The sequence below is a fragment of the Thermobia domestica genome, chromosome 1 (genome assembly GCF_964235325.1).
Source record: "Thermobia domestica chromosome 1, izTheDome1.hap1.1, whole genome shotgun sequence".
Classification (NCBI taxonomy): Eukaryota; Metazoa; Arthropoda; class Insecta; order Zygentoma; family Lepismatidae; genus Thermobia; species Thermobia domestica.
The window spans coordinates 342,579,912-342,652,000 of record NC_137454.1 but is presented as its reverse complement, the minus strand read 5'-3'; the positions used below and the strand labels follow the sequence as shown (position 1 = coordinate 342,652,000).

Genomic DNA, 72,089 nt, shown 5'->3' with positions numbered 1-72,089 from the left:
TTACTTTTTGGGAGCAAGTAACGCGTTACATTTTAGGAAAAAGTAAAGTAACTTCTAACGCGTTACATTTTTACATTTAACTTACCCAACACTGTTCATGGGAAAATTGTTCACTGCTCGGGCCAAGGATTGTTTTTGACTGTCGACAGATGGATGCCGTTTATGGCAGATCTTTGCCTGAAGGACTGCCCAAAGTTTGTAGTCCAACGGGTTAAGATCCGGGCTGCTACAAGGCCAATCAGTGGTAGAAATGAAGTGAGGGACGTTCCGTGCCAGCCAGTCCTAAGTTGTTTTCGCTGTGTGGCCTGGAGCAGAACCCTGTTGGAAGGTCCACGTTTCTCTAGGGAACATGGTAGCAGACAGTGGTTACACTATAGGTGTCACTGTGTCCTGGTATACCTTGGCAGATGTTTTAACACCTTGTTCGCAAAAATACAGCTGGGTTGTGCTTGAGTAGCTCACTCCCCACCAAACTATCACTGAGGCAGCATGATGTGCAGGGTGTCATCCAGAAGTCCTAAACGGCAGAACTCCTAAAATTATAGGCACTAGACCTGAATTTTAGTACTTCTGCAGTTTAGGACTTGTGCCGCGGTATGATTTTTAGGACTTCTGTCGTTTAGGACTTGTGCCGCGATATGAATTTTAGGACTTCTGGCGTTTAGGACTTCTGGCGTTTAGGACTTCTGCCTTTTAGGACTTGTGCCGTTTAGGTCTTGTGCCTTTCTCATTCACTTGCTTTAGTTCTGAAATTCGCCACCACCACACGAAATTGCGACGATGCAGCAACTAGTTGGCAATAATGTTACTAACGTAGCTAATTCCAACAATAACAGCTATATTTGTACTACTAAGATTATTATTATCACTATCTGTTCTGCACTTATACTTGAATTACATAATACAACCTATTTCATTCTAAGAATTAATTACATAATTAGTTAAGAAATTCGTTTCTTTCGAATGGAGATACGAGAATCCCAAGACAAATTCCTAAAACAAAAATAAATAAATAAAAAAATTAAAAAATGTTTAAAAAGCATATTTTACCAGACTTCTGAAACCAAGCAAACATTCAAAATTGCAATATATACTGAGTGGAGCGTATTTTATTAAGAGTAGGACAAAAATCCACCAAAGTTTATTTAATTAGGACAAAAGCTCACTGGGCATTTCAGGAGTGAACATTAAATACTAACTGTATACATAAAGAACGCAGTAAATTTAAAACTGAACATTTATTATGCAATACAGTGGGTGACATTCATAAGTCTTAAACGGCACAAGTCCTAAAAATATAGGCACTAGACCTAAATTTTAGGTCCTGTGCCATTTTTGCAGAAATTACTACATAGTCATTTAGGGGTGTAGCCTGCAAATTTTTCTAGGGGAGCATGATTTTTATATATTAAAAGCAAATCAAAAGTTTATTTCCAGATTACGAAACCTTCAATTAGACAATAAATTTATACATATTACACATGTACATAAATACATAATATTATTATATTTCCAGTTACTTCCTTTCTGAAACCTGGACCTTGACAGAACGTAAATTTAAAACCACAGCTTGTGGGAAATGTACGAATAAGTTAGTTATAAGAAATCGGAAACTGTTCATGGAAGTCCATTTGTTTGACTGTATTTATCTTCTGTACTCTTATATAAAAGAGTAAAGATGAGTGATTTTTGGGCATACTACTACAAGTAGAGTCGTGAAATTTTAATTATAAAATATAATTTTCTTATGAAAGCAGGACATAAGAAAGAATTTTTGGAAGTAAGTATCAAAAAAAAAGGGTGGAGCAAGATTTTTTTAAAGGGTAGTGTATCTCGCAAGTTTCTAAAGCTAGTAAAATGAAACTTGGTATATAAACTTTCCTGTTTTTTTTTTAAATTGAAAATTGAACACATAAAAGGGAAAGAGCAAAGGGAGCACTTTTTTATGCTCGAATTCCCCATTACTTACTCAGAAAATATGTAAATAAATTAAGGAAGGATTTGTTTAAGCTAGATGCGTGAAACTCGGTATTTGAACTTTTAACTAAAAGTAATACGAGGGCAAGTCAAGAAAGACTTGGACTGATTTTTTTCCCGGCAGTTCTGTTAACGCTGGAGCTTCATAGTTTGGCATACAAGTAGGGTGGGTCTTGCTGTGCATATATATAAAATGTTGTTAAGGAATCATTGCATGTTTGGTAACCACGACTTTTTATTGCAGGTGATGTTCTGCGTCGCCTCTAGAAGTGGCCTGTAGAAGAAATGGAGTCATTACGAGATGAACAATTTGCAGTTATAAGGTTCTGCTATCGCCTGGGGAAAAGTGCAACAGAAACTCTAGGAATGTTGAGAGCAGCCTTCAAAGATGACGCTCTGCCACGAAGTACCGTGTTCTGGTGGTTCAAAGAGTTTAAAGAGGGCCGAATGACAATCACGAAAGCTGGTGGACCAGGTGTATCAGCGTCAGCTGTTACTGAGGTGAACATTAACACGGCAGCAGTCATTGTTAGAGAAGATCGCCGCATCAGTATCGACGATCTGGCAGCCGCACTACGCATATCTCATGGCGTGCCTTCAAAATTTTGCATGACCACCTCCACATGAGCCGAGTGTGTGCGCGATGGATTCCGCGACTCCTGACACCAGAGCAGAAGGCCGTTCGAGTGGAGACTTGCAGGGAGCTGTTGCAAAGGTTTGAGGATGGTGGAGACGCCTACCGCACCGTGCGACTTTTTTCTATTCCCTGCCCTAAAATCCAGACTGCGTGGACGCCGCTTCTCCGATAATTCCGAGGTTCTGAAGGCATCGGAGGCGGTTTTGAAGGACCTCTCAAAGAATGGCCTGCGACACGTGTTTGAGGAGTGGAAGAGTCGAATGAAAAAGTGCATTCAAATGGGCGGGGACTACTTTGGAAAGGATCATGTGCCTGTTGCTGAGTAATAATAAATTGCCTAGAAAAAAAATCAGTCCAAGTCTTTCTTGACTAGCCCTCGTAAAATACTATATGTTTCAGCGGCTTGAAAATTACACTTCTAAGGGAAAGGAGGGTCAATTTCTATAATATTAAAATACCCCACTGCTTATGAGATTTGGGCAGAAAACTCTTTTCTTTTAGGCCTCGGTTCATCCAGTTAAGCAAACGAGAGTACAAAGTGGCTGATTAATTAGTTTCTTTTAATTATTTTAACATGTTGACGTAGTTTAATTCTTTTAAAACTGTATTCTTTCACATTCTATTATAAACATTCTTCATTTGCTGTAATTATTAAACACGTTTAATAAACATAAAACAGACTAATCCCCGGTCCCGGCCAGGAATGTGTTTTTGGTGTTAAGCCATCATTTGCCGTCCGTAACATAACCTTTGATTTTAACTTCACGTACTATCAAGACTCAAGTTTCAGAAATGTAGCATATATGAAATATACTACTACTACTACTACTACCAGTACTATACTACTATTACTACTACTACTACTACTACTACTACTACTAATAATAATAATAATAATAATAATATGTACTTCTGAAATACATATGTATCTATGTGTTATTAATTCTTTCATAATCTTGAAAGAAACTTTTTATTTGTTTTTAGTTTGTAAAAATCAAGGCCCTCTAGAATAACTTGCTGGCTACATCCTGAATGACTATGTATTGATTTCTGTACACGTATTATGTTATCACTTACTAGTCTAGTGTTATTTGTAGAACAAGACAATGGTTCTTGTCTTGGAATATTACTAGTTTGGTTTGGTAGTACAGTGATAGAGTGTGACCTATGATTTAATTTCCCTGTAGGGTATGCTATCTGCAATGCAATAAACTGTATATGCTTCTTCTTCCTAACAAGGCTGGGCCATAAGCCCCTGCAATTCCATTACAAATAAGGACGAAATTATTTTATAAACTACTTGGTGAACCTTTTTTAATATAACGCTATTAGTTCTTACAACCTTTTGTTAATCTTATTGAACAATTGCAAAATGGAATAAGAGAGAAAATATATAATGATGATGATTGTTTATTTACATAAGGTATACATACAACAAAAGGGAATTTGTTGGTCACTACTGCGTATCTGCTAAACCAGGGTCAAACTCTGTGTGTCACAAAAGTTAGTTTAACAGAGTTTAAAATAATATATATTTTGTTTGACTTACAAAGATTATCATATTACCAAAATGATTTGAAATAACACGCCAGGTATAGGATAAGCCTTGGGCTATATCGCTTAGAACTGTTTTAAGAGTAAATCTATCATTTATGCATTAAATTTCATTACTGGCTACTTACACGTTTCGGCCTCGTATTGGAAGTCAGCTTCTCGTGTTCTTTTCATATCCCACGATAACTGTTTTAATTGCACACTCCGCCAAATTACCTTTCCGACCTTACAATACTTTCTTGAAGAGTTGCGGCTAACATATATCACCATACGTTTCGAAACCCGACATCCTTTACTTCAGGATTCAATGCGTTATTTAGCACTTCACCTAACACCTCACCGCTACTATCATTCTCCACTTTCGCTTCCCTTCACCTTATATCACTATACTCTACAACCGTTAGATCCCGTTTTACTTATCATCGTCGATTATGTCATTCATGAACATCTTCCTCTCATTCACCCATCATTTCCAGCACAGTGATTACCATTATTTACTAACATGGGCCTCATTCGTTTTCATCATTGAATAGAGCAGCCTCTAGGCTGAAGATAAGCTCATTTGTCTAACTAATATCACCCACGTGTTGTTCTGTGTATGCACCTCGCCACATCATTCACGCCCATTACTATATCATACGTATCGTGCATTCTATACCTAATCCTTCGTTATGATCATTAATGTTCTTTGCTTATAATATACTGTCTGATTATTTTCTTATTATCTCATAACAATCATATATAAATATATGTAAAGTAACGCTTTCATCTATTTATATAATCTATCTCATCTTACCTTTCGCACTTCTATTGTTCTCATGTTTTGCTTTGTTTCCTCACTTTTATATATATATATATATATATATATATATATATATATATATATATATATATATATATATATATATATATATATATATATATTACCATATTTATATTTATGTCGTATTCAATTATACTCGTTATTATGTTACTGCTCTTATGTAATTAAACTACACCCACCATTCAAGTATGATCATGATCAAAAAGATCATAATGTCCTAGTTCTAGTAATAAATAAATAAATAAATTACTCTTAGCCCACCCATTCCTTACTTCTTTACCATAATACCTTCACTTCTCCCACCTAAGAGAGGGTGTAGCCCTAAAAAAGGGAGTAGCCTATGGCGAGCACTTAAAAATACGCTTTTAATTACTATTGTAGCATTTTAATAGATAGATGTTGTGAACGGTTATCTGTTTGTGGTCAATCCTTTCGACAATGAGATCTCGGAAACTACAGGCTCTAGAAAGATGACGTTTTCACTGATCGATTGCAAATTTCATGTAGATTGTCCAGTTCTAATTGAATATTTAAAAAACATGGACACTATTGCAGCTTTTACATTACAAAATATGTTGTATCTCACGATATTCCGCTCGGTGGCACATATAACTTTGGGATTCTTCTAGTTATAACATACCAAATGCAAACACAATAGTCTCGTTCGGATCTCAGCTGACCCACTTCGTGACCCTCCCTTCTCAGAAAGAAGCTTTACCTGCCAAAGTATAAACTTTTTTGTAACTTGATTTGTACAGTGTTGCCAATTTTCATGGTGGATTAGGCTGATTATGTAACAAAATACTCCACTTACTGTTACGCGTAAAAAATCCACAAGAGTTCTAAATACCTATAAGTAATAACTTTTGATTAATTATTATCCCTCATTAACTGTTTTTAAAATTACCATAGAAGAGAAGGAACCAACAATAGCTTTATTATTCGATATAATTTGTTATTACCTAGATGAGATAAAAGGATTGTGTGAATAAAAAATGCTTACGATTGCCAGCCACGAGGATTGAGCTTCCAAGGTTCTGCATAATCCACTATATCATTTCACAAGTTGCAAATATGCATAAAAGTAATTTGTTAATTCAATCTAATGATTATTCATACAAAATAATTTGAAAAACGGTCTGTGGATAATCTAAACAATTGCATCAGACAAATAAAAATCAGTTGCGTGTTATGTAAAGAAAAAAGCCTTCACCACAGGGGTGTAGCCAGCAGTTTTATGTAGGAGGGGCCGTCGTTTTTTAGGGGGGGGCAGCTACAATGTACAAAGCCTAAGAAATTCTGTTGCAGTTAGTGCTCTTGAGGCCTGGAAAAAACGGAAAATTTTAGTTTCCTTCCGGAAAACTAAAAAGCTGGTTTTTAGCTTATTATTATTATTATTATTATTATTCGTTTTTCTCCACAAATTATATTCCAGGTAGTTTTTATTATGTTTAACCAATAACTGCTGTCCCCGCCAAACGTTATACCTTTCTGCATAGCTATTTTAGTTTAAGCCCTTGTATCTTCATAAGACTGATTTTCTTTGAAATTTCACTTAATTTCTTTAAAATTTCCTGACAAAAATATTTGTTTATTATTCGCCACTAAAAAACCATAATTTTATTAAAAGCTATATCTCATTTACTGTTTTAGGGGCACTCCACATATTTCGTAACGCTATTTTTGACCAATTTTTACCCCCTTCTTCTCCTTGTCACACTTCGTAACGCAAGGCCGAACCTCTTCAACTTTGTTACTTTGCAACTTACCCCAGATGATGTTGCAATTTACCCCATGGGTGGGGCAAGTGTCAACAGTCGGACTTAGTTCAAAAAGTGGATGCTATCAAAACTGCCGTTCGAGGTTTTGCACTTCTATTTTTTTGGTATGTAGTTAAGACATGTACCTTTTAGTCCACTCAATATAATTTTTATATCTATAATAGTTTTCGAGTAAAAATACAGACCTGAAAAGTGTTGCAACTAGCCCCACCTTCCTCTACAATCACTTTTTCAAAAAAAAAATTGTATAAAGCCAGTAAAGCAATTAACATGTAGATCTATTTGGGAAGATAATATAGGAATTTTTCGTGCTGCTACTTATTTATTTAAAAAAAAACAGATACTAAAAGCAATCGATATAGCGCAGTTTAAGCAATTCAAGTTGTTTTATTTAAAAACAAAACTCTTTATTTACAAATTTGGTTGTTCCTATGTATTAGAGCAGTGTGCGAATAATCAGTGCCTATTGTATTTCTACAATATAGCTGGAGCCGCGGTGGTTCACCTCTGGTGCTTGGGGTCTCGGGTTCAAACCCTGCTCCCGCCAAGTGTACTTTGTGGTGGACAAACACGGGGTTCTCCGGTTTCCTCCCACTTTCTTCATTTCATTCATTTCTCATAATCACCGTTTCATTTAGCCTAACCGGCATAACTGTGGTACGTAAAACTCAAAGATTTCATTTCATTTTCAAAAATATAGGTACATTGATTTATTGGTATATATTTACCTTCAGTTTGTTTGAGAAAAAATTATTACAAGAACTAAAAGGTGTTTCTCTAGTAAAGACGTTTTCATAGTTTAGCTATTTACGTTACTAAACAAATTTGATGGTTTTAATACATAATATGGCGCCCGTATATATATAGGGTGTAACAATTAATATAACAAACGTCGTTAGGTGATTCCTGACACCGAACTAAAACGAAAACTATACAACAACCTGGGTGTAACACCCGAAAATTTGTCGGAAAAATGTATAAACCGCCATAACTCATGAACAAAACGTCGAATTGAAGTCGGGTAAAAGAATGTCCATTATTTTTAGTCATAGATTCGATTAGTGTACAAACGGATATAGTGCAGTGACGATGCAAGGATGACTTCCAAAGCAACTGGAGTATTCCTTTGAGTATTTTGTCAAACATTGACTGAAGAAATGAACAATCAAGTACAAGGTTTAACATTAAAAAATAATAGTGCATCGTTCAAGTTAGAAGAACACTCAGAATTCGAAAGAAAGAGAGATACACATGTGTGATTCATCTATTTTGTCTCAGTAGAGAATAAAGTCTCGGAAGAAGATTTGAAATGGAACGAAGTCTTTAACGTATCACACTTATATCTTCTAGGCTAATGGTAACGGATGATAAATGAACAGCTTCCTGTCCAAGAGTGTGTGAAAAAGGAAAAATAACTTTGATCCAGGTTAGGTTTAAAACGACTGTGCATAGGACAGTCAGGCGGCATGTAAAGAAATATTACATAGAAAAATGCAAAGATCATATGTGATGAACGAATGTACAAGTAATTCTCCACATGACCCATGGATTGCAAATATTGTGTGAATACATATGGGGAAAAAGTAAGCTGCATTAAACGGTTTCCTCGTTGTAATATGTAATTCCGTGGAATATGGTACTTCTGTGCACAGAAGCAACAAAAGTGGAAAAACAAGGGATGTTGTACACGTTGCATAACGATACTAAGAAGTGTGCTGGAACTGTATACTTGATTTATCCGTTAGGTGAATCTTCTCCCAGGAATACTTTTGATGGCGTTTTCCCCTTCCTTCAAGTTGGCAAACCTCAACTTTTCCCTGAGCTATGAAAAAATTTATTGCTATTGTGAATATACCAAAATACTATCCTAGTTTAGACCACTTACATTTTGATTTTATCATTGCCGGAGAAATTTTCTCAAAGGAAGCTCGTTGAAAGTACATTTTAAAAAAGGATAGTCTTTTTTCGACATTCTAATGTGCCTTGGAGCTGTATGGAATACCTACACGGAGGAATGCCTATGGAACTATCGTCCCTTGTGTGCCAATTGCGAGTAGCTTGCAGAAGGCTGTCTTGCAGTTTTATTGTGGAATGGCATCAATTAGCATGGCTGAGTTGTAATAAGAATCTACGCAACTTGTGAGTGGTATACATAGTCAGATGCTCTACTGTTACACGTGTAATTGCTGTGTAACAGGATGGGAAGTGTTGTGTTCAACGGTAGAGGGTTGTGTCCAGGAATTCACGGTCCTGTAAAAGTGTAGACGTTGGTGTTTAAGTAAAATTGATTGTGTTAACCTGTACACGCCTGCGCAATGGCAGATTACCCTGTCCACGAGCTGGCAGATATGCAACTCATTTATGGAGAAGCAAGGGGCAATAGGCCAGAGGCAAGGCGTTTATATCGTGACCGTCGCCCTCAAAAGAGAGTAACTTTCCTTGTATTTTTCCACGCCTCCATATTCGACTTCGAGAGAGGAGTCCCTTCAGTTTCTCATACGTGAAATCGGAGGAAATAGCCCCATATGGACAGCTGATCTTGAAGACAGTGTACGTCGAATGATCAGAGACCGTCTTGAAACTATCATGCGTATGGCGTAAAAATCCACATGCAACTCTAGTAAACGATCAGCAGCAGAAATTTGCTGTGGTATGGTGGATAATTTTATTATTACCGGTAGGTTCTTATTTATTACCGGTCTGCCAGTGTGGGAGTACGTATCATTTATTTTTACGTAATTTTCTCCCAAAATTGATAGAACATGTGCCCTTGAACATAAGACAGCAGGTGTGATTTCAGTATGACAGTGCACCTGCACATTTTGACAGGAATATGCAGACTTACCTAAATGAAACATTCCCAGATCGTTTGATTGGAAGAGAAAAACCTGTGTTATGACAACCTCGTTCATTCTACCTCACGCTGCTTGATTTTTATTTCGGGGATACGTATGGAACTCCGGCCACGACAGTCGAAGAACTTGTAGCTCGATTTAATATAGCTGCGGCAATCATCTACGAAATTTGAGATGTGCTTGACCACACGCGGAAAAATTTGCTTCGCCGATGTCATCTTTGCAATGCGGTCAACGGTCGACAATATCAGACTCTGAACTGTTATTCTTCACAGCTGTCTCGTGTACACATACTGCATTGCACAAATACTGTACAAGGCACCTCTGAGTATTTCACAGTTATCCTAGCTTGTACGAAACAGAATAAATCGATAATTTGACATTGTATTTATTTATTTCCTTGTGCAACACGCGCAACACCTTGAGTATCATCGAATTTCATTCCTTCTGGAGTCGTAGTTGTTATCTTCCACGGATTTATGCATTACGGGGAGGAAATCTTTTATGCAGGTTACTTTCGCTCAAATTATATTCACATAATTTGTGGGAATCACTGTTGTTATGTGAAGAATCCCTTATACTCTAGTTCATCATACATGGTCTTTTGCCCCTGACTGTCTTATGCACAGTCGTTATAAACCTACTCTGGATCAAAGTTATTTTTTCCATTTTTACACACTCTTAAGTTGAACAGAAAGCCGTTCATTGATCATCCGTTACCATTAGCGTAGAAGTTATAATTGTGATACGCTAAAGACTTCGTTTCATTTAAATTTTTCTTCCGAGTCCAGGAATCACCTCCAGACGTTCATTACATTAATTAAGTTACATCCTATATATATATATATATATATATATATATATATATATATATATATATATATATATATATATAATGGTAAAAAATAATACTGATATTAGTGTCGATGAAATAGTATTTGGAGTCACTCAGACGAACAGTAACACTTCCGATGCAGTTTAAATCCATACTCAGATTCCATTGCCCTTTATGCTCAAAATGAAACTATTCTCCCCGTGCGAAGAACGGGTATTCTGTTAATAATTTATTATTAAACATCACACCATAAAATACAAACTGTATCACGTAATGTACACGTTATACTGTCACTTGCTTAATGTATAAATGAAGGATGAAGGACTATTATTGGATCAAAAGATCCAATATATTTCAACAAAAAAATTTCTTGTAGGCTTTATATCTGGAGAACAACATATAGTGTACCCAAACCTAAACTATGACTGAACTCAGTATGATGTGCTTAGTGCCTGAAAAATACGAAAACTCGATTTAGGGGCCATTCAAAAATTATGTTGCCCTTGATCCAAAAAATCTAATATATTTCATTCAATAAAAAAAAAATCTTGTACGTCTTATATCTGAAGAACTACATATAGTGTAGCCAAACCAAAACTATCACTTAACTCAGCATGATGCGCTTATTCCGAAAGAAATACGAAACCTTGATTTAGGGACCGTCCAAACGTTTGTAGCCCCTGATCCAAAAAGTCCAATATATTTCATTCAATCAATAATTTTATTGTATGTCTTATATATGGAGAACTACGTACATATAATGTAACCCAACCCAAGATATCACTTAAATTAGTGTGATATGCTTAATGCGTAAAAAATATGAAAACTCGATTTAGGGACCGTCCAAAAATTTTGTGGCCCGTTATAAAAAAATCCAAAATATTTCATTAAATCGAAATTTTTCTTGTACTCCTTATACCTGGAGAACTACATATCTGTAGAAAACTCGATTTAGAGACCGTTCGAATATTTTATGGTACCTGATCCAAAAATTAATATTAGCCAAGATCATAATATTTTGATCCATTTTTTAGATCATTCCTAAAATTCTTGTTTTTTCCAATCTTTCTTTTAAGCAGTATTACTCTCTTTGTTCTCAATTTGTAATGTATCAAGCAATTATAAAGCATTGCTTATTATCCAATTTGTATTCGGTGTAGAGCTTCAATTTTCTCAAAGTTTCAAATAAGATAATGAAATATGATTTACTATCGAATCGGAATTCGTGTCAGGTATTATTATTACTTTTATTGGTGTTTTCGTTTCTTTCAATTGTTAAAACAAGAAACTTCCTTCCACTGTCATAAAATATATGCTCTTTTCCAATAGCATAATAAGTGCTCATATAATTTTAAACTTTGAAATTAAGAATTGAATCAGTACAAGAAGTACAATTTGGATAACGAATCATTTATAATTGATGTTTAGTGGCGTACTGAAGGAAAGGGATTTCGGACTTTGAAACCCCCTTGAGCAAGGTATTATGCAAAAGTAAGCATGTTTATCATATTAGCACGTTTATATATATAAACACTTGATATTATATAAACTTATGTTCCTAAAGCCCCTGAACACCCTAAACATTTGCGTAGAGTACTGATTGTGTTTCTCTTATTATTTTAACCGTTTTATGCTTTGAACGAAATTTGAAGTGCAGGGACCCTGTGAAGGTGACCACATTTACTATCAAAATTTCTTTAATGCTTCTCAGTTTTTCTTCAAAACAATCAATAACGAACGAAAAATAAATGATTGAGTTTGATTTTGAATCGAAATTTGAAATACCACCAAAACGTTGGCCCACCCAACCTTATTTTGTAAATGACTCTTAATAATTTTCAAAACAAAATATTTTCTCTTCAAACCAATCAATAAGAAAGGAAAACAAGTTATTAGCTTGAGTATTGAATCAATATTTAAAAGCAGAAAAACAGTATGAAATTGACCACCAAATGTATCCTGCAAATAGATATATTTTACTGGTTGTTGTGAAACAAGTGATTTTTTCTTCAAAATAAGCAACTCGCCCCGAAACAAATCACCTTCATCAACATTATTTCTTAAATATATTCTTATGTTTTTCGAATCAAATTACTTTTCTTCCAAACAAGCAACAACAAATCCATATCAAACGATTAATTTTGGTCTTGAATCGAAATTTGTAAGTAAAGGAATCAGATTGAATTTGATCACATTCTAAATTTATTTTGTAAATCTATTTTTCTATTTTTTCGAAACAAGCGATTTGCTGTTAAAAACAACCAATAAGAAACGCTTAGCTTCGGTTGTGATTCGAGACTTTAAAGTGGAGCCAATATGAAATTCCATCACCCATTTCACTTGAAAAGATTCTTTATGTTTTTCGAAACAGGCTATTCTTTTCAAAATAATTAATAGCATACGCATATCAAACAATTGATTTTGATTTTCAATCAAAATTTTAAGTGGAGGAACAAGGGTAAATTTGGCCATACACCAACTTTATTTTGTAAACACCTCTTTATGTTTTAAGAAAGATACGATTTTTGCGATTTTTTTCTTCAAATAAAGTCAATAACAAACGATTGGCTTCCGATTTCAAGTCGAAATTTGAAAAGAGGCAACTTCACATAGGTGCATTGTTTTGCTTAAAAAATTCCAAATTTCCAAACGCAAATTCTAAGCCAAAATTTTAAAAATTGCAGTTACATGTGCATACTTCAACTTAGTATACATAAAAAATTACAACATTATAAAAACATTAGACAAATAATATTATTTATTCGGTATTGAAAACCTCGAATGAACTATTGGAGTTATTTAGCGTCATTTTTCTTAAATATCACAAAATTAACGGTGTGGGACATGGATATATTACGAACAGTATTTTTATACAATTTATATATATATATATTTAAATAGACCGTTTAGAATTACTTATCCGTACAATTTTTTATATCCCCAAATTGAAGATAAGAGATATGCGATATTGATATATTCAGAAATTGTTGACCGCCCTACAGAAAGTCGGTCGTACGCTGTTTCGGTCGTATCCCGTGTCGAGCACTTAGCACAAATTGGTTCGCTTTTTATTGTAGTTTTTTTAACCCAGTATTTGCACAGAAATCATGAAAGAATTTGTCTTTGGAACAATTATTCCTGCAGTTTTATTTTACGGATCTTCTCAAGTAGTAGCAAGAACGGGTTACAAACCCCGCAAGAATTGACTGAATTCTGATGTCGACATAGACAGACCGACGTCTATTACTAACGCTGGTTCAGGGTTTATCAATAGTACTTCATCTCTATTTGTACGTAATTCTACATTGCTTTACAATATGGTACCTTTCCATCACTTGTAAATTAGTAGTTTGCTAATTTTGGCTATTGTTTAGCATTGGAGGGCCAGCTTTCGCACCAATTTTTTGTGATATTCTATTCCGATGCGGTTGTTTTGTGGTTTCATACATTAAATTACGTTACCAAAATTAAATTCAGACAGCATTGCAGAGCGAGCGTTAGCGAGTGAAGGCGGCTTAGAGCTCCGTATGGCACGTTGTTTTCTGTCTTATTTACCAATAATTGACTTTTTCTTTCTCACATAAATCATTTGCACTTAGCTTTGCGGGTTTTTACAAATTCCCTACTGTCTTAAAAAAATGTTTTCGATACTTTCTTGACTACTTGAACACCAGTACCAACTCATTTCTTCCGTAAATCATCCTACTTTTTGCTAGTTTTGGCCCTCCAATACTAAACAACTACCTTACTTTTTAGTGCAAATGGAAATAGACCCTTAAAAAATCATATTATTACTTACATAAAGTACAGTCAAAGAATTTTAAATTTTTTAACCTCCAAATTCTTAAAACCTAGAAGTAAATGATAATACAATAAAATAAAGTAATTAGTCATATGATTCTTATAATTTGGAAGGTAAGGAAATGGAAATGGGAAATAAAACCCGGCAATATTCCCATTTTTAAAATTTCTTCCCACCGGGAATATTCCCACTGTCCATCACAGCTTACTTATACTATGGATGTGTAGTAAAACTGCAAATTCATAAAATTATTATTATTTGGTTCTAAGTGTGCATACCAGCACCAGCTGGAGCGGGCATTGTAAAGTCAAACCTTATCTTGATTTATTAATATATACGGAATAACTTCACGTTGCCTCATAAGAATAAGAATAAGAATAATTTATTGTCGTTAAACAACATGATGTTGTAATAGACAACGTCAGAATTTAAGTTTGCGTACATGTAATATTTACAATTTTAATTAATCAATACAATATTTTATATTTTACCTAGTACTACTTTTCTATTCTAACCCTGAAATCTCTTCCTGAAATTCTGAAATACTATATATACACTTTTCTAAGAGCCACTTTTTACAAAAACATTTCAAATTTTTAATCTCCATTTCTCTCACTCTAAGTGGCAAAAGATTATACAATTTCATCCCTATATATTTATAACTATTTTTTTTGAATTTTGCACAGCCGCACATGGGGAATATTTATTTCATTTTTGCGCCTTGTATTGTGTGAGTGAACACTACTTCGAGTAACATAATTTGTGCAGTTTTCTTTGATATACATAAGGCACGATAATATGTACAAGGATGGGATGGTCATTATTCCAAAATCTTTGAAAAAATGTCTGCAAGATTCTCTCTCTGGAATTACTGTTATCGTTCTTATCGCTCTTTTTTGCCACTTAAATACTGTTTGTGCCCCGGAAGAATTACCCCATAATAGTATGCCATACGAAAGATGAGAATGAAAGAAAGCATAATATGCAGTGATTAATAGACTTTTACTTACAGATATTTTTAATTTACGTAACACATATACTGCTCTTGAGAATTTTTTACAAAGTTGCATAGTATGCACATTTCAGTTTAATTTCGTATCTAAGTGTATCCCTAATAGATTAACTGAGGAGCATTCATGGTGAATTTAAAATGTCATAAACTCACATTCGTATTTTTTCTTCTACAAAAACACCAAGGGTTAAACAAATCAGTGCACAGAGATAAATCATATAGGTCAGAGATGTCAAATTGTTTTATGTATGTTTTAGGAAGAAGATTTTTGAAATTAAAACTAAATTCTCCACGTGCTAGTGGTTCCTATCACTGACATTTCTACCCCTACCTTACTTTCTGTGAACTTACAATCAATCATTCTCCATGTTGTCTTTTCTTGTGAACCTTTTTGCCCTGACGCTGAGTCTTCTGCACAGTTCAGTTATATTTCGCTAGAGTGGTTTAGATATACTTTTGGCAGTCCTTACATGAGGATAGATCCAACTTTAAATTTGCACCGAGCTGTAGTGCAATGTCTAATTAAAGCGTAATGATGTTGATTATGTATTGGAGGAGTGATAAACCAGTTCGGATGTTTTTCGCTAAGATAAAGGGAACAGTCCTGGTGTGGTATGGTGGAAATTGTGAAATACGGTATAGAGAGTGGCACGATAGGCTGGAGTCAACTTACACTGAAATATGAGATGAGATAATCTCCCTTCTTGTTCGGCACAATAACAGAGAGGTGTGTTGCGATGTCCTTGCTGGTATAATATATACGGTGTTTGAGGAACTCCTAAGTATAATCTAAAAAGTAAACACAATGTCGTCGCCTCCAACCTGCAGGCGTATTCTACTGCTTTGTCGTAGGTCTTGGGAATATTGCCCAAAAGTGTTTACCTTCACGATGTCTATGTTGTTCTTGATATCGTCTCCATTTTCTCAGTCGTTGTTTGTGGAGTTGGGCGTGGAGGCTCTCCGTAGGACTAGTTCGGGAGAGTAATGCTCCCGGAAGTAGAAACAAGAAACACAGTTCTGATTGGTTTGCGTTATCCACTTCTTGTCACGTTGCACTCAAATAGCAGACAACAAACAGTTGCTGTTGTCGGCCTCAGTGCCCGAGTTGGCTAGCGCTATATGCTAGTAATAAACTTCTCTTTTGGCGCGAGTTCAAACCTCGGCCGAGGAAAGATTTTTAATATTTTTTTTTACATTTTTATAACACTTATTAAATTAAAATAATATGAAAATAATACTTAAAAAAGTGATTTATTTATTTTTATGCAGATAAGTAGTTGTAGTACTTATGCCCTTGTACCCCATGATATAGGGTCGTTTTGTTCCCCTAGTACTTCATGATATAAATTTTGTGACCAACTTAAAACAACTGGCTAGGATAGCGCGTGAAACATCTGTCTAGAGTAGCGTGCGGAAAAAGTACTTCCGGGAGTATTACTCTCCCGAGCGGGTCGTCTCTCCGTTGGAATCGAGATTGCAGTGGTGTGGTCCAGACTTTCCTTTTCTTCATGTTTCCCACTGGGTTAAAGCTACCAACCAAAACACTGGAATAGGATTCTATACATGCAGAGTGCCAGTACAATTTCTTTCTTTTTGGTCCGATAGAAGACTGTGCAATGACAATGAGGACTTTCAGTAATAGTTTGCGAAAACGCACACTAAATTTGAGATAATCTGCACAATTCTATATTAACATTTACATCGCATATAATAACAAAAAAAAGTTTCCATCAACATCATGCTTTAATCTTCATTTTTTGGTCCCAATAGCACGAACGTCATCTCTGATTTTGCTTTGGGGGCAAGACCCCTTGATTTAAGTAAAAATTCTCGTTTTTCACTGTTTTATCATTATTCTTTTCATTATATATATATATATATATATATATATATATATATATATATATATATATATATATATATATATATATAAATATCTCAAACTCAGGGAGGGCAATTGCCTCTCCCTGCCCTCCCGACTACCCCTGTCAAATACTAGATTTTCTGAAATGACAGGTGTAACTTTCACGGTGTGGTTGAACCTAACGCTAATTTGATAATTGGTATAGTAGCAACGCGCGCTGGACGGGAGGTTCGCTCGTTGCTGCCATTCACTGCCTGCTCAAATCCATTTCTTCCTTTTGTTTTCTTCGAACGAATTTCTTTGAAATGTGACGCTAGGGCACAGCACAAGCACACCCTACCTCAAACTTCAAAGCATATATCACCATAAGGAGTTAAGTTTATTTCTGTCGTGGTATTACGATGTGTTGGTACTTGCTCGATATATTTTGAAAAACTGTATAGTACTGTGTTCCTTTTTGTAAATCAAAACAAGGAAACCCAGAGTTTCGTGATGCATCTTTCCATGTAATACCTTTAGAAACGGACTGAAGCAGAAGTGCTTGAAAGGAATATCAAGAGAGGGAGCATCCAAAGGAAGCGCGTGGGTTCCTTCTAATCGTGCAGTAGTTACTAGTTTACATTTTCACACTAACGGTTATAGGGAAGATTGTGAAGTGAGAGAATTAAAACAGAATGATGTTCTGAACATTTTCCCAGATTATCCAGCTCCCAAGCAACCTCCAAGGGAAAGAAGCAGAAAGGCAAGAGATTCTTTGTCAGTTGAGGATGTGTGCCAATTAATACTTCTCAGGGTGAAAGAAAGTAAGTTCTTTTTTTATATAACGATTACATTTCGAATTATATAGGATTGTTTCAGGCCCGTATACACGGAGGGGTCCGGGAGGACCGTCCTCCTTAAATTTTCACTGACCTGCTAAAATTTTCACGATAGGCTTGCAAATTAACTATAATATGATAGGATTGGGTCTCCCTATATTTTTATGTAGGCTATGTGCCTGGATTATTTAGTTATGTATTATTGTAGAAGTAAATGCTTCTACTACGAGTACTACTACTACTACTACTACTAATAATAATAATAATAATAATAATAATAATAATAATAATATTAATAATAATGGACGAGTGGTAACATCGTTGCTTCGTAATCGAGGGGTTCGTATCAAGTCTTTTTAAAAAGAATGCTTTAAAAAATACGTTTGATTTCTTAAAGTAGACCTTAAAACTCATATAAAATGTAATCATAAACAATTTTAGACGTTTATTGAAGTGCATACTTTCTTTTATTATTTATTATTATTATTATTTTGCGATTCTTTCTAATTCCATTTGTAACAGTTTACTACATAATTTTTTCTGCATTTTGTTTTTCAGGTGTAGCAGCCATTCAGGAAAGTTTCCCAATAGACAATGATTGTAATGATAAAAAACCTTGTGATGATGGCATTCAAGTGAAGATTGTCAGAGAAGCGGAACTACAGAGAATAAAGCAAAAATATAATAAACTTAGATATAAAGTCTGCAGATTGGAAAATAAAAGTGCGAGAGCTACAGAGACGTTAGTACATGTAAAAACAAAGCAAAACACGAATCCAGAATAAAAATATCTGAAAGGTGTCAAGGCTGCGGCAGAAGAAGGCAATCTAACGGCCATCTATATTTTAGACTATATTCGTAATTCCAGAAAAGAACGTCCACAGCGGTCAGAAACAAAAATTTGTAATTGCATTGTTTGGGGTGCAGTTTCTCCAAAAGGTTACGAGCACAGAAGAGAGTCTAAATTAATTCTAGTCCCTTCGCGTTGCACTCTTGATGGGTATTAAAAGAAAGTGTGAGAGCAGTAGCTTCAACTTTAAATTCGACGGAGAAAGTGGTTTCTCTAATTTGTGATGAAATGGGAATTAAAGGAAGACCATTATATATCAAGGACAAGTTTTTTGTCTTAGTTGAAGCAGAAGAAGTTTACGATAATGATATTGGTGTAGCGTTAGCTGTAGCCAGGGAGGGCAGGAGGGAGCAATTGCACTCCTAAGAGTTTGAGGAATACATATACTTTAATCGAGTGTCTGCTAATATACTAGTACAAATCGTCAAGACTAATGTTTGTAGGGCTCTTGCCCCCTCTCAAACGAAGTGTGAAATTACGCTCCTGGTACTAGCCAACAAAGCAATTCTTTCAATTATAACTTCAATTTATGCACAAATTAAAATATATTTCATTCTCAAACTCAAGTGGGCAATTGCCCACTTCCTTCCTTGTATTGGGCATAGCCTCTCGAAACAAAATCATAAATAAATCATTGGTTGTCTTCAACATTCTGAGGTGGGCAGATTTGTGGCTTATTCTAGGGAAGGGAGATGAATCTCATATTACGGTAGATGAATCTGAGGTGAACCTCGTGTGGAGTATATTATATATTAGGCGATGTAGATTAAGTAGTAGTACATATCTGTATTACAAATCACTGCCGGAACACATTCTGAAAGCTGAAAACATGCATATTTATAATTGGTATGTTTCTAATTAGGCATTCACAAAGATCCACGTTAAAATTGTTTTATAATAATATAAATAATGACTTCCCCAAAACTATGAAGATAGAATATCAATGATATATGACGCAACAATACTCTTGTTTGAGCAAAATGATGATAATCTCAATAGCATTACATGAAACGTTATAGAAATCTGACGCATGTCATATACTCTTTAGTTAACAGATGTAACCTTAAGAATATAGAGAAAAATATTCCAGCAATTGAATTCTTTTCTTTGCTTACGAAGCATCCTCTCTCAAAAGAAAAATTGGGACACGCGGAAATACGTAGGAACAAACCATGGTACCACCAGGAATGCATTAAACTAGCAGAGAAGAGAAAACAAGCGAAATTACGTTGGCTACAAAATCCGAATGAAAAAAGTACACAAAATTTCGTAGACATCAGGTGGAAAACTTCCAAAACTTTTAGAACAAAGAAACGCGATTTTTTAAAAGCTAAAATTAAAAACTTGAAGATAATAGTGAAAATAAAACATTCGGGATATGTATAAGGGATCAACGAATTTAAGTAAGGCTATAAACCTCGTTCTTACATATTAAAGGAAACTGACGGAACAGTTCTCACAAATACAGAGAGCATTTTAAATAGATGGAAAGATTTCTTTGACGATTTGCTTAACACGCAGCGAAAACTAATCTGCGTGGAGAAAGGGAGATACACGCCGTAGAACTGTATATTCCAGAACCTAACCAAATAGAAGTAGAAATCGCTATAAAGAAATTAAATAAACACAAATCTCCGGGTATAGACGAAATTCCGGCTGTTTTACCTACTTTTAGCTGGAGGTGAAAAATTGTGGAACACGATACGCAAACTCATCCTCCTTATCTGGAACAAGGAAGAATTGCCACAAGAGTGGAAAGAATCAATCATTGCTCCAATTCACAAGAAAGGCGACAAAACTTGGGATGGCCGGATCCGGATTGATTGCTTCCAGATCCTTTGGATCCAGATATTCGATCTGGATCTGGATCTTGGTTCGAAATCGGTATCTGGATCCGAAATCCGCATCTCAGATCTTGATTCTTATCCAAACCCACATCCCACCCAATTTGCGATAAACTTGTATATCTAAAATTCGCCGAAAGTAATTTCACGAAGTCCTGACAGTGAAGAAGAAAAAATTAAGACGAATATTGACGAGTCTATTTGTCTCCTTCATTCTACCCTAAAGATCAAATGCTTGCCTTACTAAAATAAATCTGATTTGATCCGGATGAGAGTTCGAATGTCGAATCTAGGTCCACCCGGTTGCAGGACCGAGATGAAATACACACATATTTATATTGGAAACTGGAATACAAAACTCGAATATTTAAAATTTCTCAACACAAATATTTCATTGACAGTTAAGAAAATATAAACAGTTAAGACAAATATTTACTAGTTTTTACGTATATTTATCTTGCTCAGTCTGCTCAAAATATCAAATGTATACCTTACAATTAGATTTAATAATTATTTTGTAAATCACAATTTAAACACTGAGAACAAACTATGAATTTTCGTGCCCTTTATCTAGATTTGAAATTTCGGATTCATGCATAGAATCAGGCTGAAAGATAAGTACTTGAAACCTGGAAACAGAAACATGTGCTAGTACCAAGATCGTAGCCGTTTGTACCTAGGTAATGCGAGCGGATGGCACTTGCACTAATTCCGCATGTATTTTGGGGAACACGGGAAACTAAAAACAGATAAATACTCTTTTTCAGGGGGAGAATTTCTAATTATTTTGAGTGCTTTAACATATTTTAATGTATTATAAAATTTTCACTGTCTATTGATTTTTGTCAGTCATGAACCGTTGCCAAACTACTTCTGTTTACTACCGAAAGTTAGTTTCGACAATGCAGTATAATATGGCCCGTTTCTACAATGCTGTTGTTGTACAATCGTTATTTCATAATGAGGAATCAACATACTTGAAGCAGTATATGATATGAAAAAGTGCCATAATTTTACTAAGGTCGAGAACATATAACGCACCCTAATTTTTCAGAATTGAAATGATGACAAAATGTTCGGCTTATATTACGGCCAATGCGGTATTTGGTTTATGATAATGTGAGCTTGAATTGTATATGATGAAGCAAAGATCAGGTAGAGAACGTCACTTGTTTTCCATGTTTAATAACAAAGTTAATTGTTGACAGCACACAAATTCGATTATCGCGGGTTCAGAAACCATAATAATTCTGTGGTAGAAATTCTACTTTGAAGACTAAGCCAAATCACGCATTTGATACTAGACAGCGTATTTAAGTATCGTTTGTTTGGAGAATGCGAGAACGAGTCTATATTAAACATGTGGCTGCATGCTTATCTGCATCCTAACAAGGGCTGTGCGATATTTCGACATATTGATCCATCCATAAGATATTTTCGAATATCTAAACATCAATACCGAAATATTTACGAATAGATGTTTTCGGTAATTGATATTTTCAATATTCAATGTTTTCGAATTTTTTGATATTTCAATATCTTTCCATATTTGTTTCTCGCTTTTCTTATAACGTTCGATGTTGCCATATAGGTAGTCTACTACTGATGAAATAGGTCACGAACTTCGTGAAACATGACTCGGAAGACACACTGCAATCAGACCCAGAAAGACCCATGACTGAGAATCCACGATCCATCATCCGGAGTGACCCGATGTTTCGATAGAACCCAGAGATGGAACATCGTCATATTCATGAGAAGTGTGTGTGAGACTACTAATGCAGTTCTAACAAACCTGATTCTCTCCTCTCTCATCTCCTTTTCACTAAATATTATTTTATTTTTCGCTTGTTTGCTTCTTTGTGTCAAGTATTGCACTGAAAGATAACTACAACGTTTATGAATACCAACATTCAAAATCGCAAAGATAAGTCACATGTTTCTCTTATGAGAGATTTAAAATCGAAAAGAAAAGATAAGTCACGTGTTTCTCTTATGAGAGATCGTTAATGTTTAAGCGATCTGTGAAGCTTCTTGTTTAAAACAAAACATATCTCTGAGGTTAATTAGTTTTGTTAATTCTTTTTTGTATAGGCCATAATCAAAAACCGCATGCTTGAAGACGAATAAACATGAAATTATTTTGAAATATTTAAAACATGGTATCTTGATTAAGAAATGTCACATCAAGAATCGGTCAAATGAGTGTTCGAGCTCAAGCAGTGAACATCATTAATCAAGTATAAAATAAAATTTTGCAGTAATTCTGCAGAGCTATTTCGGTTGCTTCTCAGTCACCAGGTGTATCTGAGTTTCCGGATATGATTGGGTCTCCGGGTTCGTTCAGTCACCGAATCAGACCGAGTCTGAGAAGCGAGACCCGGACCCGGATGACTCAGACGAAAATCGAGACCCAAGTGGTCCATGTCCCATTCTATCACTGCTATATGCATAATCCAATAATCCGATTTCTCAGTAATGCTTTAATTCAACAACACTCTTTGTTGCTTTCTGGATAATTTTTACCTACCAGTAACGATAATAGAAGAAAACATGGTGACTGTAATGGAAGTGAATGATTATGATAGACTTGGCGGAATGAGAATGTTTTTGGAAATGGAAAACCCCCGAGAAAACTACGGCTACAGTGTTGTCCATCACGAATTTGGGTTGGCGGGGTCAAACCAGGAATGCCTCACACTAGAGGTGAGCGCTCTACCAGTGACCCATCGTATCGTCCTCCAATTGACAAATGTTGAATTGAAATTGGAAGTGATTACTTATCTTACTAAAATCTTATGATCTGAGTCTCTAAGCGTCTATATAGTTGGGAAAGTGTACAGTCTCTTAGGCGAACAATACTCGAACAAAGAAAGGGCTTAGCAATTCAAAAGTAGAGAATAGTGAAACTTTGTTTTAGTTTGTCTTTTGATAGTAAGTGCACAAATTTGGCGTGTCCTCAAACGAGCACATACAGAGAACAGAGGGACTACGATAAAAAGAGACGAAGAAAAAAGGCCATGAGGCCAAGTACACTTCGAGAAATGAATGCATTTCATTCATTGTCAATTGCGAGTAATCTTGGGAAGATTAATAAATTAACTGATAAGACTTTTGAATACAAATAATCGTGTTTGAGGAAATGTCAGAAATATAATTAATAACTTGCTTGTTAAAGATAATTAGCAAGTGTAAACAATCCTCGGATTGTTCTATTTATTTATTTAAATATTTTTACATAATTTCATAAGATCAGTATAGCGGTGTAAAAGCAAAAAACGCGAAGGTTTATGCTTTCCCGCTAAGTGAACTTTGTGGTGAACAAACACCGTGTTCGTCGGGATTCTCCCGTTTCCTCCCACTTTCTTCTTTTCACCATTTTATTCATTTCTCATAATCACCGTCTCCTTTAGCCTAACCGGCAAAACCATGGGACGTAAAACTCAAAGATTTCATTTTATTTTATTTTATTTTCCTTATGCTGTCAGTGGTGAGCGGTTTATCCAAAATAATCCAGTCCATTGTCGCTATGTTAGTAATGATCACACATTATATACATGTTATACAATGTGCACACTCTGGCGACACTGAATTTAACCTACTGATGTTGGCACCGTGAGCCGATAGGCTGTTAATTATCGTCATAAATATAAAAATTCACGGTAGGAATAAAAGAACAGGCTATTCTTAAATTATGACGATTAACACCCCGCTAGCCGTAGGATAAGTTGCCCCAAAACACTGATTTTGTTGTCAGACAAATATGCAGTATAACAATCTTTCACCAAACCTCTACACGGGCTTATTTTTGAACGTAGAAGATTTAAATTTTGCACAAACATTCAGTCCGCCGAGTAGTATTTACCAGATTTTTTGTTCCGATGTCAGTGCTAAAACAGGGGGGGACCAAAGGGGCAAAGGGGTAAAAAAAAGGGATATTTTTACCTCAAAAATCCCGTTTGTCGTCATTTTCCCGCCTCACATACATGATAGGACCACGTGAGTCATACCGTCTGAAAGGCCGTTCCATTTTGAAGAGAATGACGGTCGAATTATTATTCTAGGGTAATTAGGGATGTCTCAGGGATTTTTTGAAAAATATACTTCTATATAGGGAAAAATGGGGCATTGTCGGTATATATATATTTTTGGCGGGCTTATTTTTGAACGTAGAAGATTGAAATTTTGCACAAACATTCAGTCCACCGAGTAGTATTTACCAGATTTTTTGTTCCGATGTCAGTGTTAAAACAGGGGGGAACCAGAGGGGCAAAGTGTAAAAAAAGGGATATTTTTACCCCAAAAATCCCGTTTTTCATCATTTTCCCGCCTCGCATACACGATAGGACCACGTGAGTCATACCGTCTGAAAGGCCGTTCCGTTCTGAAGAGAACGACGCTCGAATTATTATTCTAGGGTAATTAGGGCCGTTTCAGTGAATTTTTATCCAAATATTCTTCTGTATAGGGTAAAAGTGGGGCATGGTAGGGAATTTTTTCTGCCGGGCCTATTTTTTCACGTAGAAGATTGAAATTTTGCACAAACATTCAGTCCACCGAGTAGTATTTACCAGAAGTTTTTTTTCCGATTTCTGCGTAAAACCAGGGGGTCCAGAGGGGCAAAAGTTGGAAAAAGGGAAATTTTCTCCAAAAAATCCTTTTTTTCAGGAACTTCCCGCCTTAGATACATGATGGAATCATGCGAATGGTACCGCCTGAAAGACAGTTCTATTCTGAAGAGAATGATTGGCGGATTATAGTCCTAGGGTAATTAGGGATGTCTCAGGAATTTTTTTCCCTGAGATCATAGTGTTTTATGGTGATTTGGGGCATTGTAGGAATTTTTGATAAAAATTCTCCCGCCTTTACTATTCAAGATAGAAACTTGAAATTTGGCACACACATTGAGTATTCCAAGTACTATTTATCAGATTTTTTTAGATGGCTACGATCACACAGGGGCCCAGGGGGGGGGGCAAAGTTCAAGAAAAAAAATTTTCCCTCCGAAATTTTCACTTTGACATTTTTTCCCGCTTATGGTATATGGTATGAGCATGCAAGTAGTACCAGCCAGCTCTATTCTGAAGATAATGAGGTATGAACCATGATCTTAGGATAAATAGTGACGATGCAGTAGCTGCTTGACTGAAAGTCTCAAAAATAGCCCAAAAAGCCAAGAGCTCCTAAGGGATAGAAGGATGGATCAACTTGTGGAATAACAAACTCCTTATAGCTAGTCAAAGGAAAAGGAATAAGCTCAACCGTGAAAACGACCGACACAACCGATCGCAGGAAACTAGGACGAAAATAACACGGAACGACCTAGTCTTCGTGAAGCAACACCTGTTAATCAGTTTGCCTGATTCGAAGATACGGAAATTTTTTATATATATATATAGAGGCCCATATGTATGCAGGGAGGTGATGAACGAAAAGGTATTATTGCTAGAGGATCCCGAGGATGGGAAAACATTACCCTTAGAATCAATGGACAACTGTCGACTATGGGAACCGACAGCGGAAGTTAAACAAAAGTGGCTAGAAAAAGCAGCGACAAACTATCAGCAGATGGGACAATTAAGTGCACAAAGTTAATAGTATTGTGTGTCTTGTGAAAACCTTGTAAATAGTATTTAGTATAATGTGTAAAACTTTTATAGTGAAATCCTATAAATACTACGTTCTAGAGGGTCTTGGACTAAAGATTCTTAGTCATTCCTAGTTCGGACGCCATTTGTCGCCATCCTACAACTCATAACTATATATTTAACCAAAGGCCTATATAAAATAATCATTTTGTGACATTTTGATAAAAACACTTCACTTGGCAACACTAGATAGCTACTCTGAATTTGTTGTATTAGTAGGAATAGTTAGAAAAAACAGGGAAAGCGTTGGGGGGTAAAGCTGGAGAAGGACGGAAAATAGTGACTGTTCATTTTAATACTATAAGTGGTAAATTGTACTCTAATTTAGTGCTGTAAATGATCCACACTCTCTTTAAATGTGTGATTCACGTAAAGGTGCAAATTTCGTATGATAGTTCCATGAATAAAGGAGAATAAAGAGAGAAAGGTAAGATGGTCTGTAAAGTGAATGCAAGAAGTATCAATGTGCAGTGTTAATAGCCTTAACATATCCAGAAGTGTATACTACGCTCAGAAAAGTGAAATAAAAAGAATCGTCCTTCAAATTAATTATGTGTTCCTAGGTAATTGTTTGGTGAAAGATTATTATACTGCATATTTTTCTGACAACAAAATCAGTGTTTTGGGGCAACTTATCCTACGGCTAGCGGGGTGATAATCGTCATAATTTAAGAATAGCCTGTTCTTTTATTCCTACCCTGAATTTTTATATTTCTGACGATAGCTAACAGCCTATCGGCTCACGGTGCCAACATCAGTAGGTTAAATTCAGTGTCGCCAGAGTGTGCACATTGTATAACATGTATATAATGTGTGATCATTACTAACATAGCGACAATGGACTGGATTATTTTGGATAAACCGCTCACCACTGACAGCATAAGGAAAATAAAATAAAATAAAATGAAATCTTTGAGTTTTACGTCCCATGGTTTTGCCGGTTAGGCTAAATGAGACGGTGATTATGAGAAATGAATGAAATGGTGAAAAGAAGAAAGTGGGAGGAAACGGGAGAATCCCGACGCACACGGTGTTTGTTCACCACAAAGTTCACTTAGCGGGAAAGCATAAACCTTCGCTTTTTTTGCTTTTACACCGCTATACTGATCTTATGAAATTATGTAAAAATATTTAAATAAATAAATAGAACAATCCGAGGATTGTTTACACTTGCTTGTTATCTTTAACAAGCAAGTTATTAATTATATTTCTGACATTTCCTCAAACACGATTATTTGTATTCAAAAGTCTTATCAGTTAATTTATTAATCTTCCCAAGATTACTCGCAATTGACAATGAATGAAATGCATTCATTTCTCGAAGTGTACTTGGCCTCATGGCCTTTTTTCTTCGTCTCTTTTTATCGTAGTCCCTTTGTTCTCTGTATGTGCTCGTTTGAGGACACGCCAAATTTGTGCACTTACTATCAAAAGACAAACTAAAACAAAGTTTCACTATTCTCTACTTTTGAATTGCTAAGCCCTTTCTTTGTTCGAGTATTGTTCGCCTAAGAGACTGTACACTTTCCCAACTATATAGACGCTTAGAGACTCAGATCATAAGATTTTAGTAAGATAAGTAATCACTTCCAATTTCAATTCAACATTTGTCAATTGGAGGACGATACGATGGGTCACTGGTAGTGATGGGTAAATTCCCGGGAAGATATTTTTTGGGAATATTCCCGGGAAGATTCCCAAAATGGGAATTTATCCGGGAATTTATGCACAATCAGAAAGAAAATTGTATTCTATTACTATATTATGATTTCAAAGTTGAATTAATTTTGTATCACAGCATATTATTACTGTTCTTCACAGGGGATTCTTTAAAATCTATATATTCTGAACGGTGCTATGTTACTTTATTCACACTTTTTTATATTTAGAGAGTACGCATAAATGTATATTTATATACAACATATTTTATCAATTAAATATGTGTGAAAAATTATATAGTAACAGTTTAAATTTAAATGTAAGCGGATTTGCTCAACTTGACTCTATTACTGATATTATAAACACATTAAATTTATAAATGTTATAAACCAATTAGATTGAGTTAATGTTAAAAGATACATGTATCACCAATTTATCAACATTTGCGCATATATATTTATGTTGACAAAATTTGCAAGATACTCACTTATCTTTATATTTTAGCACGTAACATTGTCATACACGACCTTTCATTCTACCTATTTCTAGAAATTCCATACGTTAATTCATATGTAAAAGAAGTCCGAGTACCTCTTCAGAAATTCGAGTCAGAGAGAGGAGACAGACCGACGTCTAGCATTGGGGGCCAGCTTCTGTACCTACTTTTCTTGCGATATTCTATTCAGATGCGGTTATTTTATGGTTTCATACGTTAAATTACGTTACCAACTTTAAATTCAGTCAGCATTGCAGAGCGAGCGTTAGCGAATGAAGGCGGGTTAGAGCCCCGCATGGCACGTTGTTTTCTATCTTCGTTACCAACAATTCACTTTCTTTTCTCACATAAACCACTTCCACTGACCTTTCCGTTTTGTATAAATCCCCTACTGCCCTAAAAAACAAGGTGTTCGATATTTTTTGACTACTTGAGCATCACTATCAACTCATTTCTTCCGTAAATCATCCTACTTTTTGCTAGTTTTGGCCCCCCAATACTAAACATTTACTTTATTTTCAGTGCAAATGGAAATGGAACTTAAAAATTATATTATTAATTATATAATGTACCGTCAAATAATTTAAATTTTTTAAGCTTCAAATTCTTTAAAACCTAGAAGTAAATCCATAATATGTTAAAATAAAGTTATTAGTCATATGGTTCTTATAATATGGAATATAAAGCAAATAAATGGAAATAAATTCCTTCCCGGGAATTTATAGGCCAGGGAAAAAACCCGGGAATATTCCCATTTTTAAATTCCTTCCCACCGGGAATATTCCCACTGCCCATCACTAGTCACTGGTAGAGCACTCACCTCTAGTGTGAGGCATTCCTGGTTTGACCCCGCCAACCCAAATTCGTGATGGACAACACTGTAGCCGTAGTTTTCTCGCGGGTTTTCCATTTCCAAAAACATTCTCATTCCGCCAAGTCTATCATAATCATTCACTTCCATTACAGTCACCATGTTTTCTTCTATTATCATTACTGGTAGGTAAAAATTATCCAGAAAGCAACAAAGAGTGTTGTTGAATTAAAGCATTACTGAGAAATCGGATTATTGGATTATGCATATAGCAGTGATGGAATGGGACATGGACCACTTGGGTCTCGATTTTTGTCTGAGTCGTCCGGGTCTCGCTTCTCAGACTCGGTCTGATTCGGTGACTGAACGAACCCGGAGACCCAATCATATCCGGAAACTCAGATACACCTGGTGACTGAGAAGCAACCGAAATAGCTCTGCAGAATTACTGCAAAATTTTATTTTATACTTGATTAATGATGTTCACTGCTTGAGCTCGAACACTCGTTTGGCCGATTCTTGATGTGACATTTCTTAATCAAGATACCATGTTTTAAATATTTCAAAATAATTTCATGTTTATTCGTCCTCAAGCATGCGGTTTTTGATTATGGCCTATACAAAAAAGAATTAACAAAACTAATTAACCTCAGGGATATGTTTTGTTTTAAACAAGAAGCTTCACAGATCGATTAAACATTAACGATCTCTCATAAGAGAAACACGTGACTTATCTTTTCTTTTCGATTTTAAATCTCTCATAAGAGAAACATGTGACTTATCTTTGCGATTTTGAATGTTGGTATTCATAAACGTTGTAGTTATCTTTCAGTGCAATACTTGACACAAAGAAGCAAACAAGCGAAAAATAAAATAATATTTAGTGAAAAGGAGATGAGAGAGGAGAGAATCAGGTTGGTTAGAACTGCATTAGTAGCCTCACACACACTTCTCATGAATATGACGATGTTCCATCTCTGGGTTCTATCGAAACATCGGGTCACTCCGGATGATGGATCGTGGATTCTCAGTCATGGGTCTTTCTGGGTCCGATTGCAGTGTGTCTTCCGAGTCATGTTTCACGAAGTTCGTGACCTATTTCATCAGTAGTAGACTACCTATATGGCAACATCGAACGTTATAAGAAAAGCGAGAAACAAATATGGAAAGATATTGAAATATCAAAAAATTCGAAAACATTGAATATTGAAAATATCAAATACCGAAAACATCTATTCGTAAATATTTCGGTATTGATGTTTAGATATTCGAAAATATCTTATGGATGGATCAATATGTCGAAATATCGCACAGCCCTTGTTAGGATGCAGATAAGCATGCAGCCACATGTTTAATATAGACTCGTTCTCGCATTCTCCAAACAAACGATACTTAAATACACTGTCTAGTATCAAATGCGTGATTTGGCTTAGTCTTCAAAGTAGAATTTCTACCACAGAATTATTATGGTTTCTGAACCCGCGATAATCGAATTTGTGTGCTGTCAACAATTAACTTTGTTATTAAACATGGAAAACAAGTGACGTTCTCTACCTGATCTTTGCTTCATCATATACAATTCAAGCTCACATTATCATAAACCAAATACCGCATTGGCCGTAATATAAGCCGAACATTTTGTCATCATTTCAATTCTGAAAAATTAGGGTGCGTTATATGTTCCCGACCTTAGTAAAATTATGGCACTTTTTCATATCATATACTGCTTCAAGTATGTTGATTCCTCATTATGAAATAACGATTGTACAACAACAGCATTGTAGAAACGGGCCATATTATACTGCATTGTCGAAACTAACTTTCGGTAGTTAACAGAAGTAGTTTGGCAACGGTTCATGACTGACAAAAATCAATAGACAGTGAAAATTTTATAATACATTAAAATATGTTAAAGCACTCAAAATAATTAGAAATTCTCCCCCTGAAAAAGAGTATTTATCTGTTTTTAGTTTCCCGTGTTCCCCAAAATACATGCGGAATTAGTGCAAGTGCCATCCGCTCGCATTACCTAGGTACAAACGGCTACGATCTTGGTACTAGCACATGTTTCTGTTTCCAGGTTTCAAGTACTTATCTTTCAGCCTGATTCTATGCATGAATCCGAAATTTCAAATCTAGATAAAGGGCACGAAAATTCATAGTTTGTTCTCAGTGTTTAAATTGTGATTTACAAAATAATTATTAAATCTAATTGTAAGGTATACATTTGATATTTTGAGCAGACTGAGCAAGATAAATATACGTAAAAACTAGTAAATATTTGTCTTAACTGTTTATATTTTCTTAACTGTCAATGAAATATTTGTGTTGAGAAATTTTAAATATTCGAGTTTTGTATTCCAGTTTCCAATATAAATATGTGTGTATTTCATCTCGGTCCTGCAACCGGGTGGACCTAGGTTCGACATTCGAACTCTCATCCGGATCAAATCAGATTTATTTTAGTAAGGCAAGCATTTGATCTTTAGGGTAGAATGAAGGAGACAAATAGACTCGTCAATATTCGTCTTAATTTTTTCTTCTTCACTGTCAGGACTTCGTGAAATTACTTTCGGCGAATTTTAGATATACAAGTTTATCGCAAATTGGGTGGGATGTGGGTTTGGATAAGAATCAAGATCTGAGATGCGGATTTCGGATCCAGATACCGATTTCGAACCAAGATCTAGATCCAGATCGAATATCTGGATCCAAAGGATCTGGAAGCAATCAATCCGGATCCGGCCATCCCAAGTTTTGTCGCCTTTCTTGTGAATTGGAACAATGATTGATTCTTTCCACTCTTGTGTCAATTCTTCCTTGTTCCAGATAAGAAGGATGAGTTTGCGTATCGTGTTCCACAATTTTTCACCTCCAGCTAAAAGTAGGTAAAACAGCCGGAATTTCGTCTATACCCGGAGATTTGTGTTTATTTAATTTCTTTATAGCGATTTCTACTTCTATTTGGTTAGGTTCTGGAATATACAGTTCTACGGCGTGTATCTCCCTTTCTCCACGCAGATTAGTTTTCGCTGCGTGTTAAGCAAATCGTCAAAGAAATCTTTCCATCTATTTAAAATGCTCTCTGTATTTGTGAGAACTGTTCCGTCAGTTTCCTTTAATATGTAAGAACGAGGTTTATAGCCTTACTTAAATTCGTTGATCCCTTATACATATCCCGAATGTTTTATTTTCACTATTATCTTCAAGTTTTTAATTTTAGCTTTTAAAAAATCGCGTTTCTTTGTTCTAAAAGTTTTGGAAGTTTTCCACCTGATGTCTACGAAATTTTGTGTACTTTTTTCATTCGGATTTTGTAGCCAACGTAATTTCGCTTGTTTTCTCTTCTCTGCTAGTTTAATGCATTCCTGGTGGTACCATGGTTTGTTCCTACGTATTTCCGCGTGTCCCAATTTTTCTTTTGAGAGAGGATGCTTCGTAAGCAAAGAAAAGAATTCAATTGCTGGAATATTTTTCTCTATATTCTTAAGGTTACATCTGTTAACTAAAGAGTATATGACATGCGTCAGATTTCTATAACGTTTCATGTAATGCTATTGAGATTATCATCATTTTGCTCAAACAAGAGTATTGTTGCGTCATATATCATTGATATTCTATCTTCATAGTTTTGGGGAAGTCATTATTTATATTATTATAAAACAATTTTAACGTGGATCTTTGTGAATGCCTAATTAGAAACATACCAATTATAAATATGCATGTTTTCAGCTTTCAGAATGTGTTCCGGCAGTGATTTGTAATACAGATATGTACTACTACTTAATCTACATCGCCTAATATATAATATACTCCACACGAGGTTCACCTCAGATTCATCTACCGTAATATGAGTTTCATCTCCCTTCCCTAGAATAAGCCACAAATCTGCCCACCTCAGAATGTTGAAGACAACCAATGATTTATTTATGATTTTGTTTCGAGAGGCTATGCCCAATACAAGGAAGGAAGTGGGCAATTGCCCACTTGAGTTTGAGAATGAAATATATTTTAATTTGTGCATAAATTGAAGTTATAATTGAAAGAATTGCTTTGTTGGCTAGTACCAGGAGCGTAATTTCACACTTCGTTTGAGAGGGGGCAAGAGCCCTACAAACATTAGTCTTGACGATTTGTACTAGTATATTAGCAGACACTCGATTAAAGTATATGTATTCCTCAAACTCTTAGGAGTGCAATTGCTCCCTCCTGCCCTCCCTGGCTACAGCTAACGCTACACCAATATCATTATCGTAAACTTCTTCTGCTTCAACTAAGACAAAAAACTTGTCCTTGATATATAATGGTCTTCCTTTAATTCCCATTTCATCACAAATTAGAGAAACCACTTTCTCCGTCGAATTTAAAGTTGAAGCTACTGCTCTCACACTTTCTTTTAATACCCATCAAGAGTGCAACGCGAAGGGACTAGAATTAATTTAGACTCTCTTCTGTGCTCGTAACCTTTTGGAGAAACTGCACCCCAAACAATGCAATTACAAATTTTTGTTTCTGACCGCTGTGGACGTTCTTTTCTGGAATTACGAATATAGTCTAAAATATAGATGGCCGTTGGATTGCCTTCTTCTGCCCCAGCCTTGACACCTTTCAGATATTTTTATTCTGGATTCGTGTTTTGCTTTGTTTTCACATGTACTAACGTCTCTGTAGCTCTCGCACTTTTATTTTCCAATCTGCAGACTTTATATCTAAGTTTATTATATTTTTGCTTTATTCTCTGTAGTTCCGCTTCTCTGACAATCTTCACTTGAATGCCATCATCACAAGGTTTTTTATCATTACAATCATTGTCTATTGGGAAACTTTCCTGAATGGCTGCTACACCTGAAAAACAAAATGCAGAAAAAAAAATATGTAGTAAACTGTTACAAATGGAATTAGAAAGAATCGCAAAATAATAATAATAATAAATAATAAAAGAAAGTATGCACTTCAATAAACGTCTAAAATTGTTTATGATTACATTTTATATGAGTTTTAAGGTCTACTTTAAGAAATCAAACGTATTTTTTAAAGCATTCTTTTTAAAAAGACTTGATACGAACCCCTCGATTACGAAGCAACGATGTTACCACTCGTCCATTATTATTATTATTATTATTATTATTATTATTAGTAGTAGTAGTAGTAGTAGTAGTAGTAGTAGTAGTACTCGTAGTAGAAGCATTTACTTCTACAATAATTCATAACTAAATAATCCAGGCACATAGCCAACACAAAAATATAGGGAGACCCAATCCTATCATATTATAGTTCATTTGCAAGCCTACCGTGAAAAAATTTGCAGGTCAGTGAAAATTTAAGGAGGACGGTCCTCCCGGACCCCTCCGTGTATACGGGCCTGAAACAATCCTATATAATTCGAAATGTAATCGTTATATAAAAAAAGAACTTACTTTCTTCCACCCTGAGAAGTATTAATTGGCACACATCCTCAACTGACAAAGAATCTCTTGCCTTTCTGCTTCTTTTCCTTGGAGGTTGCTTGGGAGCTGGATAATCTGGGAAAATGTTCAGAACATCATTCTGTTTTAGTTCTCTCACTTTACAATCTTCCCTATAATCGTTAGTGTGAAAATGTAAACTAGTAACTACTGCACGATTAGAAGGAACCCACGCGCTTCCTTCGGATGCTCCCTCTCTTGATATTCCTTTCAAGCACTTCTGCTTCAGTCCGTTTCTAAAGGTATTACATGGAAAGATGCATCACGAAACTCTGGGTTTCCTTGTTTTGATTTACAAAAAGGAACACAGTACTATACAGTTTTTCAAAATATATCGAGCAAGTACCAACACATCGTAATACCACGACAGAAATAAACTTAACTCCTTATGGTGATATATGCTTTGAAGTTTGAGGTAGGGTGTGCTTGTGCTGTGCCCTAGCGTCACATTTCAAAGAAATTCGTTCGAAGAAAACAAAAGGAAGAAATGGATTTGAGCAGGCAGTGAATGGCAGCAACAAGCGAACCTCCCGTCCAGCGCGCGTTGCTACTGTACCAATTAATTATTAGCGTTAGGTTCAATAACACCGTGAAAGAAAGTTACACCTGTCATTTCAGAAAATCTAGTATTTGACAGGGGTAGTCGGGAGTGCAGGGAAAGGCAATTGCCCTCCCTGAGTTTGAGATTTATATATATATATATACACTCTGTAAAGAAAAAATAGCGACACCTCAATTCTCAAGGTAACTTACACAGAAAATCATAGTTGCAGCCGGCTAGAAGAGGAATAGAAGACAATTATGAGTGTGATAGTTCATTTGCATTATCTGTGACACCTATGGTGTTCAACGGCGCTTACTAATTATTTATGTATCAGTAAAATTCTCTCCAGATGACACCTGAGAGGTCTCGTAAGTTATTTTAGTGAGAATTCTGCATTGTATTTGATATGTGTAGGCCCAGGTAATTAACATTTTGTGATTGTTCTCTGCTTTGTCATTCTTTGAACAGTTTCAAGTGGCTATATTGTTGTTGTGGAGCGTTGTTTTTGTATGAAATTGTTGCTACATGTGGACTGTAAACAAGTATGATGGGTAAGAAATGTGACTTGTCGCCACGTGAACAAGACATAATTTTTGCTTTGCACAGCTAAGTTACATCTCTAAGGGAGATGGCTGGAATACTCAAAATCCACCATTCGACGGCAGAAAGAGTAATTCACAAGTCAAAATAGTATAAGAAATCATTCCTTCGTAAAGTGTGATAGAAAAAAGAAAGCATCACCCAGAGCAGATCACCAAATAAAATCAATAGGACTGCAGAATTAAGGAATGACATCCCCAAAAATCGTTTCATTAATTTGAGATGATCTTGGAAATGCAGTTACTCGTACGACTGTATTGTCTTAACTGTATGAAGAGGATATAACGAAGAAAATAACGCCTATAAAGTCGAAACTGACAAAAACACAGAAGACTTCAACACGTAGGTTTGTGAGGCGATATTCTACTTGGACTTATGACAACTGTAATCATGTTGTTTTCTCCATTGAAAAAAGTTTAGAATAGTGGGAAACGATAGTGGTGTGAAGTTGTGGATACGAATGAGCGAGGAACTTGATACGGAGTTTGTTTAAGAGATGCAAATATTCAGTTACTGAATGATGGTGTGAGCTTGCTTCACCGCCAAAGACGTCAGAACAATGGATATATGTGAAAAGTCATTTGATGCACAAAAACGTCTTGAGATTCTGGTACGTAAAATTTTTACAACAGCCAATGATAACTTTCCCCAAGAAAATATGGACTACTTCGTTTTCCAGGACGTTAATGCTTCATGTCACCGAGCGAAAATCGTTAATACGTGGTGCAAGAATATGACTACTCAAAGACTCATGTGGCCTCCAAACTCACCTGACATGAATCCAATTGTAAAGTTTGGGTCAATATGAGCAGAAGACTCAATAGACAATTATCTCGGATAGAATTAAACTCACGGAACAGATAATCCGGGAGTGATTCCATGAAATCAAGGTTGCATTTTGCAATAGCCTTATCACCAAAAGGCCTCGACGATTCCCTGCACTTCCTAAAGCCCATGGTGCACATAGGAAATCTAGTTTATTGTATTGTACCTCTCAATGTTCGTACACAATATATCTTACTCTTAAGAAATTACATTTTTTGTTTTGTGCTATTATTGTTGATCTTTCATACTTTTATGTATAATTCTTCCCACAGACGATTTTGCTTAAAACACACATAGCTACTAATATATGCATATAAATTCATTACATGGATATAAAAAACCTGAAACTGCGGCGCAAGTATTAAGAATGAACTGCTCATTAAGAATATGCATTGTGATATTATCAGTAATTCATGTAAAAACTCATATTGTTAATGTATGTTGTGAAAACCTTTTCCGAGCAAGTGTCGCTATTTTTTCTTTACAGAGTGTATATAATGAAAAGAATAATGATAAAACAGTGAAAAACGAGAATTTTTACTTAAATCAAGGGATCTTACCCCCAAAGCAAAATCAGAGATGACGCTCGTACTATTGGGACCAAAAAATGAAGATTAATTAAAGCATGATGTTGATGGAAACTTTTTTTTTTGTTATTATATGCGATGTAAATATTAATATAGAATTGTGCAGATTATCTCAAATTTAGTGTGCGTTTTCGCAAACTATTACTGAAAGTCCTCATTGTCATTGCACAGTCTTCTATCGGACCAAAAAGAAAGAAATTGTACTGGCACTCTGCATGTATAGAATCCTATTCCAGTGATCTTGTTGGTAGCTTTAACCCAGTGGGAAACATGAAGAAAAGGAAAGTACTCATCTGGACCAGTGATGTCAGTTGGCGGGAAATTTCCCGTACAACAGGAAATTCTGAGCACTGCCGGGAATGCGGGAATTTTCGTTTAAAATAGGCTGAAAACGGGAAATTCTGACATTTTCAACTTTTCTGGTATGTTTTATCATTCATTCATTTTTCTTCTTTTGCTCTTCTCTCTCTCACATGAACAATTCCTTCACTGACTTACAGTATCTCAATGTTGACCAACTAAGTAGGCATATAGCCAGCACAAACGAGTAGTAAAGACAAAATGAAACAAAAAGGGTCTGGTACTATGGGCTCCTGCTGCGAACTGACCGTGAGTAAATACCTGATCTTTCCGCTGTGCTATCCTTCCTCTCGCACATGTGAGATTGGTTTATTGTTTTCAAAACAAATTGGGTACAGTTGTCTGGTGGTTCTGTGTTTTGGCACGCACACTGGTCTCACTGCTATGTTTCGATAATGAAAGGAAATATCAAATCCATCCGATACATATGATAGGAAAAAGCAGGAATCGGGAATCGATACCAAAGCTAGGCACAAGACCCGTAACGTCGAGCTCTTTTGTAGTAAAAGTGAGCTTCAGTATCACACAGAAAACTTTAAGCATCTAATTAATGTAATGCAATAGCAAAATACCTTGTCTATTGCTACAACTTTTTTTCTTTTCTTAGCAAGGAACAAGTAATGTGCAGCAAAACAAAAATCTTGTTAAGACCAGAAAATTGTATTGTGTTTCTTTGCCGAACACAACATTCCCTTGCAAACCATAAAGAAAAACATAGTGTTCGTTAAAAAAAAAGTTCACAGTGTTCTTCAATATTGTGCTAGCATCTTTGTGATATTATCGTGCATAACTGTAAATAGTGGCTTCTACGTTACGAGAATGAGTTCAACTGCACCTTATAGACCCTCTGAAGTGATATTTTTCAAAATTATTTATCACTAGGTGTTATAAATTGCATCTATTTTAGTTGGCGGGAAATTTTGGGTCTAATCGGGAAATTTCATGGCTTCGGACGGGAAATTCACTGTTACAAAACTGACATCACTGATCTGGACCATACCACTGCAATCACGATTCCAACGGAGAGCCTCCACGCCCAACTCCACAAACAACGACTGAGAAAATGGAGACGATATCAAGAACAACATAGACATCGTGAAGGTAAACACTTTTGGGCAATATTCCCAAGACCTACGACAAAGCAGTGGAATACGCCTGCAGGTTGGAGGCGACGACATTGTGTTTACTTTTTAGATTATACTTAGGAGTTCCTCAAACACCGTATATATTATACCAGCAAGGACATCGCAACACACCTCTCTGTTATTGTGCCGAACAAGAAGGGAGATTATCTCATCTCATATTTCAGTGTAAGTTGACTCCAGCCTATCGTGCCACTCTCTATACCGTATTTCACAATTTCCACCATACCACACCAGGACTGTTCCCTTTATCTTAGCGAACAACATCCGAACTGGTTTATCACCTCCTCCAATACATAATCAACATCATTACGCTTTAATTAGACATTGCACTACAGCTCGGTGCAAATTTAAAGTTGGATCTATCCTCATGTAAGGACTGCCAAAAGTATATCTAAACCACTCTAGCGAAATATAACTGAACTGTGCAGAAGACTCAGCGTCAGGGCAAAAAGGTTCACAAGAAAAGACAACATGGAGAATGATTGATTGTAAGTTCACAGAAAGTAAGGTAGGGGTAGAAATGTCAGTGATAGGAACCACTAGCACGTGGAGAATTTAGTTTTAATTTCAAAAATCTTCTTCCTAAAACATACATAAAACAATTTGACATCTCTGACCTATATGATTTATCTCTGTGTTTGTTTAACCCTTGGTGTTTTTGTAGAAGAAAAAATACGAATGTGAGTTTATGACATTTTAAATTCACCATGAGGCAACGTGAAGTTATTCCGTATATATTAATAAATCAAGATAAGGTTTGACTTTACAATGCCCGCTCCAGCTGGTGCTGGTATGCACACTCAGAACCAAATAATAATAATTTTATGAATTTGCAGTTTTACTACACATCCATAGTATAAGTAAGTAGTGATGGACAGTGGGAATATTCCCGGTGGGAAGAAATTTTAAAAATGGGAATATTGCCGGGTTTTATTTCCCATTTCCATTTCCTTACCTTCCAAATTATAAGAACCATATGACTAATTACTTTATTTTATTGTATTATCATTTACTTCTAGCTTTTAAGAATTTGGAGGTTATAAAATTTAAAATTCTTTGACTGTACTTTATGTAAGTAATAATATGATTTTTTTAGGGTCCATTTCCATTTGCACTAAAAAGTAAGGTAGTTGTTTAGTATTGGAGGGCCAAAACTAGCAAAAAGTAGGATGATTTACGGAAGAAATGAGTTGATACTGGTGTTCAAGTAGTCAAGAAAGTATCGAAAACATTTTTTTTTAAGACAGTAGGGAATTTGTAAAAACCCGCAAAGCTAAGTGCAAATGATTTATGTGAGAAAGAAAAAGTCAATTATTGGTAAATAAGACAGAAAACAACGTGCCATACGGAGCTCTAACCCTCCTTCACTCGCTAACGCTCGCTCTGCAATGCTGTCTGAATTTAATTTTGGTAACGTAATTTAATGTATGAAACCATAAAACAACCGCATCGGAATAGAATATCACAAAAAATTGGTGCGAAAGCTGGCCCTCCAATGCTAAACAATAGCCAAAATTAGCAAACTACTAATTTATAAGTGATGGAAAGGTACCATATTGTAAAGCAATGTAGAATTACGTACAAATAGAGATGAAGTACTATTGATAAACCCTGAACCAGCGTTAGTAATAGACGTCGGTCTGTCTAGGTCGACATCAGAATTCAGTCAATTCTTGCGGGGTTTGTAACCCGTTCTTGCTACTACTTGAGAAGATCCGTATAATAAAACTGCAGGAATAATTGTTCCAAAGATAAATTCTTTCATGATTTCTGTGCAAATACTCGGTTAAAAACACTACAATAAAAAGCGAACCAATTTGTGCTAAGTGGCTATCAAACAGCAAGAATGCTATGTAGGAGATTCAGGCAGTGCGAATCTGGTGCTCTGATATCAGTCCTGAGATCAGCTTAGCATGGAATTGCCAAATTGCATGAATTGGAAAAGATTCCTCTTGGGATCCCCTCCTTGCTACAATCAATCACTCACAAATTTCATACATCCATAGGGAATAAGTCGAGATTCACGTCCTGTCGGATTTGAACTCCAACGAACAGTTAGTAGGATTTACGCTTCATCCAGAGTTTTGTTTAAACTTGCCAACTTCATACAAGTACGAAGGAAACCAAAATAAATTTTGATTGGAAACGTGTTTATGTGAGCACAGTCTCAGTATGTTCGGCCACTTCGTATAGATACGTGTTTAGTACTCAGTGTTAATGTCTCACTTGAGAAATAATTGTAGCAGTGATGAGTTGAGAAGATTTGCGCCTGGAATTGAAATACTGTGGAAGCACCTATAACCCTACTGAGTAAAAACGGAAGAATCCTCAAGGAGGGGAGGATTTTAGCTACTGGAAAAGAAAAAACATTCAGTCTGTGTTTAGTAGAAGTTGCCTAGCTCTTTTTTCTTAAAAACTGTACAATTTTGGTAATTTCTGTTCACACTAACTTAGTTTAGGTAAGTTTACGTTACGTTAGGTAACTTTAAGTTAGGTAACATTACTTTATGTTATATTATGTTAGTGTAGATGTCCTTCCAAAACAATCATAGAATTTGGTTACTTGTACTAATGTTAGGTTAGTTTACGTTAGTTCAGGTTAGTTTATGTTAGGTTAGATTTTCTTTTGTACTTTGCGGAAGTTAACCCAGTTAGTTTTGTTATCTTTTCATTGGCACTTACGTTCACTGTTTATATAAACTGGACACAGCCTTGTGCGTATCATTGTCTTCTTGCACCGTACATCTGAAACGGTACTCTGCTAAATAGCCCTCCATGTGTTGTTTTTCCTTTCCATGTGAAACTTCCTCTTACCAACTATGAAATTTCTACGAAATCCAATTCGAGATAAATTAGATCTAGTGATTACATGCTTCTTATGTTTATGATTACTATTACTGTTGCTACCAAGATTAGTTCGGTTACGAGATTACTATTATTGTTTCTAATAAGGTTCGGTTCGGTTATTTTACCGGTAAAATTACGTTCAGTTCTCATTCCTTTTACTGGTGGCGAAATGTCTTGTATCCTAACAGATTTGCACTTGTCGTTTATACGATGTCCATGGTAGTCTGTCGTACCACGTCTGTAATTAGGTTCAGTTACATTACCGGTACACATGAATTTAACATTAGTTTTCACATTGGTATCACACTTTGATCTCACATGTACACTTCGAATTTGATTTCGATTAAAGTTAATTTGGTGCAGGTTAGTACAGTATTGCACCATTGATGGATTTTTTCAAAATTTTGCAATGTTATACCCAGATAATTGAAGTTAACGCACTTCTTCGCATTCGCTAAAAGCACCATCTGATTGTTGACTATTATTGTTATGGTCTTTTCGTTGAGTGAACATTTCAATAGCTCTAACTCCATCGGACACTCACTAGACGCGTTGGTGGGAACTCACGTTCTCTTTCTGAATTTCACGAATACTGGAATCAGCTTTCTTCTTGCTACATGAATCAATGTCGTGTGCATACCATTAAACAATTCTATTACAATTACTTTATTTCTAGAATTAACATCATGTTGAATGTATCGTGAATACAAGCAATCAATAGCGTTCACTAGACGGAAACGATCATAACTTTTCGCACATTAATACACCAAAATCTTCGTTACACAAAGCATTAGTGATACAATCAAAAGCATTCGAATGAAGAGAAAAGTTCGGATAATCTGAACCAACCTATACTGCAGAATATTTTTGTCAACACTCAACAAGTTTCATCCGAAGATTGAAATCAATGATCTCATATTTCTTCGTTCATGCAAAATTAGGATCTGTATTCTCCATTGTTTCTGTGGAAGGTTCAGGTTCACCTATTTGGGTAGTATGATCATTAACTATTGTTTCTACCACTTCATTAGAATTTTGCATTTCAGTGAATCTACGTGTAATACGATCTATTTTAGTGTCACTTTGTTCAATTCGTACATTTGTGTGGTCGAATTTATTGTTAAGTTGTTTCACTTGTTCCTTATATTGAATCATGCAATCACTAAAATCTCGCTTTAATAATCCCATCTGTTCGTTCATTTGATCAGCAAAATCTTGCTTTAATTGTCCCATCTGTTGGTTAATTTGATCAGCAAAATCGTAATTTAATTGGTTCATCTGTTCCATTTGTTGATCCATTCGGTTACCAAAGTCTTGCTTTAATTGTCTCTTAGGTTGGTTGATTCGTTCCATTTGTTTTTAATGAGATAGGCCAGGTCAGAAAAGATCATTTCCCTATTACCACTTGATTCTGTTGGATTTCCAATGTCAGGACGACGATAGCTTGTGGATCAATTTGAAGTACATTCTGCCCAAAGATGTTGAAATACAAGTAGAAAATTACGCGTATCGTTATATTACTAACGTAAGTGCGTACGAAGTTCAAAATAGAAATGTCACATCCAGCACACACTGCTTGATTCCTTGTATTAATATTGCTTCATCTTCTTTTGTTAGGTAAATACAAAATTCAGTTTTATTACCTTCCTAAAGATGCATACTTTAATTACGATTGCTTTAATTCAAATCATTTCTTCTGTAGTTTTGTATTTTTTACGTGATTCTCGACCCCTTCTGCTAAAGATACTCCAAACATTATCCGTGGTAGAAAAACAAACTTTAGAAGAAGATTATGTTGACACTATACTAATAGAAAGAACTAGAAGTAATGTCTGACTTAAAACAATATTGTAAAACGACGAAAATATTAAACGATTGTTTCTTTGTAAGGTGGAGAAAAGTCTGCAGGCTTTTTATAAGTGCACCACTCGAGATAGTTGTTGAAGAATTGTAGTTAATTCACGAATTTCGTTCTTATTGTCCCCTGAAAATTTGCGATTTCAGCATGAAAATCTGTCGCTAGACCTAGATAAAATTCACTGGGTTCACCAGAAGTAATTGTTGGAGAATTACAATTCGTTTACGATTTCCGAATTAAGAGAGCTTGAGGATGTATGACGTAACAACTACAGCATTAAAGGTCACCAACCGGTGCAAGGTGGCCACTAAAAAGGATACAAGTACTATCTACCCGGGACACGTCAGGGCGAGTACAGGAGCAGACGTGTCAGCGTAGGTGCTTATAAGCGTAAGCGAAGTTAGTGAAAAGATGTTGGTACATGCTTCAATAGCATTTGCTATGCTTTCATACTAACAGCGCTATACATGTAAACATTAAGTGCAGCGTCTGTACACTATACACAAATACACGGCTGGTGAAAAGTAGTAACTAATAGAGCCGTTTTCCATGTGGAACTACTTATATTATCCGTCGTAAAGCAATTGAAATAATTACGGTAGTACCCTTACAATTGTAAACCTAACATACTGCTGTATTATTTGTATTAAATTTTGCCGCTTGCAGAAATTTGTTCCTTAAAAATATGTCTTTTCAGGTCTTCCTATTAAAAGTATTACATTTTTCATGTGGATCTTCAAAGGTCTCCTCCAAAACTAAACCAGCTCCGAGAAAAAGATTTTCTTCTGCGTCCTAATAAAGAAGATAATCATTTAAATTGTAAGATTGTTAATATAATTAGTTAATTATTTTAGTAAAATAAATTTATTTTAAAAATTTGGTTAAAGAGAAAGGTAATATAGTTGTCTTGCCTTTTTGTTTACTTAATTTTCTAAAAGTTATGAAATTGGCCCTTAAAATATATGTCGATATGTTCGGTGTTATGATTGACTGATATTGATTTTCATGTTTTATATATCGAAAAACATCATTACGTCGCAAATAAATATACCGTGCGAGCGGGTATCCATTTATAAAATTTTTCAGTTCAGTTAAATATACTGTCTACCCACACTTGTAATACGTTTGTTCTTTAGTTATAATTATTTTAGCGATGGACTATAAGAAGATTAGGTAAGTATATGCCCCATTATATCTCATACAATTGCTCAATAGATAATCTAAGGTTAGCCTGTGCGCCATCTGCGCGAAAGGCGGTTCATTTCTGATAGGAATTCATTTCGTTAGGATCCATTGTTAACCAGTATGTCCATATTTCATGTAACATTGCTAGCAGAATGGACGCTAAACGAAAATAGAACTTATAAACCAAAAAAATAATATAAGTTAAAAAAATCATTTAAAATTAAATACTGGAGAAATGATAGTAACCGAAAAAGGCACGCTTAGCAAATAAAAACGCGACAGCAACAACAAAATAAATTTAACTACAAATTGCAATCGTTACGTGCATTTGAGTAAAGATGAAAGACAGGATAAAACAAGCAAATCTCCCTATAAAATAATTAAAGTATGTCTTGAAAATTTTATCAATTTTTAAGTGGAAAATTTGAATAGCATTGCTGTCATGTTTTATTTAACAAATATAAGCCACTAATGTAGTACAAGACATTAGTATCAGTATTGGTAACTATTATTTGAACAAAAGAGGAACAAAAGCAAAAATCGAACCTGAATAAAATGTAACAATGTATAAGAAAATTATAATATCTGTGAAAGAAAATATTTGGTATGTAAATAAAGAAAAAAATATGTTAGTTTTTTTTTTTTTTTTTTTTTTTTTGATAGGACAGAAAATTTTTTAAAAAAGGACATGATCATTATTTTGATATTTCTGTATTTTCGGCATTTAGGTATATCGAACAGCGCCGAATTTCCAAAATGTTTTTGGGTGCAAACCAATGGCAGACGGTCGTATATGTTTTCAGAGCAGTGTGCTCTCTTCTATTCACAATATAGTTCTATTTTTTATTTTAGGGATTGCCTTTAACTATGCCAGAGAAAGGCTGGAACGGGCAAGTGTGTTACTTGGTTGATTTTGCACAAAAACTTTTGAACCAAACAATTATGTTTTAGAAGTTAGAAATTTTAACTTCCAGCTCAATGTTTTACTTTATTTTATTTTATTTTATTATTATTATTATTATTATTTTTTTTTTTGATAATAGCAAATGAGAAATATTTATTTTATTTTGTTTCTATCAAACTAAAAATCTTGTGGGCGCTGGAAGCCCGGAACACCCACGTAGTAGGCATCCATGGGTATATAGATACGTTGGTATAAGTGGTTGCAAAGTTACGGATATATTAAAGTACTGCTTTCAGTAGGTTTTCATCCCAAATCTCATCCCCAACCTCTCAACTCACTAAATAATTTTAGCTGAAGCTTCAATTATCGTTGTCTTCCGGCCCGCTCATAAATTTTGTTAAAACGAATATCTTACTTTTCTTATTGTTTTCAGATCTATTGGTTTTTCGTGAACATTAACTGCAGAAGATTTCAAATCTCCATCTTGAACAGTTTTGTGTAGCCGAAATGGCTTCAGATTGTTTCAGCTTTGCTTCTAATAAAACTGAAATGAAAACAGAAATCATTCCTATTAAAGTTGAAATGAAAACAGAAAACAAATTATTTGTGGAACGTAATTATAAACTTTGTACTAGTAACACTAATGATCAGAAAGATATTCTTGCTATAGCGTTGGAATATAAGAAAAGAGAAAGTGCAACGGAAGTAGAGAATATCACTTCAGAGAGAAATGAGGATGAAACAATATCAGATCGGAAACTAACTTCGAAAGCAATATGTTTGTTGGAGCGTTTACCAACAGGTGATGTACTTACAAAGACCGAACCTTTTCACAGTAACATCAGGCCAAAATACTCCTATCTTACATACATCACGGAAGGGTCAAGCAGTCACATATGTGCCAGTTTTGAAGACAAGATCGATGACGGAGCGGATGTTCAAGAAAATGATAATAGAGATGCTGCTGGCAATGCTCAAGCCCTGAGGTACGTTTATATTCGTTTATTTCATCTGTAGTATTATTTTGTTTAATTATTTCTTTTGAACACTTGCAGTACTTCCTTAGATATGATTATTTCCTTCGTCTTAATCTGTGTTGTTGGAATTGTAAACATTTAAACACCAATAATGCAACCTTATGCCTAGCGTTGTAAGAAGTGAGAGAGTTTGGCACTAAGATAAGTATCCAAATGTGACAGTAAATTGCTATAAACCATTTTGAGTGTTAGAATCAAATACTGACATGCTTCGGAATAATGTCAATATCCAGTAATATGTTCCTGTTATAGGGAACAGTACCTTGGCCGAGTTCTTTATATTTTTCTCCAGTCAGTGCAAATATTTTCATGGTATAAGTCATATTTTAGTATTTATTTACCTGGGTAAATTAGAATGCCAAATACGGATCGCACGAACGAATTGTCGAGTTTTTTTTTTCTTTTTAATTTTATTTTTATTTTTAACGTTGTTAACGTTGCAGAACCCTTTCATTTATTCTGATTGTTCTAATATTGATGTATGTCGTATCGAGAAATAAACTCTTACTAGAATAACCAGAAATTCAGATTTTTCTCGTTTGCAAATAACTCAAGCCGATTTTATATTTAGAATTTTCTTCAGTGTTAAAATTCCTTGATTGTGGAAATTTATACTCAATTTTTTAATATTATATCTATTTTAACAATGAAGAAAATTTTAAAGAAAAAATCGAGATAAATTGCTGCCTTCGACTGATTATGAAGTTCCTTTTCTAAAAATTTGACATCTCTAGGTTGAATTTTGTAAGAGAGATCGTGAATTTTCGTGAAAGATAGGAAATACGTAATAGAGGTACGAAGACTGCACTGACATGAATCGGCAAAGTTTGACCCTTCACAACAACTGTAAATAAATAAATCAAACACACAAGAGACGTTAATACATAATGCTTTTTTTCAGCAAGTGCTCCTTAGGCGTCCAACATAGTAGATGACAGTTCATCATAGCGGTTGCGAAAGTTGATAGGTCATAATAGATCACTGGGTTAAGGTACAAAGTGCGCTTAGTGGATCGTGGTGTGAATTGGTGACTGTTACACCCGTGGAGTTTTTATCGACTCACACTTTTCGGATACGCACGTCTCCTTTTTAAATATAAGTATGTCTGTCAATTTTCTATTATTTTTATGCCCTATTAAAGTGTTCAAAAGAAATACAATCTCGATCTTGTCACTGGAGTGAAAATTGGCCAGTTTCAGGACACATTTTTTTCAAAGAAAAAGAACTTTAACTGAGATGATATACATGAAAAGTGTATTCTCTTTTCAGAATGTGATATAAATGGGGAGAGAATATATTTTCTAAACCGTTATTTTGAATGTGATTTCGTTTTCCATTTCCGTCGTTATAACGGTTTGAAAACATTGAGTACTCACCACAACATTAGGTATATAGTATCATATATATTTTACTGCCTCAAACGGTTCTTTAAAAATTCATATAATGCACGAACCTCTTAAAGCTACATAGATCCACTTGGTGAAGAAAGTCTTTTCCCGTGAACGTAGCAGTGCAATAACTCGCAAATTACATGTGTAACATGAGTGTAAATAACTCAGAAAGAAAGTATGATTGTTGGACATATTTTCCCCACAAGTAGATTACTCCGCTTAAGTAAAGAGATACGTCAGGAACGAGAAAATTGCGTAATTTAGAAAATAAATATGAAAGCACTTTGTTTGCCCAAAGAAATTTCTGAAATTTTATGCCATAAAACCATCTTCAGTGTAAGGCTGAGCACATGCTAAAATTTCCCAGCAAGACTATAGTTGTGTTTAAGATGTGCGGTTTCACATCTGAATAATATTTGATGACATCCATATTAAAACCTAGTTTTCCAAATATTGGGGGTGTGTTGACCAAACTGAAGTTACTAAACTGTATTAGATGATATGTAATAGGAATGTCTACATAATATATTAATTTTGTGTCATACTCCAAAAAAGTCATTCGGTATATTTCAAGAAAACTACATAAATAGCCCGCTTTCATCTCTTAAAGCGTCGTTCACTCGCCCACTGGTTTTCGATAAAGATATTATGTAGAAATTCCTCCATCGTGACATTATCCGCTCGTCAAATACCAGAGGTTTGGCCTACAATTCAGAAATGTTCGATTGCTCATAGGTCCTCATTCCAGTCGGAGACAATGGTAACTTCAGTATGAAATTTCATTCCAAACGATTCAGTCGTTTCCTGGGCTAATGAGTGGTGGATGTGAAATTTAAGTCCTGAAAAGTAATACACAAATCTTTTCTTGGAAAAAGAGTATTTCCCAAAACAGGTGCAGGACACAGTTTATTTTGAATGATAAACATGTGTACTAAGTTCTCACTTTCTAAGAAGACATACTCCTGAGATGATAATTTTTCACGTACATTTTTAATTCTGTATTTCTAATGATACCCATTTCAATTAAAGTAGCATGATAAAAAGCGAACTGAAGTTTGGCACGCAAGATATTAGAAAATTTATCTCAAGTTATTCAGCTTGTCTGCGTTTATAATGTAATGTATAGCACGTTTTTTAAATTCTTTTTAAAATTCAGAGTGATAAACTTTTGAAGTAATAAACAATAAAGACTTCGTGGTGCAAATAATACCAGGAGACACTTTTTTTGACATTCCTTGCAATAGCAGTGTTTCAAACCAAGTATAGAATTTTGTGTTCATGTAATGTAATACATTATTACAAATTTATATTCAACGTGCTAATCAGAATGTGGAATAGCACACTTGTTTTTGTATGTTGTAAGGTAAAGACGTTATAGTATGAGAACCTATGAATCTATTAGATTCTAACAGTAGTAACCCGAGGGAGATTAACAGGGCATTGACTATCCTCATTGTCGTTGCGTCTAATTCTACAATCATAATCACATTGCTTATAAATAAGTGAAAAGGTACAAGGAATTAAAAACTGAAGGTTTGTCCAAAGGTTTTAAGTAGAAATAGCGCGTAGATATGTATATCATTGCACATCATATCGTAATGTTGATTAAAATTTAATATATCCAAGCAATCCGAGGATTTTAGAAACACCCGCAGTTATTGTTATCTTGATTCAAATGACGTATTTGGTGCAAAATTTTAAAAGTTGTTATAACCTTGCTTTGTTTCCTTGTTACAGTAACAGTATCTGGTGGTTGTAGTTGCAATAAATATTCGCATTTAAATTTTCTGGCACATGAATTAACAGTATATTTCATAAACATATTCATTGATTTCCTACCTACATTTTCCCCTCTAAGGTCATTGCATACCCCAACAATTTACCTTGATATATACTTGACTTATATCTAATTTCGAATATTTAGATGTATAAACAAATTCTGATATTTATACAAAGAGCATTTTTCCTTCGGAAAATGTGACTGGTACGGGTGTTTCTGAATTACATGTTTGTATATTATTTCAGGTAATGTTTCAATAGTATCAGATTTCAGTTTATCAGGAAGTAAAAGGTATGAGTAGTGATGGGCAGTGGGAATATTCCCGATGGGAAGGAATTTAAAAATGGGAATATTCCCGGGTTTTTTCCCTGGCCTATAAATTCCCGGGAAGGAATTTATTTCCATTTCTTTACTTTTTCTTACAAATTATGTGAACCATATGACTAATTACTTTATTTTAATATATTATGATTTACTTGTAGGTTTTAAAGAATTTGGAGGTTAAAAAATTTAAAATTATTTGACGGTACTTTATATAACTAATAATATGATTTTTTAGTTCCATTTTCATTTGCATTAAAAAGTAAGGTAATTGTTTAGTATTGGGGGGCCAAAACTAGCAAAAAGTAGGATGATTTGGGGAAGAAATGAGTTGATAGTGATGTTCAAGTAGTCAAGAAAGTGGCGAACACATTTTTTTAGGGCAATAGGTGATTTATACAAAACGGAAAGGTAAGTGGAAGTGATTTATGTAAAAAAAAAAAAAAAAAAAAAAAAGTGAATTGTTGGGAACGAAGATAGAAAACAACCTGCCATGCGGGGCTGTAACCCGCGTTCATTCGCTGACGCTTGCTCTACAATGCTGTCTGAATTTGATGTTGGTAACGTAATTTAACGTATGAAACCATAAATCAACCGCATCGGAATAGAATATCGCAAAAAAGTAAGTGAAAAAGATGGCCCCAAATGATAAAGAACAGCCAAAATTAGCAAAGTACTAATTTACAAATGATGAAAAGGAACCATTTTGTAAAGTAATTTAGAATTATGTAGAAATAGATATGAAGAACTATTAATAAACCCTGAACCATCATTAGTAATAGACATCGGTCTGTCTCCTCTCTCTGACTCGAATTTCTGAAGAGGTACTCGGACTTCTTTTACATGTAAATTAACGTATGCAATTTCGAGAAATAGCTAGAATGAAAGGTCGTGTATGGCAATGTTACGTGCTAAAATATAAAGATAAGGAAGTATCTTGCAAATTTTGTGAACATAAATATGTATGTGCAAATGTTAATAAATTGCTGAGACATGTATCTTCTAGCATTTACCCAATCTAATTGGTTTATAACATTTATAAATTTAATATGTTTATAATATCAGTAATAGAGTCAAGTTGAGCAAATCCACTTACATATAAATTTAAACTGTTGCTATATAATTTTTTCACACATATTTAATTGATAGAACATATTGTAAATAAATAGACATTTATGCTTACTCTCTAAATATAATTAAATATTAATAAAGTAACATAGTACCGTTCAGAATATACATTTTAAAGAATCCTCTGTGGACAACAGTAATAATATGCTGTGATATAAAAATTAATTCAACTTTGAAATCATAATTTAGTAATAGAATGGAATTTTCTTTCTGATTATACATAAATTCCCGGATAAATTCCCATTTTGGGAATCTTCCCGGGAATATTCCCAGGGAATATTCCCGAAAAATATCTTCCTGGGAATTTACCCATCACTAGGTATGAGTTCCTGGGAAATTGATGAAAAATAAGTTTCATCCTATCGGTATGTATCTTTTATGGTATACGTTTGCGTTTTTCGGGAGTTTCATATTCTTTATTTCCATGTCGTGCTCCTTTGTTTATTTCTTATTATTATTTCCAGATTCCATAAACTTACCCTTTCCAGAAGAGAAAATACGTTCGTTATACGAAAGGAGAAAAATCCTCTTTCAGGTGAAAAATCTATTAACAGGAATGTTTACAAAAGAAGTCACAAGTGCCAAAAATGTGGCAAGGGATTTATTACGAAAGCACAATTAGAAAAACACATGTTAATACATAAAGGTAGTAAACCTCACAAATGCCAGGAGTGTGGAAAGGGAGTTATTACCAAGAAAGGTTTAACAAGACACATGTTAATACATACTTGTGAAGAATCTCATACGTGCCAACAGTGTGGAAAGGGGTTTTCTCAAAGGTCACATTTGTCAAAACACATGTTAATACATACAGGTGAAAGATCTCACTTATGCCAAGAATGTGGAAAGGGATTTACTCAAAGCTCAAGCTTGAGAACACACGAGTTAATACATACTGGAGCAATGCCTCATTTATGCCAAGAATGTGGAAAAGGATTTAGTACGAACTCTAAATTGGCAAGACACATGTTGGTACATACAGGTGCAAGACCTCATGTGTGCCAACAGTGTGGAACAGGATTTACTCAAAGCTCAAGCTTGAGAACACACATGTTAATACATACTGGTGCAAGAAAGTATTTTTGCCTAGAATGTGGCAGAGGGTATAATAGGAAGTCTCATCTTGCGACACATATGTTTCTACATACAGGTGAAAGACCTCATGCATGTCAAGAGTGTGGAAAAGGATTTATAAGGAAAACAGAGTTAACATCTCATATGTTTATACATACAGGCAAAAGAGTTCATATCTGCCAGGAGTGTGATAGGGGTTTTATTACGGAAGCACAATTAGCAACACACACGTTAATACACACAGGTGAAAGACCTCATTTATGCCAAGGGTGTGGAAAGGGATTTACTCGTAGCTCAAGCTTAAGAAAACATATGTTAATACATACTGGTGCAAGATCTCATTTATGCCAAGAATGTGGAAAAGGATTTAATATGAAGTCTGATTTAGCAAAACATATGTTGACACATACAGGTGAAAAACCTCATGTATGCAAAGAGTGTAACAAGGGATTTATTACGAACAGAGAGTTAGCATCACACATGTTCATACATACAGGTAATAGATGTCATATGTGCCAGGACTGTGGAAAGGGATTTACTCAAAACTCAGCATTGGCAACACACATGTTAATACATACGGGTAAAAAACCTCATTTATGCCAAGAATGTGGAAAGCGATTTACTCAAAGCGCAGGCTTGAGAACACACATGTTAATACATACTGGTGCAAGAGCTCATTTATGCGAAGAATGTGGAAAAGGATTTACTACGAAGTCTAGTTTTGCAACACACATGTTGATACATACAGGGGAAAGACCTTTTATATGCCAAGAGTGTGGCAAAGGATTTATTACGAAAAGAAAATTAGCATTACATATGTTTATACATACAGGTAAAAACATTCATATCTGCCAGGAGTGTGGTAGGGGATTTATTACGAAAACACAACTAGCAACACACACATTAATACACACAGGTGAAAGACCTCATTTATGCCGAGTATGTGGAAAGAGATTTACTCGCAACTCAAGCTTGACAAGACATATGTTAATACATACTGGTACAAGACCTCATTTATGCCAAGAATGTGGAAAAGGATTTAATATGAAGTCTGAGTTAGCAACACACATGTTGATACATAGAGGGGAAAGACCTCATTCATGCCAAGAATGTGGAAAAGGATTTCAGAGAAAATCTCATGTAGCAACACACATGTTGATACATACACGTGAAAGACCTCATGTTTACAAGAGTGTGGAAAGAGATTAATTACGAACAGAGAATTAGCATCACACATGTTCATGCATACAGGTAAAAGGACCCATATCTTCCAGGATTGTGGTAAGGGATTTATTACGAAGGGAGAATTAGCAAACACGTTAATACACACAGATGAAAGCCTCATGTATGCCAAGAGTGTGGAAGGGATTTATTGCCAAGAGTCGTTTAGCATCTCACATGTTAACACATATAGTTGAAAGATCTCATTTATACCACGGTTGTACATAGATATTTACTCGAAGCTCATTCGACAACACACATATTAATACATACAGGTAAAAGAATTATATATGCGCATAGTGTATCAAGGTACTTATTACTTAGACACATGTTAATATATATGCGAAAAATCTCACAGACACCAGGTGTGTGGAACGTGATTTTCGTAGCAAATCAAATTTGGTACATGTTACTACATACAGATGGAACTCACGTATGCCAAGAGTGTGGAAATGTATTTATTACCAAAAGAAATTAAGCAACACACATGTAAATACATACAATGAAAAAGTGAAATGATTTACTAACAGACCAAATTTGGCGTAACACGTGTACAGAAAAAGCCCCTGATATGCAGTTTTTACGTCAGAAAAGAGACATAATCAATAGTAACAAAGCGGATTTTCCTACAAAGTACGTTTGGGTAAGCATTTATCATCATAATATGAAACTATTCATTTATACCTTATATGTACAGTGTACTTTATATTCTTTCGTTGGAAAAAATGATTAAAAATTACTGATCGAAATGCTGTTTTCTTGATAGTTGCTGATAACTTCGCAAATATTTTACTTCCTCTTCATTTAAAACTTCTATGTATTTTAGGAGAGCATATGCTGGTTCATGTAAGATTTCGGCCGGGAACATAGAAATTCTTTTATCATCCGGAAATAAATCATAATATATTAAAATAAAGTAATTAGTCATATGGTTCTTATAATTTGGAAGATAAAGTAAAGAAATGGAAATAGATTCCTTCCCGGGAATTTATAGGCCAGGGAAAAAACCCGGGAATATTCCCATTTTTAAATTCCTTCCCACCGGGAATATTCCGACTGCCCATCACTATCCATAACCGACTTAGAATAACCGACAAGGGTTATGGGGACCTCTATCAATTTTGAAATTTTTAACGTCATTCGATAGGGTTCCACTCCCTAATAAAGAAACTGAAAGAATTTCTTGTCGGAACCTCCCCCTTCCCTTCCATAACCGACTTAGAATAACCGACTAGGGTTATGGGGACCTCTATCAATTTTGAAATTTTTAACGTCATTCGATAAAGTTCCACTCCCTAATCAAGAAACTGAAAGAATTTCTTGTCGGAACTTCCCCCTTCCCCTCCGTAACCGACTTAAAATAACCGACAAGGGTTATGGGGACCTCTATCAATTTAGAAATTTTTAACGTCATTCGATAGGGTTCCACTCCCTAATCAAGAAACTGAAAGAATTTCTTGTCGGAACCTCCCACTTCCCCTCTATAACCGACTTAGAATAACCGACAAGGGTAATGGGGACCTCTACCAATTTTGAAATTTTTAACGTCATTCGTTAGGGTTCCACTCCCTAATCAAGAAACTGAAAGAATTTCTTGTCGGAACCTCCCCCTTCCCCTCCATAACTGACTTAGAATAACCGACAAGGGTTATGGGGACCTCTATCAATTTTGAAATTTTTAACGTCATTCGATAGGGTTCCACTCCCTAATCAAGAAACTGAAAGAATTTCTTGTCGGAACCTCCCCCTTCACCTCCATAACCGACTTAGAATAACCGACAACGGTTATGGGGACCTCTATCAATTTAGAAATTTTTAACGTCATTCGATAGGGTTCCGCTCCCTAATCAAGAAACTGAAAGAATTTCTTGTCGGAACCTTCCCCTTCCCCTCCATAACCGACTTAGAATAACCGACAACGGTTATGGGGACCTCTATCAATTTAGAAATTTTTAACGTCATTCGATAGGGTTCCGCTCCCTAATCAAGAAACTGAAAGAATTTCTTGTCGGAACCTCCCCCTTCCCCTCCATAACCGACTTAGAATAACCGACAAGGGTTATGGGGACCTCTACCAATTTTGAAATTTTTAACGTCATTCGATAGGGTTCCACTCCCTAATCAAGAAACTGAAAGAATTTCTTGTCGGAACCTCCCCCTTCCCTTCCATAACCGACTTAGAATAACCGACAAGGGTTATGGGGACCTCTATGAATTTTGATATTTTTAATGTCATTCGATAGGGTTCCACTCCCTAATCAAAAAACTGAAAGAATTTCTTGTCGGAACCTCCCCCTTCCCCTCCATAACCGACTTAGAATAACCGACAACGGTTATGGGGACCTCTATCAATTTTCAAATTTTTAACGTCATTCGATAGGGTTCCACTCCCTAATCAAGAAACTGAAAGAATTTCTTGTCGGAACCTCCCCCTTCCCCTCCATAACCGACTTAGAATAACCGACAAGGGTCATGGGGACCTATCAATTTAGAAATTTTTAACGTCATTCGATAGGGTTCCACTCCTTAATCAAAAAACTGAAAGAATTTCTTGTCGGAACTTCCCCCTTCCCCTCCATAACCGACTTAGAATAACCGACAAGGGTTATGAGGACCTCTACCAATTTTGAAATTTTTAACGTCATTCGATAGGGTTCCACTCCCTAATCAAGAAACTGAAAGAATTTCTTGTCGGAACCTCCCCCTTCCCCTCCATAACCGACTTAGAATAACCGACAACGGTTATGGGGACCTCTATCAATTTTGAAATTTTTAACGTCATTCGATAGGGTTCCACTCCCTAATCAAGAAACTGATAGAATTTCTTGTCGGAACCTCCCCACTCCCCTCCATAAACGACTTAGAATAACCGACAACGGTTATGGAACCCTATATCAATTTTGAAATTTTTAACGTCATTCGATAGGGTTCCACCCCCTAATCAAGAAACTGAAAGAATTTCTTGTCGGAACCTCCCCCTTCCCCTCCATAACCGACTTAGAATAACCGACAACAATTATGGGGACCTCTATCAATTTTGAAATTTTTAACGTCATTCGATAGGGTTCCACTCCCTAATCAAGAAACTGAAAGAATTTCTTGTCGGAACCTCCCACTTCCCCTCTATAACCGACTTAGAATAACCGACAAGGGTTATGGGGACCTCTACCAATTTTGAAATTTTTAACGTCATTCGATAGGGTTCCACTCCTTAATCAAGAAACTGAAAGAATTTCTTGTCGGAACCTCCCCCTTCCCCTCCATAACCGACTTAGAATAACCGACAAGGGTTATGGGGACCTCTATCAATTTTGAAATTTTTAACGTCATTCGATAGGGTTCCACTCCCTAATCAAGAAACTGAAAGAATTTCTTGTCGGAACCTCCCCCTTCCCCTCCATAACCGACTTAGAATAACCGACAACGGTTATGGGGACCTCTATCAATTTTGAAATTTTTAACGTCATTCGATAGGGTTCCACTCCCTAATCAAGAAACTGAAAGAATTTCTTGTCGGAATCTCCCCCTTCCCCTCCATAACCGACTTAGAATAACCGACAAGGGTTATGGGGACCTCTACCAATTTTGAAATTTTTAACGTCATTCGATAGGGTTCCACTCCCTAATCAAGATCTGAAAGAATTTCTTGTCGGAACCTCCTCCTTCCCCTCCATAACCGACTTAGAATAACCGACAAGGGTTATGGGGACCTCTATCAATTTTAAAATTTTTAACGTCATTCGATAGGGTTCCACTCCCTAATCAAGAAACTGAAACAATTTCTTGTCGGAACCTGCCCCTTCCTCTCCATAACTAGTGATGGGTAAATTCCCGGGAAGATATTTTTCGGGAATATTTTCTGGGAATATTCCCGGGAAGATTCCCAAAATGGGAATTTATCCGGGAATTTATATTCAATCAGAAAGAAAATTGCATTCTATTACTATATAATGATTTCAAAGTTGAATTCATTTTTATATCACAGCATTTTATTACTGTTGTCCACAGAGGATTCTTTAAAATGTATATTCTGAACGGTACTATGTTACTTTATTATATTTAGAGAGTACGCATAAATGTATATATATTTATAATATGTTCTATCAATTAAATATGTGTGGAAAAATTATATAGTAAATTATATAGTAACAGTTTAAGTTTATATGTAAGTGGATTTGCTCAACTTGACTCTATTACTGATATTATGAACACATTGAATTTATAAATGTTATAAAGCAATTAGATGGGGTAAATGCTAGAAGATACATGTCACACCAACTTATCAACATTTGCGCATATATATTTATGTTCACAAAATTTGCAAGATACTTAATCATCTTTATTTTTCAGCACGCAACATTGCCATACACGAACTTTCATTCTACCTATTTCTCGTAATTCCATACGTTGATTCACATGTAAAAGAAGTCCGAGAACCTCTTCAGAAATTCGAGTCAGAGAGAGGAGACAGACCGACGTCTATTACTAATGGTGGTTCAGAGTTTATTAATAGTACTTCATCTTTATTCCTACATAATTCTAAATTACTTTACAAAATGGTCCCTTTTCATCATTTGTAAATTAGTACTTTGCTAATTTTGGCTGTTCTTTAGCATTGGGGGCCAGCTTTTGCACCTACTTTTTTGCGATATTCTATTCCGATGCGATTGCTTCATGGTTTCATATATTAAATTACGTTACCAACATTAAATTCAGACAGCATTGCAGAGCGAATGAGGGCGTGTTAGAGCCCTGCATGGCACGTTGTTTTCTATATTCATTACCAACAATTCACTCTTTTCTCACATAAATCACTTCCACTTACCTTTCCGTTTTCTATAAATCCCCCTACTACCCTAAAAAAAAATGTGTTCGATACTTTCTTGACTGCTTGAACATCACTATCAACTCATTTTTTCCATAAATCATCCTACTTTTTGTTAGTTTTGGAACCCCAATACTAAACAATTACCTTACCTTTTAGTGCAAATGGAAATTGAACTAAAAAAATGATATTATTAATTATATAAGTACCGTAAAATAATTTAAATTTTTTTAACCTCCAAACTCTTTAAAACATGGAAATAAATCATAATATATTAAAATAAAGTAATTAGTCATATGGTTCTTATAATTTGGAAGATAAAGTAAAGAAATGGAAATAGATTCCTTCCCGGGAATTTATAGGCCAGGGAAAAAACCCGGGAATATTCCCATTTTTAAATTCCTTCCCACCGGGAATATTCCGACTGCCCATCACTATCCATAACCGACTTAGAATAACCGACAAGGGTTATGGGGACCTCTATCAATTTTGAAATTTTTAACGTCATTCGATAGGGTTCCACTCCCTAATAAAGAAACTGAAAGAATTTCTTGTCGGAACCTCCCCCTTCCCCTCCATAACCGACTTAGAATAACCGACAAGGGTTATGGGGACCTCTATCAATTTTGAAATTTTTAACGTCATTCGATAGGGTTCCACTCCCTAATCAAGAAACTGAAAGAATTTCTTGTCGGAACTTCCCCCTTCCCCTCCGTAACCGACTTAGAATAACCGACAAGGGTTATGGGGACCTCTATCAATTTAGAAATTTTTAACGTCATTCGATAGGGTTCCGTTTTCTAAGCAAGAAACTGAAACAATGCCGAGTGAGGTTTAGACCGGTTTGATTGTATAAGAAACCATTTGCGAAACATACAAACCCCTCAAGAAGAAAAGATAAACTTTTGGCGTACTTACAAATCTACGAGGGTCATTCGGAAAGTAAAGAACGTTTTTGTATAAACACTTTAATAACTGATATACAAAGGCGAAATTTGTGTTACATACTATGTGATACTTAAGTTACTTTTCGACATAGTCGCCGTGTAAATTTAAACACTTGTCATACCGAGGTACAAGTTTTTCTATGCCTTCGGCATACACAGTTGCCGTCAAACTTTTGAACCAATCACTAACAGCTTCCTTAAGTTCATCATCACTGCCGTAGTGGCTTCCACCCAAAAAGTCTTTCAACTTTGGGAATGGGTGGAAGTCACTGGGGGCTAAGTCTGGATTATAGGGTGGATGCTGCCAAACTTCCCACTTAAACTGCTGAAGCAAGTCCCTCGTCAATGCCGCGGAATGAGCACGGACATTGTCGTGGAGGAGGATGACGCCGCTGGTCAGCAATCCGCGCCTTTTGTTTTGAATCGCGCGGCGAAGTCGACGTAACGTCTGACAGTAGGCAGCTGCATTTATGGTCTCACCTCTCTGCATGTAGTCAACGAGCAAAACACCCTTACGATCCCAAAAGACCGTAGCCATAACCCTTCTGGTGCTCAAAAATTTGTTTGGCTTTTTTCGGCTTTTTCGGAGAATTTGAATGGTGCCATTCCATGGATTGGCGCTTTGTTTCTGGAGTGATGTGCGAAATCCACGTCTCATCTCCAGTAACAATACGATTTAAAAGTTCATCGCCATCCTTATGGTAACGGCTGAGAAAAGTCAATGCGGCTCCCATTCGCTTGGTTTTGTGTTCCTCCGATAACAGTCGAGGCACCCACCTTGCACTAATTTTTTTGTAACCAAGTTCACCAGTGACAATTTCGTACAACACAGTTCTTGAAATTTCAGGAAAGAAGTCGTGCAGTCCATCAATAGTGAATCGCCTATCCTCTTGAATTTTCCGCTCAATTCTTCCTTTTAGTTCCTCAGTCACAACAGAAGGCCGGCCCGAGCGTTCCTCATCGTGCACATTCGTCCGTCCGTCATTAAACATAATGCACCACTTACGAACTGATGCTTCATTCATTACATTTCCATACACCTCAGTGATTTGTCTATAAATTTCTATCGGACGCACTTTTCTTGCATTCAAAAATCTTATCACACCACGAACCTCACACTTGGCGGGATCAGTAATTGTATCGCACATTTTACAGTCGCACAGCGAAGCAATAACGGACCGTAGCGGATCGCAGCTGGTGCCAGACTGAGGCTAAAGCATGCCCAGGTCAATAACCTAGTGGCAGCGGGGGTGGGTGAACACGCGCACGCGCTAGTGCAAAACGTTCTTTACTTTCCGAATGACCCTCGTATTAGCGAACATGTCAGAATTTTCTCAGTAAATGAAATTGTGATTCCCTTTGTGGCTCTAGCTTGATCAAAACCTTCAGGTAAAGTATCATAAGGATAAACATTTTCTTTAAAATTTATGATGGCCGCCATCTTCCAATATGGTGCCAATGTAGTTTATTATTTTTTTTTATAAACTGTTATTCTTATATTATAAAACGTATTAAGTTTGAAGTAAATTAATCCATTAGAAGCTCAGAAATAATTATTTAAAGATATACAATGTTTTAAAAAATAATTGCCGCGATCTTCCAATATGGCGTCCAATGTGCTTGATTTTTTTTTAAAAAGCTATACCTTATATACTATAAGTATATTTAGTTTGAAGTAAATCAGTCAATTGGAAGCTGAGAAATATTTTTTTTAAATAAAAAAAGTTAATACATGATGTGATTAGAAATGAAATATGTCATAGCGTATACTCCAGTCCCAGTCTCCGCTATCTGTCATTGAAATACATAACTATGTCCGCTTCTGTTACATACGCCGACAAGGGATGGCACTAGCATATAATAAGGGAGTTGTATATAGGTCAAATTTGCAATTATAAGAAACATTTCTCGGGATCCCCCCTGGTCTAGTGGCTAAAGCGCCGGATCACCGTGCGCGTGGTCGCGGATTCAAATCCCACCGGGAGTACATTTGAGTTCGTGTGGGGAGTTAGCCATATTATATGTTGGCCAAATATAACAATGTCTAAAATCCCATTCCAAACTGACGTAGGAAAATACGCATATGCTGGGAATATGCTTATTTTGCAAAGCATATAAATAGCAACGTGCGAATCTAAACCGCATATGCTGAGCATATTCTCTGGGAGATAACCTTACTGCTGACAAAGGATGCTTAACAAATCAAATAATAATAATTTATTTTTTGTTTGGAACTCAGCTATTTGTTTACGGGGGCGCGGTGGCTCAGTGGCAGAGCCTTCACCTCCGGTGCTTGGGGTCCCTGGTTCGATCCCACTCGTTCTGTGTGGACTTTGTGATGGACAAACACCGTGTTCATGGGTTTTCTCGGGGTTCTCCTGTTTATTCCCGCATTCTTCATTCCACCATTTCATTCATTTGTCATCTTCACCGTCTCCTTTAGCCTAACCGGCATAATCGTGGGACGTAAAACTCAAAGATTTCATTTCATTTTTCAGCTATTTGTTTCATTTGTTCAACGTTCGAAATATTAATTTAAACCTCGTTTGGTCTGTTACTTTTAAAATAATGAACTGGTTCGCCTGGTAATCTTATAATTAGCAAGGCATAAAATTTGATTTTTATGTGTTCAGAACAACAGTGCTAGTGGGTAAAATTGAATAACACTGAATACACAGCAACCCCTGTTTCCTCGTCAGAATCCGGACTGTAATGTTCGCGTCAGTGTGAAAGGAAATACGAGTGCCATGACGCACTCAGATCAGTGTGAAAGCGGCCTTAGGGCCTTCCTCGAAAGCACCTATTTATCCCGCCTCGAATTCTAATTTATGACAAACTCCTGGAAACTTCGTGTCCGTGCACGCAAATACAGTGAGAGGGCGTAGCTCCTTTAAGGGGGTCTGGGGCCAGCGCCCCCAGAGAGCAAGTCTATTTATTTCGTTCTGTTTTAATATTGGTGCACAGTGCAATAAAAATAATATTAAAATATATTTTCTTCAGTATTTAGACGTTTAGTTTACAGACATAACATTTCTTTCTTGTTTTTCTTTTTTTTAAATCTCTTTTTTTCATAAGTTTCTCTACCCTATCTATAAGCACAATTTAGACTTTCCCTTCCTGGCTTGCTAGAGTGCGCCTGGGAGATTGCCGTGAAAAAAATATGTTACAAAATTACTTTTACGACCTTCTTCATTTACTGCACTAAACAATATTTGTAGGATATTTTGCATGTGCCTGCTTTTCTTCATTCTGTTTTCTCCCGCTTTTTTCTATATGTTTAATACAGTATCTTGAAAGTTTAATGTTAAATTTGCAAACATGATAACAGCTTCTCTTTATGATTAGAAAATTTTAACAAGTAGTCAACAATACACATCTGTAGTCGGCGAACTTCTGTGCACTAGTTTGTTTAGTCTACCAAAGTTCAGGGAACTGGTTTTCTAAAGAAAGTAAAAGAACAATAACAATGCCGATTGTTTTAAATTTAATTGGTTACCTTTTAAGGAAGAAAAAGAGGGTGACAAATGCACCCCACTCAATCGTCACTCATATGATTAATTTGTGTTGAGCTGGTGGAAACACGTCGACAGTTCATTGCAAAACATTTACGAAATAATACTTTGTGGACAGCATCATTGTTGTGGAAGTTATATTTTATACTCTCCTTGCTGGATTTTGATTTTATCGTCTTCGTCTCAGAGTAAATCATAAACCACAATATATGAAAGGAGCATTTGAAAATGGTACGTATACGTAATATGAAACTTTTATTTATTTATGTTTTTTATTTATTCCTAGACACAACAGCTACATAACCAAATTACAGTGTCCATTACATGTATTAAGCAATTATAAGATATACATTCAAATTATATAATACACTTATAGTTACAATGCTGTTTCAATATCATTAATGTTCTTTCATATAAAATTATTTCTTATTAGATTACAAAGATCTGTCTTGAATTGACTTATGCTGTTAATATTAATATTAAAAATCTATTCTGTATTTTGTTAACCTATTGTAGGTTGTACTTAATCTCCATACTGGTGACCTCTTGTTTGCATTCGTGTGTAATCTCCCGTAGTAAAAGAAATTGAAATTTTCAAGACGAGCTACATTTGTAGAAGTGCGTATTTTAAATTCTTGAAGTAAATTAGCCCAGTCGATTTTATTATTAAATAACTTATATAGAAACAACATATCTTGCATTATTCGTTGCTGTTCTGGACTTAATGTATTAAAGTTTAAATCTAAAGATTGACAATTAATTGTATGTCTTCGGATATACTTTTGTCTGCCTATATGCCAAGTGCTTTAAATATTTATTGTGAGTTTTTTCTATATTATCTATTCTGTGAGTTTTTGTTTTTGTGTGAGGGTTCGATATAGTGGCTGAATATTTAAGTTCGGTACGAACATAATGCTCATATAACTTTTGGATACAGTAATACTAGTAAACTCTTTATTGATCTTGAGGGCCGCGGTGGCTCAGTGGTAGAGCGTTCACCTCTGGTGATTGGGGTCCCGGGTTCGATCCCAGCCCCCGCCACGTGAACATTGTGGTGGACAAACACCGTGTGCGTGGGGTTTCTGGGGGTTCTCCCGTTTCCTCCCACTTTCTTCATTCCGCGCTTTCATTCATTATTCATCATCACCGTCTCCTTTAGCCTAACCGGCATAATTGTTGGATGTAAAACTCAAAGATTTCATTTCATTTTGCTTTATTGATCTTGATGAAACCAAGGTTTAGATACGCCTGGTCAACCATGTGGTTTATCTTATTGTTAAATGTTAAATTTCTGTCATACACCACCCCTAAATCCCTGACAGTGTTCGAGGTGCATTTTTTTCACGAGCTACCCTAGCCAACCGTTTTAAGTCACACGAAATCGGGTGAGTATAGATTTATATTTAAAGGAGCAGTTCGAGTTAAAAACAAGTTTGATGAAATAGAAAGAGTAACAAAAAATAAGAGACCCGTATTTTTTTATATCTTGATAGGCCGTCTCATTCAGCTTCTACAGGCATTTGTTTTTGATGAATCGTAAATGCTGACGTCACGATTGGGATACGCGAGAAACTCAATGAGAGTCAGCAACCACTCCCTTGTACGCAGCTGATAGACCTTTAATAGAGCATTGGATTTAATAGATTGTGTTTTGGATTTGTTAGCAGTCTTGCTCTGTGTTGAATTCTTGAGGGGAGTTTTTGTTAGTTGTTTTTCGTACAGCATTAGTATAAAAAAAAAATAGAGAGAGAGCAATAATTACGTTTGTTGTGCGAAACAGTTTCTTCCAGACATGTTTTTAGGGTGGCACTGTCTCCCGGAGCTGTGGGAGATTCCCCCGGAGGAGACCAAAACAATACGTCTATAATATAATAAATATAATAGTACTGTGTAAAAATAATGTGCCCCTCCGAATACTAAGTATCCCCCCCGGATTTTTTTCTGAAAGAAACACTAGTGTGAAGTAGAAAACACGTATTAGTACAGCGCATGCTCTGTCTGTGAAGTAGTGTTTTCGGTTGTAATTCTTGTGCAATTAAAGCTGAGGACATAAAGTATATAGCTATACAATGTGAATTAGGGAGTGAAATATACCGGCTTGTAGAAGGAATCAGTGACGATGACTGTTTCTCAAGACATTGATTCATCGTTTAATTTCTCTGTATCATGTGACAATGTTGATGAAACGGGTGATGACAGTTGTTCCGCGGACAGCTATGCGAATAAAAGAAATTTAATCGGTGAAGTGTTTCTCGTATTCTGGCAAACTTTACAGATGTTATTTCATTTTTGCCTCATATATTGTGCTCCTGTACATACCTTGAAGCACACAATTATAGGGTCAGCGTTAAAAATTGCAACAAAACGTGAAAATGATCATACTTATGTTTGGGAATCGGAAGAATGATTAAAGAAAAGATACTTAGGTGTTGCAGCAATCTCGTCCGCCATGTATTTACGATATTGGTTTCTTTTTTCTTTCTTTTTTTTTTTTTTTTTTTTTTTTTTTTTTTTTTTTTTTGAAACGCTGAACTTATGCTTCATAGGGTACGTTTTATAATATTATAAAAACGTTTGTACAGCCCACCATCAGATATCATTTTCTACATGCAGATGATATTTGTAAGTCTTTGCAATCAGTTCTGGAAAAGGAAACCGCACTTAGAGCGTGCTATCGCACCTCTCACAAACGAAATGTTTGGCACTGTGTAGTATGTAAGCCTGCTCTCGCTCCTTGACCATCTATGACGTCATCACATTTTTCTTCCTCTGTTACTCGCTAACGACTGAACGTATCGCGATCAAACAAACACCATTCCTTTTAGAATTTTCAACTCTATAGATGGAAATAAATTGTAAAAATGCATTTCTAAGTCGAACTGCTCCTTCAAGTTGCATCACTCGAGTGCGAGGTAATGTCACGTAGTATTTTCATGGGGGTCAAGGTGTAGCAAAACCAGCCCTGCTGGGCTTCTAATCCGCTTAGTTCGCTGACGCTTGCTCAGCTTTGTTTCGTAACGTAAGTAAATGACTTTTTATGCATTATATATTACGTACAAGGACAAATGAGTGTTATTTTTATCTTATTTTGTGATAAAAGTGTTATGAAAATTAAAAAAAAACGTAATAAGAACTCCTTGGGCCGGCTTTGAACTCACGCCAAAAACGACTTTTATTACTAGCCCGTGCGCCACCATGCTCGGCCACGAAGACCGACAGCAGCAAGTGTTTAGTTTGTACGATATATATGCTATGTAGCAAGAAACAGATAACTTCAACCAATCAGAACCGTGTATTCAGCTCTTACGGCTAGGGTCGAGCATAATTAAAATGTATGCGACCGACTTTGGTAAAGTGATGTCATTCATCTTATACGAAAATTTTTGAGGGATTCTGTGATTTGTAAAGGAGATTAAATTGCATTTGTTAGTGTTCACGTTTATGACGTTCTCCTTGGATCATTCCGTTAGTTCATTCAAGTCATTTGGAAGTATTTTACAGTCATTTAATGCTTCTATTGCCATGTATATTCTAACATCATCTGCAAATATCAGCGTATGAGAGTTTTGTATACTCGGCTGTAGATCGTTGATAAACAGTAGAAACAGTAAATTTGACCCCTGTGCAGGGGTGTAGCCAGCAGGTTTGTGTAGGGTGGGCCCGTCGTTTTTGAGGGGGGCAGCTACAATGTACAAAGCCAAAAAAAAAAGTGTGTTGCTGCTAGTGTTTTTGAGGCCTGAAAGGAAGAAAAATTTTGGTTTCCTTCTGGAAGACTAAAAACACTATTTTAGCTTATTATTATTATTATTATTATTATTATTATTATTATTATTATTATTATTATCCATAAATTATATTCAAGATAGTTTTTATTATGCTTAATCAAGAGCTACTGCCCAGGACCAAACGCTATACGTTTGTGCATAACTATAAAGGTAACCAAGAAAGTTCTGTCCCTTTTCGTGGAGTCTGTGTTCAATTGGACCTCACACTGTGAGTTGAATGCGAGTGGAGATAGGCGAACGTCAGTTGTTGGTGTGGGTATATCCAACATACTACCTGGTTGTGGCAATTCAGACACACCGTGAACTCGCGTAAAGACAGAGGGAACATGGGACATCCACAGAGCATCATAAGAGCATGTATGCTGAACGAGTTCAAATGGAGGTCAAACGCCGCTGTAGCGGGACAGAAGATATGCCAGGCCTTTGGTGAGAGTGTCGTAACGACGCGGACATTGCAGCGATGGTTTAACAAGTTTAAGAACGATGACGAAACAACCGAAAACACCACATGCCAGAAAACCAACACATGTATTTTACAAAGAGGAACTGGGACTACAATTCAGTATGTGGTGAAACCATTCGGCAGCACATCCATCAACTTGTGAAGCACTACAAGTTGGGTCGATGGGTCTCTCATATTTTGACTCCGGGCCAGAAAGCAACGCGGCAGTCGCCTGTGTTTATTTACTGTTTCGGAACCATTTCTGGACAGGGCGTCGACATGTGATAAAAAGTGTGTCCTATACGTCATCATTGGTTAGCATTCCATGAACCGATTTCAAAACAGCAGAAACCAGCACTGTAGCAGAAGAAGGTCCTTCTGTGTGTTTGGTGCATCGTGCATCGGGAACTGCTACTAGCTGGTCAGAGAATCAATGCAATTGTGTACTGTCAGCAGTTAAGCTGTGCTCAACAAAAACTCAAAACTCTGGAGCCATCACTTCTGAATTGCAAATGGTTCCTCGCTTACGGGACAACGCTAAGTCCCACGTGGCTAGGATGACTCAGGACACCATTTTCCGCCTTGGATGGGAAACAATATTGCAACCACTATATTCCCCGTGTATTGCACCGTCCGATTATCACCTGTTCCATTCTTTGGACAATCACCTTAGAGGACGCCAGTTCAAATCCCTAGTAAAAGTCCAAAATGCACCTTATACTTTCTTCGTTTCACGGCCCACCAAGTTCTACCGCGATGGATTCCATGGCCTTCCATAACGTTTTCAGAAGGTCGTCGATGCTGATGGGGACTATTTTTTATCTTCCAGGTTAGGTGACATATCGATGTTCGAAGGTGGTGGGTGAAAAAGCAACAAAACTTTTTCTTTGTTAGTTACCTTTATATTTAAATTTAAGACCTTGTATACAGAACCTATCTACACAAGACTGATTTTCTTTGAAATTTCACTTAATTTCTTTACGGTTTTCTGACAAAAATATTTATTTATTATTCGTGACTAAAAAAAAAAACAATTATTTTATTACACTGAGTAGAAATAAAAGAGAGAGCGAATGAAATCCAAATTGAATAAAAGCATTGTTTCTCACCAAATTTTCCATCCTCTATGTCTTTTAAAACACTTGTTAAGGCATATAAAAATATACTGTACTTACAAATCAGTTTAGTACCTTTGTTTTATGGCTGTATTTGTAGTACCTTGTTAAAACGTTTGTCTTCAAACTGTCAAATATAAATCGCAGTAAATTGTGTAATCTGCGGTCACAAAAAAGTATCCTATTTTTCGATCGGTATGGAAAAACAATATTTCTCCATACTATTTTACCATAAATTATTAATTGTCAATAAACATTGTTACTTTTAAATGAATGAAGCGAGATAATTTTACTATGATGTTTTAAAAGCTGGTCATTTGGGGGCCGATGCCCCCCACCCTTTGCTATACCCCTGCCCCTGTGGCACTTCTGATAGTTGTAGGCCCTACACACTACTGAGACTTACAACCTTTGTACACGACGAATTGTTTTCTATTTTCCAAGTGAGATTTAAATAGATCAATAAGTTCGCTGCGGAAGCTAAATTGCTTAAGCTTGCTGATCAATCTATTATGATTTACACTATTGAACGCTTTCGCAAAATCAATGTATATTACATCTAATGCCCCCTCCCCTCCGAAGTCTAGTGTTTTACTTATAATGGTAGATATTAGACCAAGATTTGTGACCGTTGAGCTGCCTGTAAGAAAGCCATGTTGTTATTCTGATATAGATGGCCGCACGTGTGCTATTATCCGCTGATATGATTGTTTCCTGTATCTTAGCAAAGGTGCTTAAGATTGAGATGGGTCTATAGTTTTAATTCATCTCTTATTATTACTAGATTTCAAAATAGGTGAAACTCTTGTTGTTTTCCACTCATTTGGGAATTTTCCATTTAAGTTGACAGGTTAAATATGAATTTCAATGGTAGGCCTATTACGAAGTGATCTGTACAACCCTTTACAATATAGTTTAGGATTCCATAGGAACCTACCGCTCTTTTGGACTTCATCATTTTTATTACATTAGCAATTTCCTGCATTCTTATTGATCAGATATGCAGTACATTTAGACCGTTGTCTACCCACACGGACTGTTCAGTTGTATTGTCTTTACTTTTCCTGCATATAGACTGAAAGTAGTCAGCGACCTCGTTAGTGATTTCGTCATCGTTGTTTGTTTCTTTGCTATTATTAGATAAGAATTCAGCATTTATATGCCGTGTCTTACTTTTAACAAAATTCCATAATTCAGATGAATTTGTTTTTAAGGATGACTCGGACACTAATACAAAATTCTTATACGCATTCCACACATCATTTTTAATTTCTCTTCGTAATCTGTTGAACTCTTATTGATGGAAACTTTTATTCCCCTTCCCTTTTACATTTTCCTATGATGATATGTTTTTGTTTTAATTTTCTTAATTATATCCAGAGTAAACCACGTTGGATAGTTTTGAGGGTGTATTATTTCCCTTGGAATACAGAGATCAAATATGCTGTATGCTGTATCTAGTGTCGTAAAAGCATTTAACAGCTTCGTCTAATCACTGTATCCTGTAAGGTAGTCCCAGTTTACCCACTCAAGTTCAATGTAAAGTTTTTTGAAGTCTACCTGTCCTAAAATTATATCCCCTTACATTACGCTTATATTTTGTTTGTTTCTTTTAAACGACTCAATTGCATTTAAACGTTCAAAGTTGGGTGATGTCATCTTCTTTTAAAAAGGAATAAGGTTCTTTGCTAACTTTTACGTAGTCTAAATTACTTAGAATTAGATGAAGAGTTTTATCGAATTTATTATGCACATTATTAAGCCTTTCGGGACCTAGTCATTTTTGGCGTTAGACTTTCAGTTAATGAATTATATTTCAGATACTATTTACCTGATTGTTATGATTAAGATCTTGTTTTTTTAGAAGAAGGATGTGGCAATCTTACGACGTAAGTTTGGTTGAAGTGTTGCCAATGGAATTGAAATTATGGAGGAAATGTAGGGGTAAATTCACAAAAATTCCCTAACCGTAATTTAAGATTTTTTGGAACTGTCGCCACATGGGTTCTCAAAAAATTCTTTTGTGTGTCGAAAATTCACAGTAAAAACATGCGGTCGTTGGCTGCCACACAAAAGCAGAAAGAAAAACTCATCGTACACATGGAATGTTGAACTTTTTTCCGCTTCAGAAACAAAAATCAAGTTATGTAGGTGCTGCAGCTTTCTTAACTATTCTATTGGACCTTTCCATGGTACTTTGTGTAGGTCAAATATGAGGCTTTTAGATACTGCCACGTTTGTTTCAATGTAGCTCACAAAAGAGAAATTATGGAGGGAAAAGTAGAATATTTTCCGAATATTTCACCTAAATCAGGAATTAAAATTTTCTGTAGCTGGAAACACTGTTATCAGACAGTCACAAACTATCTTAAAATAAACTTTGGTGCCTCACTAGTATATAGTAGAACTATCATGACGATTCTAATAAAATAAGCACATAATTAAAAATATCTCATTCTTCCTTACAAAAATCACAATCATTTTAACACCTAGAGCACAAGGTCTAATGTAAACCTCAACTGTAGTTCCCCTAATTATCCAAGTGAAACTTCTATGGTGCGTTATGTGGGACAAAGACGAGGCTTTCAGATACTGGCTTTCAGATTATTCCAATGTATCCAATAAGAGGTAAGGGAAATTCTAGAGGGAAAATTGGAATATTTTCCAAATTTTCCGCCTAAAATAGGGAATTATTTTTTTTCTAGAAACACTGCTACCACATAGACGCGAACTATCTTAAAATAAACTTTGATATCCCACTAATATATCCTACAAGTATCATGTCAATATCTAAGATAAGAAGCTTGTAACTTAGAAATTGATTGTGGTGAAAAGAAAAGTAAAAAAAAAAAGTGTTTAAAACCTAAATTCGAATTTTTCGTGCGTCTTTTAATTGCCCGATTTTAACGGCCTGCACTTTATTTTGTTCAGTAAGAACTGATGTTCGACTGGCGTAAGTTGACTTGCGTTCTTACGTATAGGTACGTATTTATAAACATAAATTTTGGAAATTTCGATTTTTTGACCGAAAAATATGAAAATTTTAATTTCCCTAGTTTCAACACTGATTGCGAGCAGATCAAATTGGTAAAAAAATAAATAGGTATCCGTATGAGGTATATACCTGACAACTCCTAAGTAGATCGCTCAGAAACGAAGGAAGTAATACTGAAAAAACTAAAAAGAGAATTCGATATTTCACGACTTTTTGATTTCGAGCTCCAATTTGAGAAGGAAATTCAACACTCAGAAAAAAATAATACCACCAGCATAACTATGGTCCAATCATATTGGGCGTAGAAAAAAATCAGCCCGATATCTTAATTAGCGTTCACATAGCAGAGGATTATCTGAGTGACAACCCCTCATGTGTCACTTTGGCCATTAGGTCAAGAAAGGGTTAAATAACTGTAAATTGTTAAATGACATGGAATTTTTAATGCATTGTAGTTTGGCGGAAATTTTGAGATAACTATTGTAGTCATTGAAATTTCTTTCCGACAAATTGAAGTCAATAAGTATGAGAAGGGTACAACCTGACGGACATTTTGAATCAATTAAGTCGAACACTTCCTCATATTTTTCAATAGTTGACCGTCGTAAGTATACTAACAGAGTATCTATAGTTACTCTTCGACATATCATTTTAACCAACACACATTCTACATATTCATTTGATACGCAGTCAATCATTACTACTTTATACGTTTTTAAGACCGCTAACAGTACTCCCCTACCCTTGGTTTTCCCTGTTTTTTGTTGTCTCTACTTGTCCTGTACGCATAATATCGATAATAGCGATCGTCAACAATCATTGAATCATAGTGTTCTTTTTAAAGCCAAATTTCACAGATTGCAACTAGGTCATAATTGGACGATAACACATAAAGGAATGTTCTTAAACCTTTGTCCTTAAACCTCTGCA

At 35.6% G+C, this 72,089-nt stretch overlaps 1 protein-coding gene across 7 annotated transcripts; it reads left to right on the top strand.

Annotated features, from left to right (window-relative positions):
- The first annotated feature begins 25,949 nt into the window (after window positions 1-25,949).
- LOC145663868 (uncharacterized) lies at window positions 25,950-53,722 on the top strand. Of its 7 annotated transcripts, none has more exons than XM_081730037.1 (4): window positions 25,950-26,727; window positions 44,195-44,316; window positions 46,020-46,572; window positions 51,708-53,722. In XM_081730037.1, the coding sequence occupies exons 3-4, from the start codon at window positions 46,094-46,096 to the stop codon at window positions 53,524-53,526; spliced, it is 2,298 nt and encodes a 765-aa protein (XP_081586163.1). In that variant the 5' UTR covers window positions 25,950-26,727; window positions 44,195-44,316; window positions 46,020-46,093; the 3' UTR covers window positions 53,527-53,722. The 7 variants fall into 7 exon arrangements, with proteins under 7 accessions (XP_081586163.1, XP_081586156.1, XP_081586147.1 ...); XM_081730021.1 differs by lacking the exon at window positions 25,950-26,727 and adding an exon at window positions 38,052-39,280; XM_081730030.1 differs by lacking the exon at window positions 44,195-44,316.
- Window positions 53,723-72,089: the final 18,367 nt, after the last annotated feature.

Coding starts and splice junctions, on each gene's coding strand:
- LOC145663868 (XM_081730030.1), top strand. CDS start 46,094: ATGGCTTCAGATTGTTTCAGCTTTGCTTCTAATAAAACTGAAATGAAA. Junction 46,573..51,707: donor GGCAATGCTCAAGCCCTGAG/GTACGTTTATAT, acceptor TATTATTTCCAG/ATTCCATAAACTTACCCTTT.